The 66,559-nt window shown below is 38.4% G+C and overlaps 1 protein-coding gene across 1 annotated transcript; it reads left to right on the top strand.

The window, feature by feature from the left end:
- Nucleotides 1–16,012: 16,012 nt before the first annotated feature.
- On the top strand, nucleotides 16,013–55,039 carry TOX3 (TOX high mobility group box family member 3). Its single transcript, XM_009869328.1, has 7 exons — nucleotides 16,013–16,153; nucleotides 30,333–30,398; nucleotides 34,254–34,508; nucleotides 48,666–48,935; nucleotides 49,421–49,648; nucleotides 50,988–51,068; nucleotides 53,205–55,039. Exons 1-7 carry the CDS (start codon nucleotides 16,013–16,015, stop codon nucleotides 53,925–53,927), a joined length of 1,764 nt encoding a protein of 587 aa, XP_009867630.1. The 3' UTR covers nucleotides 53,928–55,039.
- The last annotated feature ends 11,520 nt before the right edge of the window (nucleotides 55,040–66,559 follow it).

Genomic DNA, 66,559 nt, shown 5'->3' with positions numbered 1-66,559 from the left:
CCTGCTGAATAGGAAAGGATAAGGCATAACCTGAAGAGAAACACTTGGGGACATGTTTAGCAATCTGTGTCCTTATGTAGGTAAATCTTTAAAGAAAGAATTGTGAAAGGTACCTGGAAAGATACTGCAGATATTCAGTAGTTACTTATGAGAATGCTAATATTAAAACTGTAGTGGTGCTGCTGTCTTTAACAGTAGTATAGGGAAAAATGTTTTATTAAACATTAATTTCACTAGTTATTTAAGAAGTAGCTGGCTTTGCACACATTAATCTCTCTTTCTTTTTAATTCAAGGTTGATGGTCTAGGTCTTACACATTGTATTTATGAATAGGGCACTCAATAACTATGCAAAATATCTATTTCTCCCATGGGAATCTGTGCTTTGATATATTCTGATCCTTATTAAATTTAAACAGGATCAAATTTATACAGCTTTGGCAGAGATTTATTAAAATACACTGAGTGGACAGCTTGTGGGAGTGCAGTGTGCTGTAATAACATATGCCTCTTACCAGAGAATAGTAATTATTGAGAATCAAATAAATCTGTAGGAGGTTAAGTATATATGGAAAAGATATCAATTGTAGTTTTCTACAACCAGACAAAAGTACTGTCTGAAGATTTGTTGCTGTATAAAGAAATGAAGCACCCTAATAAAACTCTAAATATTCAAAATGTCATTTACCAACAAGGCTAATATTCATCCAATCTTTCAAAACCGTTAATGATATTTACTCAGTAGCATTAAATTGTTTAGTACTCTTCATCTGCAGAAGCAGATATTCACATTTATACCAAAGATGTACTAAATGTAGTTTAAAACTATGTTTGTTACAAAGTTTTGTAAATTCCTTTTCTTAATCAGGATCGTGTCCTTGGAAAGGAAAAATCCAAAATAATGGTTTCATATTAACCAAAGAATTTTTTTAAAGATAACAATATATTATATGATATTCATAATTCATCCAAAGTTCAGCAATGATCCATTTAAGACTAGATACTTTAACCTTTTAAATTACTGTCTGGTAATTTCACTAGCATAAGAATGGAAAAATTGATAGGTGGGTCGGTAAAAGAATAACTTGTGGCGTGATTGTGGTTTAGATGAAGCTTCTTTATTTTATGTTAGAATTCTTTGGAATTTCAACACTTGAGACATGTGAAAACAGTAATTTTTTTCACTAAATATGGAATAAAACACAAAACATCAGTGAGTAGGTAGGAGGGCAACAACACACATCCTATCCTTTCACTAGCAAAAAAGATTCATGGTTACATGTTAAGGCAGGAGGATTTGGAGGAATTCCTTCCAGTTTGTGAATCTTGGGGGGCTGGCTGGTGCTCTTGGGGAACAGAGCAGTGACACTTGGGTGATTCGGGGTCTTTGGTGGTTTGGACCTTCCAAAAAAATTTTCTTGAAGGCCAAGAAAGAGGTCTCTTCAGATGCCACACTGGTTCCTTCAGTTAAACAAGTTCACTGCCTTGTTTTCCATCAGTCTAGTCTGCTGATTATTTCAATCTAAAATAGTTTTGAAGCAATAGTTTAAAAATCTGGATTTTTTTTGTGCTATAGTAGTTTGTAAGAAGCATTATAATGTTTTTTATGGGTTGGTTTAAAAGTTAGCAGTACCCAGTTATGTGTATGTGCATGAGTGTGATTCAGCACTAATGTGACCTTCAGACTCTGGGCTTCGCTAGAGGTGGTTTAAGCGAGTAGGACTTCATTCAGACTATTCTATGTGCATTTCTCCCTGTGGCATGAAAGGAATGGAGTAATTGCAGGAAATGTATTTCTCAGGGCTTTATTGTATTAAGAAAGTGACTTTTAAAAGAAAATGCATTTAGATAGAAATTATATTTGATTTAAAACTAGTACCATCAGAATTCCTCTGCATTTTGTTATGAACATCGAGTGAAAGCTGTCCAGTTTCTTAGTAAGAAATGTAAAAGATGTTCATTTTGGTAAAAGTCTTTATGCTCGAACAATTGTATCCTTAAAAAAAATATCACTGGTTCACACTGATGTGGATGTGATACAAATCTAGTTCACTCCTTATCAAATTGGTGACGGTTCTTTTATTGGTCTTTTGTCCTATTATTCTTTTTCTGTCCTATGGTTGCAAACATAAGTGGAGATTTTTCTAAACAAACTAAGGAAACCTGATTACTTCAAGCTAGCAACTGTATCCTCTTAAAATAACATATGTTCTGTTTCTGTCCTTTATTATAAGAGAAGAAACACTGTGTTTGTTAAAATAAAAGTCAGGGCATTTGGGTTCCAATCCCATTTCAGTTATTACATTGCTGTATGACCTTGGGCAAGCTGTTTACTGTGCCTGTCCCTCGCTGACTTTTACTGTGAAAATAGAGGTGATAATATATAGGGACCTCCTGGCAGTGCTCTGAAGCTTAATTTATTCCCATCTGTGGCGGGCTCTGGGAGACCTGCCCAGGCAAACACTTCTATACATTCATGTGTATTATGACTCTACATTTTTTAATAATTTTTTTTTTCTCCATATATAATAATTTATATAATGTGTATCAGCATGTTTGACTATCATCCTGTATAATTATAGTTTATATTAATGAGTCCTGTGACACTACTGGCATTTTTGGTTGCATTTATGATTATAGCAGAATAGAGATCTAAGAAGTAGGAGCAAATGCTTTTTCTTAAATCCACAGGTGTTTTGACTCAGAAAGTCTGTTTCTGTGTGTGTCAGGGTTTTGTATTGTTTTTTTAAAGCAGGTATGCTGTATCAATACACACATGGATTTTGATTTATGTGAGGTTAATAAAAGCTCAGTAATTCTGCTAAAAACAAGAATTGCAAAGTCAAATCACTAGAATAGCAGTCTGCTTACATAATTATGCAGAGAGCAATACTCTATGGTAGGTAGATACCCAATCATCCTAAATTTTCATGCTTAAGACTGGATGGAATCAAGTAATTGTGGAATAAAACTAGTGATCTAATGTGCTGCAGTTCTAAGAAAATCTTCATTTCATCTGTTAAATATTTCTAGGTCATGCTTTTCATTTTCTAAGCCAATTAAAGAATACTTAGTGTTTTGCAGCTGACTCCTGTTGTGATTTCTTGGGAATATACTAATTTCCTTTGGTGCAATATAGATTAAGGAGTCCTTTGCTTATAAACAGACATAAAACAGTTTCTAGTTTAAGCACAGGATATTTATTATTTGTTGATGGAGACTCACCACATTATGCTGGTTTGTGTTTACTTTTGTTGAATCTGATATGTGGTAGAAAAATTGCAAATCTTCCAGGGTTTTTAACTCTTTTGTAAGACCAATCATCTTTTTAAGTGATTTCCTCATTTAATATCTCAAATCAAACATATTGTGACAAGCTATTAAGCTATGAATTTATTCATTCATCACAGTAAATCAAGTTGGCACAGTGGCTTATAAAAGATCATCATCTCTGTTGGTATCTTCAGGGTCAAACCATCACATGGCTTCTTACTTGGAATTGTTTCTGCTGTCTGTCTGTTTTGCTACAGGCCCTAACAGAGAGCAAGATTCCTGACAATAGTGAGGGGATTGTTTAGAAACTTTTTTAAATATAATTTTTTCCTATTTTTTTCTCTTGACTGTAATACTTGGATGTTTTCTATAATGCAACGATAAAATTTGTTTGCAGATGTAAAACAATTTATGTAATAATTATGTCATGAGGTTTGTGCGTGTTCTGCAAAGAAAGTGTAAGTCTTGCAGTGTTTGAAGACAGGTAAATAATTGTTCTAAAATGTCAGTGACGGTGACACTCTAAAAACTGTGACTTTCTCTTAAATGATGTCTATTTCCTCTTAGAACCACGTTGATTAATTAATAATGCTCAGATAGTAAAAGTTTTAATCAGAAGATAACGTATGAGGTACAAGATATTAATTGCACCAAAGATAACAAGCTAATTAAAAGGTTCATGCACAGTTTTCTGAGGTTAACAGTGTGCACTGCAATACTTGGAATTGAAACCTGGTTATAATCTAGTATCTGAGTGCTGTATTTTTGCAAAGGATGTGCTCTCTGATTTTTCTTTTCCTGGGGAGGAATTCTTTGTGCAGTGTTCCTTTTGCAGTGAAGGTAGTTCGATAGGAAAACAGGCATTGTATGCCAATGGCTTAGAGCAGCGTAGTTCTGCGTTGTGTATTTGTTCCAGCTGCAGTTGCAAAGACTGTCAAAACAAATGTATTTTAAGTCACAGCTTAGAAGAATAACAAAATGCAAACCTCCCACATCTTTAAAGCAAGGAAGTTGTTTTTACCTGTTAGATGCTTCATTTTTAGATAATGATGCACAGTGTAAGAAAGGTAATTGATAAAAGTCTTAAATATTAGTGGCTGCAGCTTATGTGGTGATCTGGTGTCTGTCTCCTGAGCCAAGCTCTGTCTCATTTTCTAAGCAAAAATGGAAAGCAGAAAAATGCAACTCTTGTGGCTTTCCTGTGATTTATTCCATTGCAGTGCAATTTTCCAGCACAGCAGTTTCTGCTATTCCTTCCTCTGTCCTCAGGAACGTTTCGGAAGTTTCTGTGTCACCTTATCTAGCTTACAGGAGTGAAGCAAAAGCTTCTAGCTCTGGAAAGTGTTGGCGTTTGTCTGCAGGAAGGCTGCATGTCAGCATTGGCTTCATGCTCAGTGAGGTCAGTCTGCCACTTGTGCTATAAGGAATACAAATAAATAGCATATGTATTGCAAGTGCCATGATTTAAGATACAAAGATTATCTCACATTGGGCTTTCATGCCTTTTTATGCGTTCTTCATGCGGGGGGTATGCAGTGGAAATAAACCTTTGTGTGCCTCCTTGATTAAAGTAAGACCAACAACTTCACATCATAATTAAACTAGTATGGTAGTGAAGTGGGCTCTGGATTCTTACCTGCGTGCAGGAATGTCTCTGGACATTGACTGTGGTGTTATGCCAGTGTTAACGTTCATTATTTGTTGGCTTGGAGGGAACAGCCATTCTTAAGCTCTATAAACCATTTATAAAATGCGCTAACTCAAAGTGCAGAGTCAGTATTACTTATATATTAAATTATCAAGGTGAATAATGGAAAAAAGGCTCTGTGCAAGAGTATTAGGCAAATATTTAAAGAACATAAATCTTCAGTCTTGGCTTTCTCCAGTGTTATGGTAGGCAGCAGCAGCAGTTCCTGCTCTATGCAGTTATATGCATGTGTAGGGGGAGATATTGAGTTGCACATGAGTACTACATGTACAGCTGAAATAGTTTCATATCAGTAATATTCTGCATTGTACAGTCATCCTAGAGCTAAGAGGAAAAAAAAAAAGGAGTCTTAAATTATTTGAGTCAGACAGATGAGTTACCAGAATAAAATCCATCAGTCACTTCTTATGAGTGGTTGTTTCCTTCTGTGTGATCCTGTAGTGCCAAGAACTAATTCACCAAAAAATACTTCTGTCATTTAGAAACCTAAATGGTTTTGAAGTTTATACCCTAGTGTGTAGAGCTGAGGGCTAGATGAAAAGTGTCTAAATCCAAAAGTATGAGCTTTAAAAATCTCGGCCTCGGTATTCTTTTCCTAAAGCCCATAGGAACCTGCAATTTTTATTTTTTTTTCGAAAGTATTTATACCTAGGAAAAGTTCCTTTGACTCTACAAGTATCCAACAATGCCACCATTTTGCAGAAAGCATGGCAAAGAGATGACCGCCTCCTGATAAAACCTAGATCAAAGAGTAGCTTTGCAATTGTGAATCCTGCTTTCATTCAAGGCTGTAGCCTCTGTTCAGGAACTTGCACGCGTACAAGTTACATGGAGGTGATAATCAGAGGACAGTGTTTTGCAGATCTAGCCCTAGCCAAGGGAAACGGCCTTTGTGTTCTCAGTGTGTCACTGTTACACTTAAGGAGCAAACAAATGCCAGAGTACCTCCAGAGAAAGACTAGTACATCTCAACCTGTGAGCATATTGCTTTCTGTTGTTGTTTTTAGTTGTCTCACAAACTTACAGAACGGAAGTAGAAGGAAATATAAAGTATTAGATTCTTAATCAGCAGTTTTATGTAAGTAGAATCTGGACTTTTTTGCCTCTGTAATTTGATACTGAGATGGATGTTAACCTACAACCTGGTGATTAAGTTTTGGAGCCCAATTTTTCCTTTATCCTTATAGGTTTTAGTGGTTTTGGCTTATTCCCTTTGCCTTTGGAACACCAGTCCTTTGAGTTTTCCTACTCATATTTTAGTGTTGCTTAAAATCTATACCTTGTGATATTAGAAGTTCTGTTATTTTTGTTAGACACTCAGGGCCAAGAGTTACAGTGAAGTTAAGTAACTGGAACAAGGTCATGCAGACTCAGGTGTCAGAATTAGGAATCGTACATGTGTTTTCTTGGGCGTAATTCCATCCTTCCTTTCCTAGTGAGTGTTTTCCATTAAGATGCAGAACCCTATAGGTAACTCCCTTGAGACTGTTACGTGTGTATCGGTGGCTTCCAGGGAAGAAATAAAAAAAGCTGCATTGGACTGTGATCAATAACACTCCCCACGCTGGTTAGAGTTCCCTGGGCCCAGGAGATTGCACTGTAGCATTAAAACTATTTCCTCTGCCCCTAGGCACCAGTTGGGTTTTCCTAAGGTTGCCCCATTTTTGTGTGTGAGGCCTCTTTTGACTCTTCAGGGAATTATGTTCAAGAACTAAGTAAAAGAATTTGTCTTCCAAGAGTAGTGATTCCAGATCAGCCCTAACAGATGTGAGACTAACTTCTTGTGCCAGAAAAATAAAATATTCACAGGAATATGTTCCTGTTGGTTGTTGCTCAGGGATAGAGACACTTTCAGATTCGATTCTAACTTAAATGACACATAGCATTGTTTAAAAAAAGCTCAGAATGAGCATACATAAACATACAGATCTAGGTTAGCAAAGTTGCTGGAGCTTTTTGTATGATATTTGTTCTTTTAATAAAGTGCTTTTACTTGGACTGGACACTATTTAGGTGCTCTTAACCTTCTTTTTCTCTTCTGCTTTCAATAACAGACCTTACCATCCAATAAGGTGCAAATTAATTTCCTCCAAAATAAAGTATCTGAACTACCAGCTATTTACTTAAGCAGTGAAAGATATTGCCCTTTGAAAATAAAATCTCCTGCTTAGTTTTTTTCTTAAGTAGACTTCAAAATACACTAAGACCTATTAAAAAGGTAATGTTTATGAATGTTTTTGTGAAGAATACTAAGGTGTGTGTTCTGCATCACTTTGCATTAAATTCCTTTCTTGGCATTCAGATCACTGCTTTTTTCAAGGCAGCTTGTTTGTAGCATCTGGATTTGTGAAAATTAAGAATGCATGTTTCATAGTCAATAGCATCTCAAGCCTTTTCAGCCTGTAGATGGCTGGGTAACAAAACCGGTATGGTTGATGCTTCAGTTCAGCAAATGCCAGAATTCTCTATTACTCGTTTTAGTTTTAGTGAAATAGGATGGTTTCATGTGAGACAGTGCCCTTCTGTAGACAGTACTTACCATCTTCACTACAGAAATGAGTTTAATGTTCTTTAGAACAAAATGAAAGCACTTACTTGAGTGGAATGGGCTGAACTGTCCTATCCCCTTGAGCAAATTGCCTAGTGTTTTGGCAAATTTCAGGCTTTAACTGCTAACAGCAGAAGTTATTCAAAAGCTCAATCTTTTAGTATTTCACAGAGGTTATTATTTTGGAGCCATTATTACCCAGAGATCATTATTTCATTGTAACAAGAGGTTCACACGTGAAAATCTGGAAGATGGAGCTTCAAGGAGATACTGTCCTGGCAAGTCTTAAGCAGATGTTTTCAGTTCAAAGCTGTTGAGCGTGCTGTGTGGAGACACCAGAGAAATTCAACGTTACCAGAATATTTAAGAGATGAAGGACCTTTCCTAGTATCTTTTGACTGGTTCCCTCTAAAGAGAAGTGCTGTTAGGAGTATTACTGAAAACAATGTCAGTAGCACTGTTCTGGAAATGATCACCAGCAACTCCTAGCATAGCATGTTATGCCAGAAGTATTATAGCCAGTGTAAGAGGTGTTAGGTAGGAAAAAAAAAACCTAAAACAGTTTAAACAAGCTGTAACAAGAACTTAGGCAGATTAAGCTACTACACTAAATGAGGAAGAGATGCTCAGTGAAATTATATCCTGAGGACAACATATATCAGATGCAAATATATTACTGCCTCTGAAGGAAAGAAGTGTGGGGTGTTTTTAAAATTTTGTTTAAGTGTAATAAACAGTTTGCATAACTAACTGATTTGACAATTCAGGGCTAATTATTGAGGGGATGTGAACGAAAAAGAACTTGAATTTTAAACCATCACAGTTAGAACTCACCTGTGTAGACCACAGATGCTGTGTACATAGAATACATAGTCATTACTACTCCTGGGGAGCGCAGCAATGCCTGCCTGCAGATAGTTGAAGCAGTGGACAAGCAATTGTTAGAATCTGGGCTTTGCTAAGCCACACTTGAGAATGAGACTGGTGCAGACCATCTGAAATCACTCATCCCCATAGTCCAAGTTGTTCCAGGCTTACTGAACTTGGAAAAAATTCATTCCTTTGCAGGAACTGGAAGCATGCTAGGTAAAGCTCTTCTGAAAGTCAATGATTTTCTAGGTGCGGTGCTATGAAGTGCTTGAATTTTGAATCTGTGCACTGAAGTCTTTCCTTGCAAGCTTTTTTTATTGATGCATATTACATATCTGAATGGGTTCAAAATCACAATGCAATATCATTGTATTGGTTAAAAGAATCGATGTTTGAAAGTCCAATTTTGAACAAGGGAAGGCTGTAGCTCTGCATGTGTAATGGCTTGAAAGTCCAAGCCTGCATCATAGGTGCAGTCTGTTCTGGCAGCAAGCCTTATTGCTCATTAGGTGATTAGTTGGCCTTCTACCTTGAGTGTGCCACTTATTCTTTTTTATGTTATAGTTACTATTAAATACTCTCCTAATCACTGTTTCTGATGCCCCGCTAGTGTAGCAAGCAGCTCTATAGTCCACTTAAAATATAAATGAGTGTTCTGTGGTTTTTCCTCTTGATGTCAGCTCATGTATCATCATGAAAAAGAGGAAGAGAAAAGCCATGACAGCTTAAGTTTCCTACTACTTTGTACTGAATGGTGCTTAAAAGGTTTTGCAGAGAGAACAAGAAAACTTAAAAAGTCTTTATGAAAACTCATTCCTTTCTTTGTGCTTGAGTCTTCTGCTAGAATAGCTATACTGGGAGGGGAGTTTAAGGATCTGAATTTTAAACGTCTTTTCCAACAGTAAGAATGTATCTCTTTAAATTTTGTGGAATTAGTGTAATAACTTCACACCTTATATGAAATTTCAGATTTTTACTATTCTTATAACCTCTGCTAATGAAAATGTCCACTGAAGTGCCACGAATATTTTAAATAAATATTCATATCGTGCTTGAAATCCTGCACATCATTTCTGAAAGTAAGGCATTAGCATTGATAGATACTGTTATTTTGCAAATCTTCAGCAATTTGCACATGTCCAATTTGTCCGCTGCACAATACCTATACAGACTAATACAAACATCTGAGTTGAGTGCTGTCTATACACCCAGCTCCCAGTATCTCTTTTGACAGTTGGGAACAATTATGCTGCTAGATACAGCTTTTCACTGTATAATGCAGGACGTGGGTCACTATTGGTACACCTATTCTAATCATGGCTTCTCAGAACACAAATCCATTAACCTGTAGCAATAACCCTGCTGCAAAGACTTGACACAAACAATGCTGCACTGTAAGTGATAGAGTTTATGGCAGAACTGTGTTTGAAAGGGCGTTCTGTATAAAGTTAAGAAAGTAATGTAGAAGAAAATTTAATGAAATTGAAGATGAGTTGCCTGCTGTCAACTGCTTAGTGAAGTTTCTATTCAGAGAAAGGCCAATTCCAACCAGGCTGTTGCACTAATGTATGCATAGCCTAACTCAAGCAATATCGAGTGCTTTTGCTGCTTTTTTTTTTTTCTGAAGATGTTTAGCAAATACTTTTACAGGTTGCTTTAGTGTCACCCTGTCTTGAAAAATTGAAGAGCTACTTCATCATCAAGAGCCATAGAAAAATTCTGGCATGACAGATGATGGTGCTAGTAAAGCTGACATTATCATAACATGTCGTCATCGCTTTTGATGAAACGTTCCACAGCAAACGTCAACTAGCCTGGGTGAAAATCTGCTTCACTTCTTGTTTGACTCCCCTTCTTGGAGTGTCTGTTGTTTGCTTGGTTTTCCCCTCTTCCCCTTAACCGGCATATAGGGATCCTCTCTCTTTATATGTATGGCTTCTTGGAACTGAGTGAAATGCTTGGATTTTTTTCCTTAACTGGATTTTCTGAGATCTAATGGTAATTTCTCTGACATGCCTTCTTACACTTTTGTTTAACATTATATTTCTTGCTATAGGTGGGATCATCTTTGGGGCTGTACTGATATCTTGGGGTTTTTTTCAACAAGTTCCTTGAAAACTGCCTCAGGCCTCTTTCTTTATTGTTTTGATTTTTGTAGCTCCCAACCTTGGTAAAGCAATTGTTTAAGTCTTGTTGGAATTAGGCTTCACTCAGGAACTGAATTCAGTAAAATATTGAGACGTCATTGTCATCTTGTAACCAAAGACTTTTAGAGCAGTTTCATTATTAACGTGCTGTTAATCTTTGGGAAGAAGTCACATCAGGCAAGGAGAATTGGAAGCTAATGGGCGTGTGACCGATTCTGAGAACCGCTGGAACTAGAGCTGATCTTCCCAAGTTGATTCATGTTGAGAAATGACTGTCTGAAGCAGCCATGGACTGAACCACACGTGAAAGCCACTTGTGAAGTTTTTTAATCTCTGTCATTGGAAAGACATTCTGAAGAAGAATCTATTCCTAAAGAGAAAATGGCCAAGACCTATGTTGGGAGTGAAGGAAACATAACAAACTTTGAACTTTGAATCAATGCGGAGGGCCTCAAGTGTACAGCATCCTGGTTGAGCAAGCAAGAGAGAATCTATTTTTTCCCTTCCAAAGAGCAGCTCATTGTGTGTTGGTAAAGGCATTTGCAGTCACAGATACTAATGCAAATATACAGATACTAATAGAGATAATCCTAAAGCAGTGTAATACGGGATTGGCTCAGGTGAATTTAATGCCACCGATGGCTTTCTTGTGAATCGTCCCATGGCTCCTAAAGACCTGATGAGAATGTTGCCAGGGGTTGTTGTGTGATTGCTCTGGTGCTGATGTAAGAACATATAATTAGGGTTGAAAAGAAGCTCACAACAGCATTCCAGCTTATAGACAAGCATTCCTTAAGTTGTGCAGCAAAGTGCACCATTTTATTAGCAATTACGTAGTTGCTACCTGCACTGCGTTCTGAGGTCAAGAAATTAATGTCCCTACCATAAATACCCCTCTGCCAGGTTGTGATTTTAAATTGCACATCTGTTAATAATTTTTCTTGTCTACGATTTTGGAAATCTTTTCAGTATTTCAGCATAGTTTCTGTTACCTGTAGAACCCTGTAAAATAATGACAGGAATTAAGATGTTCTAGGGTTTTCCCTGAAGTCAGATAGAGTTTGAATGCTTTTAAAAAGAAAAGTAAAAATTTTAGTGCTATAAATCCAACTTAGCATGACTGAAGTATCTGTTCATGAAAAGACTCTATTTGGTTTGTTTAAAAGAAGTCTCTGGTCATTTTCTGGTGATCACAGTGAAATCCATCTTTCCTATGTATCATACATACATATTTTCTGTTTGATTCTACGGTCTTTGCTTGCGTTCAGCGCTGTTTTCCTGGATGAGTAAGTCCCTGGTGTGCTTAGCAGCTGTATGAAACCACTCATGTAAGACCTGATCAGCATGAAAAAGGGTTGAAGAACTTACTGCCTAAAAGAAATCTGTGTGGGTGTATTTTAATTGCTACATTACCGTGACAGTCTACAATATTTATCATTCTAAAGACTTCTTTGAAAAAGGAAAGATAAGTGGCTTGTGTGCAATAGAAAAACAGAGTCAATACATCAGATGTTTGTCAGATAAACCTTCTAGATCTACCCTGATGAAGGTATTGCAATTGCATGCGTGTCTGAGATAGTCTTGATGTCAAAAGCTTAATGCTTTGTGGTGCCTTTAGCCTTTCCGATTTCCCTAAGTGATCATAAAGTTACAGTCTTTCTAGGAGGTCACTAAGAATCCTGTCAGGAGGTTTTTATTATACTGGCAAATTCATACTGAATTGGTATTCATTTTCACTATTACAGAATAATCAAATCAGTGCTGTTATTATTATACTGTTGAAAAAGAAAATAATGGGGACATAATGTAAAACTGCTAATGTGATGAAGCACTCTTACTATGTTAGGTTAAGAATGCAACGGCTGCTTGTGTCAGCTTGCTTCAAGCAGTGATTGAAGGAGGAAATGGAGGGCGTTTCGTTTGTGGCAAGAGGTTACGTACGTTCTCATTTGAATGTGCAATTGTTTTTTGATGGCCGAAAGGGTGATTGCCTTGGTGGTTTGTGCTTTCTGCCAGGCTGTGTTGTTGGTTCTGGACTGCAGGAATATGACTGTTCCTACTGTCACACGTACGGTGCCGTGATCCCCCTTTTTAATCACGACTAGCATCTGATGGTTCTCACTCCAGGAGAAATGGCTCATATATTCTTTTATGTACATCCGAGGGTTGTTTTTTTTCCAAAAGGGAATAGAGCTTTTAGAGTACATTGTTAGGAAGTACAACAAGCCCCCTGAAGGTTCAAATCTGACAGGGATGTTAGGAGACAGGTCAAGTGTCTGCCTAATGAAGATGAATGGAGAAAATTGCTGGTACAAGAATCACGTGGTGGGCGCTTAGCCCAGGTTGCTGAAAGTGTGATGGAATCTCACGGCTTCATTTATCAGTGTCATATTTGGGCTAAAAGTGAGCAGTATTGTTCTCATTTCTTCCAGATGGATAGGTCAACTTTAATATTTATTGCTCTGGTAGAACATTTGTTTGATGTATTTCCATTAGCTAGGCAATAATAGAAAAGCAGTGGAGAGAAACATAAAACAGCTCCCTTCCTCTTCAGCTGAAATATGGCATACACTAATGTGTAAATATTTCTAAGACTGTCACTGTATTGCTTTTTTTTTTAATTTGATGACACGATCATATAAATTAAGGAGTTTTATAAAAATGGTAGAAAAACCACATCAAAGAAATATAGAATGTTTGACTTTTGGAGTTTGATTGTTAGTCTTTTAACTTTTCATGAACTCATAGTTCCTTTCAGGAATGGCTTTTGTTTAAAAATGTCAACTTTATATAGAGAAGACACAATAACACTGTGTTTGAAGGACCGTTACAAGGTCAGAAGTATTTTAGCAAAATCAACTTACAATTTTGGGTTTCTAAAATGGAATATAGGTATGTTTCAGTCATGTTTTTCTTCATTTCTGTTGTTGCTAATTACTTTTTGAGGGGAAAAGACCACTTAATCCATGTTGATGTGAAATTTTAAATAAATGAGGGAGCTAACCATTTTGAAATGGTAGCTTATAGCTAATAGTGGTAACCGCTGGTTACTATATATTGCTGGGTTTTTCCCATTTATAAGAATCAGGTTCGAGGTGTTTGACATACATTATTTTATGCTGTGGAAGGAAACTTAGCTGTTTATGAAGCAGGTGTTGTGTTAAGTGCAGTGCAAACATCCTAGCCATATGTTTCTATAATTTAAATTAATTTGGTACAGTCATACTGTTAATCTTTAGTGACTTGTTGATTGGCATTTTGCAGACATATTTCTGGAAGGCACCCAATACCATTTTCTGTAGCCTTTCTGCCAGTAGCAGAGAGTAACATTTCCACAAATTGGAATCTTGTACAGCTCTGGGAAGGGAGCCAAGATTTAAATTAGACAATAACCTCTGCTCTGTATATAGCTTCTATTCTTCAGCTGTAGGGAAAGTGATTTGTTTAATACAGTCAGCTCTGTAGCATATAATAGACTAATATATGAGTCACTCCTTGGCAGTGTGTGTTTCTTAAATTTATATAGATTGAACAACTAGTTGGTAATGTACTTAGTTACAGTTGTGCAAACAATAACTATTAGCAGAGCTGAACAGACCTAGAAAAAATTGCATTTGGTTGGTGTTTGCTAAGGATTGTGCAGAACTGTTGGATTTTAGAACAAACCTTCTCTTCAGGTGCAGAGGAAATAATGTCATAAACATGAGCATTGTTTGGCTTTGGAAAATCAGTAATGAAGCTTTTATATCATAGTTTAATGTTTCATATGTTTTGTATATGGACGTGTGTACACAGTGTTCCTTAAAAATTAAACTTGGCATCAGTCTGTGTTGTAGCTACATAATTGGGTTGCAGCTCTTTTTGTTTTGCCCTTGTATTTTTTTTCTCTCTTCATGTTAAAATCTGTTGCTGTCAGTTGATATTTGTGAACGCAAAGAATTCTTTTTTTTTTCCAAACAGCAAGGATCTTTTCTTAAAAGGAGAGCTCTTACATGATTTGATTCATGTTTATTTAAAAGCTTAAAATCATTAAACCAAATCTCACTTTTTGTCCAACAGAAAATTGATTTTGCGAACAAAAATGGTGTGGGCCTGAAAGAGAATATTCAGAAATATGCAAATAAGTAGAGATAGCAATCTGTTTGAGCAGCTGAACAAAGCAATCAATTTTTTCCCATTGAAAGTTTATTGAGCTTTACTGTGACCATTTTTGAACAAAATTATGAACTGCTGTTAGTGAAATATTTCTTTTTATAGAGAAAATGGAATTCTTTTTAAGCAGAACTATTTTTAATACTGTAAATCTTCCTGCCAGGTCTTATATTTACAAAATAAAGCACATTGTAAATATTGAACTATACACAGATGTATTTCCTAGCAATATGTAATATGCTGCATATTCTGAGTGGGTTCCAAGCAGTAGTTAGTATAAATGATATGCCAATCAAAATTATTTTTGCAACTATAACCTGTTATAATGCAGTCTCTTATCTCAAGCGTCAACTTGATATAAGCCAGATCTCCTTTCTTAAGCTTTAACTCTTACATGTATAATTTTCCTTGTCCTGAACTAATCCAGCTTCTGTCCCATAAGCTTCTTGGTAGTACACGACAGCAAAGCATAATTTATCTACTGGTTATATAAATCTTAATCATCACTGCTTCCTTTAGGTCATGTGCATTTTATTCCTTAGTCACGAGTGAATTGTCTACAGAATATCTGACGCGCTTCAGTGAGTAAGTTTTTCCTTCCAGGCCAGTTTTCTAAAAATTTTTTGAAAACAGTTCCCTGTAGCCGGCTAGATGACTACCGAGAATTTGGCAATTTCTGTTGGTAAATTAGTGTGTGGTTTCCTAATGTGCCAGGTTGATCATTATAGGTAGTTTAAGTAGTTCCTTACCCCAGTCTTCATTCCTGCCCAAGATGAAAAAGAAACTTTAATTGCATTTACCTCCCCAAATCCTAAAACGTTCAGTGTTTTAATTTTTGCACTGGGACCTCAGAAACACTTGCATCAACATAAGCAGCAGGATGCTGAATTGTAGAGCGAATAACTAAGTAAGTGGGTGGTTTGAAGTATGATGCACAATGAGATCTTCTCTGGAACTGGACGTCTCTTAGTGACTTGGCTGCAGGTGACAGCGCTGATGTCATGACTTCGAGGCACTGGAATGTCCTTTAGTTTGGTTCCCATTGCCACTTGTAGCTGAAATCGAATCCTGCATATAATCGTTTTATGGAAACTGGATGCTCTGGATCTCCTTCGTTGTCATTGATGATGATTCTAAATTTTGACAACTGTTCAGATGACCCAGGAACCTCTGGTGTGAGGGGAACCTGTGAAATTACCATTTTTAGATTCTGATAATAAAAATACCTCTTAACGAGGCTGGAGCTCTATCATGTTCACAAGCTGAACACGATGCTATATCTCTGAAAGAGACGGACGTTTCCTGAGCCAGCAGCATGGGCTGTGCTTCTGAGGGGTTGAAGAGACTGAAAAGGGGCCTGACTTTCCACAGGTTTGTGTTTATGGAGCAAAACATGGGAGGACTGAACGCAGTGGAAAGAGAATTTGCGTTTGAGAGCGATGAAGGTTTTGTAGAGGTTTGCCATATTGTCAGAGAAGGAGTATTCTTTCAATTTAGTGTCCTGTTGATGAAGGGTTTCATGTTTGCATTCTGTAAGGAGTGCAACCAATAGGCACACCCTCGCTCACTCCTTATCCCCTTTTCACATATATGTGATTAAATATTACAACAGGGTAGAAACTTCTTTCTTATCTCAGAAGATGATATATTTATATATTGAAAATTGGTAGCCCTTTTATTTTTTTTATAGTAGCTAGTTTAGCTGTGGATGATATCCCAGTTACCGGAATATAGCGAATAACCACCACCTAAATCAAATGGTACAGCCTGATTTATATAGGCAAATAACCCTTCACCATTTTTCTCCCTTGTAAGTACCACTGCAGGTTTCTGTTTTTCCTAGATAGCCCATAGATAAATTATTGTTTGTATTTTGATTTTTACAGGAGGTGTTGGGGATGGAGTTTTTATGTATATATGTATATAAAAGCAGAGGTGTTTCTTATAACCAGTGCTTTCTGTATGTGGTTAGATGAAGGTGGGATTATAGCACTGGAAGAGATTCTGTGTCGCGTGTGATCTGTCACTGTTGTTTTCAGTGGTGGTAGGGAAGGTTCTGCACAGAGATGTGTGGAAGATTATCATGGCATGTTACCCAGAGTTTAGCTTGCACATGGACAACTGTTCCATGCTGCTGGGAAGGCAAAACCATACGATTGTGTGGGAGACAAAATAAAAAGACCTTCTTCTCTTGAATTAGTTGTCTGGAAATATGTGACTAACTTAAATTTCATATTCACTGTTACAACCTGCCCTTTTTTTTCAAAATTTATCTTTTTCTTATGTATCTGATAAGCTAATTTTTATTATCCTGCTCTTGTATTCCTTGTCTTAACTGTATTACTCTACGGGCCCTTCTTCTGTCCATTTTCTGCCTCCTGGTACCTAGCACTGGTACCTCATTTATATAGCGCTTATGTATCATTTTATTCCTCTCAAAACCAGATTATGTATATAATTTTTGGTTCTCCCATTAAAATATATATTATATATATTTTTATGTTGCCCTTAACAAGTTTTGAAGATACCATTGAGCAACCTTGTTTTGATTAACAAAGGAAATCTCTTTAACTGGAGAACTGTTGTAATAATTCCAAGGCAGATCAGGCAAACAATTAAAGGCAAAACTGTTATGCTCAGCATGGTTAGGGGTTTTGCAAGTCTAAAAACCACTGAAGAATAAAATATCAGAAACGAATGAAGTGAAAGTCATGATTCACAATACCATTTAGTTTTCACTGTGACCAATTATTTATTTCCCCATCGTTGGTTGGTATTTTCCTCTTTCAGTGGCAAGAGAGCCGCCAGAACGTCACACACTCTTCCTCTGTTCCTGCCGCCTTCGTGTTATTCGCACTGACGGTGAGCAGTGTTTCCCAGTTCGAGTAGGAAAAGTGACTGAGAAATTTTACAGTAAAGCAAAGTCCTCAGTTTTGGAGACACTGAAGCAACCAACCTTGTGGATTTCCTGTGATTTGTTCTTACTGTGAACATATTAGGCAATTGTTTTGTTTTTCATGCTCCCTTCTGTGGTTTTGCACTTCCTCCCTAGAACTGGACGTGGGGTTAGCAGTTCCAAGCTCTTACTATCACAGAAACATGATCTTTGTTGTAAAATTGACTATTATATGATCCAAAATATAATACTGTAATGAGACATCCTTAGCCCTGGGTATTTGGATAAAGAACCAAAACAGTACATGGGATTTTCTGAGACTGTAGTGAGTGCAGGTCTCACTTCTACTACACAAAGATTTCAGATCTCTGGGAAATTTTCTATACAAAAGTAGGATGGAATGATGAGCTCCAAGATATAAAATAAAAATGAGGTAACTCCCAGTAGTTTGCAGCTAGTTGTATCAGGCATCTGCCTACCAGAAGCACACAGTTATGCTACAAAATATTACTTTGTTCCATCAGAATGGTTTCTGTATCAAAAATACTGTCTCAGGGACACCCAAGGAAATGTTTCTGTATAACTCAGATCATATGCCATCAGCTGATAAGGAAGACTTTAGAGTGCTACATGAATATAAACTTTTCTCATTTGACGTCCAATTATTAACCTGTCTTGTAATTAAAAGTTATTCCTAGGAATATCTTGCATAGTTTCTGAAAGCTCAGACAAAGAAAGTTCGTTAAGAGATTACAGCTAATTCACACATCTAGTTTGAATTCACGCTAAAGCTAAATCTGATTATTTTAAAGTCAACGGAAAAGTATTCCACTTCTTGCACATCTTTGGTGTGAACAGCCTAAGACAATGAATTGTCTCAGTCCACTAAATTAGAAGAATATTTCCAGACTGTGAGTTGAGCTGTGGAACAGCTTGACAACAGAAATGGCACTAGGATCTAGCATCTCTTACACTTCGAGGAAAGAAACTCAAGAATTTGCATGTCTCAAAGCTCAGGCTTGCTTTATCAAGACACGAAGAGTAATACTTGACTACTGAAGAGAGTTTTTATGGCCATTTTTAGTCTTATATTAAAAACCAGTATGTTTTCTACGGCATCTGAAAATCATGGGGGCTGTTATATTACTGAGATACCTGGTGTGCTTTTTACTATGCACTTAATAATAATAAGTTGTTAGTATTTTGAAACATCAGTGCTGAAGATCACCTGAAGACTTGAGAGGTCTGGCTTTCAACCTCTGCATGTGTGAGACTGTTGGTCAGGTTGCACCTGAAATAAGATTATAAACAGAGCGCCTTGATTTTTTGTAACTGGCATTAATTTGCTTAATATAAGATTTCAGTATATTAACATTAGGATTTTCATGGAGTTTTTTATTACTGGGAGTGAAGATTTGGAGTGAAACTTGTATTTATTTCACTCATTGTAAATGGAATTTGCTGTGTACCCTTTGTGTGTCCTCAACGTACGACAGAACCTCAGGGGCTGCAATCAATATCAGAAATAATTTCTCTACCCACTTACAAGACAAAGTACAGTGACCCAATTAAGTGAAGAAAATGCTAGACTGTAGTAATGGATGAAAATGCAATTAAAGTAGGTTACTCACCTACAAAATAAACTTTCTGCTGCCCAGAACATTGCCTTTAGGTTGGAATGAAACAATCAGAAGCTAAAGATAGATAAATTAAGCCTGATTAGTCTCAGTGGCGTAAATTAAGAATACAAGGTAGCATGAGGGATTATTCCACTCTTAAATTTAATTCTCCTCTACTGTTACTGCAGAGCATTGCATCCAGTTCAATCTTGCACATTTAAATAAAGTTGGTTGTTGCTGAAGACTCTCCAGAGGCGTCCCTCCTGTGGGATTTGTAATCCAGCTCCAAGTAAAAATAGTGGAGAAATCTTCCAGGTTTAACATTGATGTAAGCTAAACAGCAGGAAGTGATGTGCTGTGTGCCCGTTTCCCACATGCATCTGTAATCTATATTACATTGACACACATAATTTTTCCGTATTGGAAAACATCTTCACCTGAGGAAAATTGGCAAATCTTGTGCCTGTCAGTCATTTTGTTGTACAACCGCTGTTCTGACGTGGTTAGCCTATGGAATCCTTGAGCCTCATCTGTGCGTTCCTGATCTTCCCACATAGTAGGGCATTGCTGGTTGCATCCTGCTTAGGCTGAGGGTAACTGTCACTGGCTCTAGCACTGGCGTTGGTGTTTTCTGGGTGGGTTTTCTCTGTTTGGCAGTTGGATATGTGTGTAGCAAGAGCAGAGTTATATCCTACTGACTGTCTTTGCAATAGATGGCTTGCTTTGTACAGCCTTGTACATAATGAAGTAGCGTTACTGTTTTTCTATTTGATTAGGATTACTATTTCTAAAGTGGAAAGTATTTAATTTCAGAAAAAAAATGGCAAGAACCCATGGTATCAACATGACTGAGAGTTGAGATATTTAAGATTTTATGCATGTACTGATTTCAACCTGAAAGGATCTTGACTGATCCTCCATTATGACTATTATAAAATATCCACATCTGCTTCACCCTTGATCAATTTTATATTTAAAACTTGATATAATTTGCTGGAGTAGTAGAGCTGAATCACAATCTAGAATGGAATTTACAATTTTTGTTGGAGTGAGTGAAATTTCATATAAGATTCTAAGAAAAGCTACTTACAGCCCAACAGTGGTATAATCACATAACTTTAAATTCGTGTGAGAAAATGTTACAGTAATCTTTAATATAGTGATATAAAACTATTTCTTGGGATTCTAAGAATAAATGCTGTCATTATGTTAAGAAATGCTTATATAAAATAAATGGAAGGGTAGACATAATTAACACCTTGGTTGTATGAACTTAATGCCTGTGAGAGGAAGGTGAAACAGAAACGTTCATATGGTGAAAACAGTTCTGCATTTATGCATTTCCCCCTCCAGAAAAACTCTACAGGTATCCCATACAGCAAGTAAAAATAAACTGTTAGGGTAAAAGGATACTCAAATAGAGGTGTTGAATGTGTCAGAGCCCTGCTGGGGGGCAGTTAAAGAGGGCCCTGCCACGGTGCATTAGGGCAGGAGGGGACATGGTCTCTCTCAGGACCTCGCTGGCTTTCAGGTGCCATGTGTGGTGGAGGACACCTGTCCCTGAGCAGGACATGAGCAGCTCCAGCTGTGGCACCCGATGCTGCTGTCACAACCCGGAGGGGCGTTGGGGAAGTGGCTTGTGACCCCAGAATCAACCTCACAGAGGTGGTTTGGTTTTCTCTTGCAAGGTATTTTGCGGCACCACGTGTACGTGTTGAGGCCATTTGGAGAGGCTGTTGGTCTTCCTCTGTTTGGTAAATGTCGTGGAGAATAAAGGCACCTCCACCCTCTCACTGAGCTGTGGAACGGGAGCAACTGCGCTTTACCCTTGCTTTGGTTTTTTAGAACAGTTGTGGAAAAAAGCATAATTTAACCGCCATCTGTCCTCTGATGTCATCAGAAATAAGATCTTATGTGTGATTTGAGCTGTTTAGAAAGATGTAGCTCATAAAATACATGCATTGAACGGATGCTGTAAAAATGCATTATTGAAAAGATCTCTCTCGTGGAACCCAAATTGCTACAAGGTTGTAGCAAAAAAAAAACATAAACAAGAGACCTAGCCATATAAGTAAGTTCTTTTTGCATTTTAGCAATATATTTCTTTCATGACATTTATATCTAATCTAGTTTATTCCAACAAGTACATGATCATGAGTGTGATCACAAAAATGATTTCATAGTTCACCAGTAACATCTCCAGGTTATAAAACGAAGAATAAAACATGTTCCTTAACAATTCATGTATTTTTAAACAAATACTTGAAGTACAGTGGCTTTTCATTGGCTCTGTTATTGCATGTGCTTGTCTTAACATTTGGTCTCTTTCCACATTTTAAGTTTCAGCTTGCAACAGTGATGATAGTGAATGCACTTCAGAACTCTTTAAAGCAGCATCTGTAGATCTTGTGGAGTCTTTCTTATGTGAAACTTAGTGGATTGGTCTAAATTGGATATTTGTATTAGACTTCTACACAGGAAAAAAGAGTTGTAATGTTTGTAGGTGGAAGCAGAGATACGCCCAGAATCTGTGTTTGATTCCCCATTTTACTCTCTTTGAAGCTAGCGTGGGCATGATAGAAAATACATTCTTGTCTACAAAGAGCCAAAATGGTAAACTGAAACTCTTCTAACATGTGACAGCAAAATATTTGGTATGTTTTACTTGGAGAGAATTTTTAAGGTTTAGAATAATTTTTTAACACCTTAGTCTTGTGTAAATATTAGGACTAGGATTGCACTTGTGGCCACATTTTAATATTCATGTATTGAAATGTGGAATAAGTAGCATTAAAAATCTGACATGTGTTGAATTGCCTTGACTGTCAGTCAACAAATTAACAATAGTGTGCATATTCATACAGAGTTACTTCTTGCGTATAAAAACTTTTATAGACTGTTTCCTTCTTAAGAGAGCTGAAAATGTCTAACATGAAACCATTAAATATTCCTTTCATTACTGTTTCTAAGACTTGTGCAATATCATGCTTTGCAAAATATTCAGTTACTGCTTTTGGCCATGGAATTCACTGAAGAAGTTGATATTAAAGAGTGTGGCTGAAACCACAGAGATTAAGTTAGTGCTTTTTATTGTTATTGTCCAAGTTTTTATTTGCTGGCTGAAAGATTTTAAAGTAACTTCAAATGTTTTCATTCTTTCCTAAAACTTTTAAATCTGTACTATCTGCAAACAGTGTGTTTGATGGAGATTTGAGGAAATATGAATAAAATATCAATGTCTTTTTCTTTAGGATCTTACTAAAGCATTTTATCCTACTGAGATTTTTTTTCAACTAAGCAAAGAGCAAAGAATTTGCATGTATACATGCATACATATGTATATAAAAGTATATATATAACAATTAGTGTGGCAGATGTTTAAGACTCAGAAATTGGAATCTAAATTGTCCCCTGAATTAAAGGCTTTTAAGATTGTAAATATCAAAAGACTGTCAAACGTATGGTTGTACAGATACTTATGTACCAATTCAATAATTAATGAACCACTGATGAGATTATTCATTTGCCTGAAATTCAGCATTGGTGATGTGACTGCACAACTGATTACTTAAAGACATTTATTTTACCATTTTGTGCCCCTGTCTGTTGTTGACTAGTTGCTCATCAACGACATGCTCTTAAGCAAATTAAGCCTTCTGGTGTGAAATCCCCTCTAGGAACTCCTTTTGGTTTCAAGTCCTTTTGGTTATTGCAGGATCCTGAGAGAATCTGGATATGGGAGAAATGGAGGGAAATAACTGCTGTGTAGTATGTTCTGGTGGCTGAAGTCACCAAGGCTAACACTTCCTGGGTAGTTTTTCACACGTACATGAAGTTCTCTCCTAGAAAATTTGCAGGCAGAACCTAGCAGGAAATGAACCCACTTCCAGAAGACAACTGAAAAAAAGAATCATACTGTAATCTATCTCAGAAAGCTGATTTCTCTTGTACTATCCTGTAATAATTTGCTGTAAGAATATGAATGGAAAGGGTCATGTGTAAATTGGCATATGTAACACGTTACCTAGCGTTCCAGTGCTTCATGAAACCCTTCAAAGATCCTATCTTTGCTGACAAAAGTGTCTCAGTGTGTGTGTCCATACCCGTGGGCACACCCACACATAATGGTTGGATCTTTAGTGTAGCTGGGCTACATTATCTGCTTACTGACATTCGGTCAAAGGCTCACCCAAATGGGCCACGCATCTGGTCCAACCCTCCGTCTCCTTTATACTCAGAGACTCAATCCTTAACCTCTAATAGCTGCACGTTGCCACTGCTAAGCAGTACTTCTTGCCTCTGGCTGTGCCTGCTGTTTCTTCCAAAATGTGAGCCTCCTGCCAGAGACAGGAGTACGGAAATTTCGATGGGTGGCAGCTATGGAGCGTCAAAATCGACAATACCATTTTGCTTCAATCCCGAGATAAAATTACTTCTTTATTTATAAGGTTTTAAAATTCAGGTTTTAAAAGATGCTTCATTCACTTACAGTGATATAAATCCCTAACAACTTTAGTGGCATTGCATCCGTGATCCAACTACTAAAATCTGCCTCGTTGTTTCCAGTAGCAAAAATAAAAGAGAATGAATGCCACCTACTGCTTCCGAAGTATTGAAACTGTCATGGAGGCCTTGCTCTTCCAGAAGAGAACACTCTGTTCCTGCTATGAGCACATCATACTTAAAAGTAAAGCCTCTACAGAGATTAGCTGGATATCCCTCTAGAACAGAAGTGATTGGAGAATTCTTGTCTGTTATTTTTACATCTATGGAGAAAATAAATTGTGTTTCCTGATGAGAAAAAAACCCTATATTTAGTACTTCTGTTGAGGACACTGCTGTTCATAGATGGTGGTAGTTGGTACTATTTAAAAAAAAATAAAATAAAAAGCCCCCCTCTCCCCACCGCTTCCCACTCCATCTACTTCTGTTGCCAGAATAATTTTAGTGTATATTGTTTTGTTTGGAGTAATCAGGCTGAAGTAGCATTAGTCCAGCTTCTCATCTTTTAATTACAGACAGTTTATTGTCTGTGCTGTCCCACTTTCTGCATGGTTCCCCACCAGCCAGTTAGACTTAGCAATCTCCATTAATTTAATTTGGCATTTCATTCAATCAGACAGGCTGTGAACATGATGAATTATTTTTTTTTTAAATAACACAATGCTCATTCTTAATTGATGTCCTTATCAGACATTGTATTTGCCAGAGCTGTAATTATTGGTCAGGCAGCAAAATCAAATCTGCCCCAATGCAGTGAAGATGTTCTCTGGTGAAATTATTAAGATACAGTACTTAGACCTGCAAAGTAATTTAGCTTTGGTCTGTAATTACATCTTTTGGGATCGTTATCTTTCTTTTTACTCATACGGAATAGTGTAACCTCAGAGGAATTAATTTGCCAAATATGAAGATAGAATTGAGATCCTTGCCATAATATATATTTGTGCAAGTAGATATAATTTTACATGAAAAATATGAGCATGCTCACACTGTAAAAGAATGATTTTTATTAAAGGCCGTATTTTTAAAAATATGGCTTCCTATTTTATTGCAGAAGTACTGAAGGTGTGATCAGTTGAGGCTGCCATTTTCCATAAGCAATAAATCGACATCGGAAATGATAGAATTTGGATGTGTAACCGAAGTGCCCAGGCAAGCAGCTGGGTAGTGCTGCGGCAGAGCTAGTTCTACAGGCAGTAGTGCATCATCGAGCCAGTGAGAATTTTGTCTGGAGATACTATCCTGAGAAACTTCAAATGTGCATTTTGACTAAACGTTAATGAATAATTATGAAAGGACTGTTAGTGTCATGATTCCCAAGTCTGAATTCTGTTTTGCAGTGAGGGCCGGGATACAGCTTTATTAAACCCCCCCCCAAAAAAAAACAAAAGAAAAAAGAAAAGAGGGAGGAGTGGATCCTGTAATAACTATTAATTTTTTTTATTTATTCTCAGATATATGTATGCAGTCTTTGAGTATAGAATTACAGTCATACATTTTAAGCAGAATGAGATGAGAAGATGATAAAATGTGTTTCATTCGTGTTCTGGATATATTTTTTTTATTTTTTCATTTGAGGCATTTATTCAAATTCCATGTGTTTGGTGGTATTCTGTGCTGGAACAGTAACCTTTCCAATACTTTCTTCTTCCTTGTGGCTGCACTATGAAATTAATTGATGTGTTTGCCTGTTGAATCTAATTTTGCAGTTGATCATAAAATACTAGTATTTGAAAAATCCATTTTTGTTCTGTTGAGGTACTCGAAGACTGAGCTCCTCTTTGTCTGGTTTTAAGTTACTTACATGTTTCTTTATTTTCACTTTTTAGGAAATGAATAGTGAGTGTGATTTCTAATGTTTTTCAGTTTAGAGTTGTACCACAATTGAGTTCATTTAGAGACTGGAATGTAGAAATTTGTACTAAATACTAGTGACTGAATGTTACAAGTAAAAGAGTTTGTCCATTAAAATTGGTAGCAAAATTCCAATTAACTTTTCTAAGTCCAATATGTTATAATATAACATCTTCAAAGTTAGTTATTTGCTTTAATTTTAATGCTTTTTAAAAAATTATGGGTTTGTGATGTAAACTTCTCTTTTGGTTGTTTTATTTCTTGCTGTGGCTTTTGACTCATCGCCATTGCAAAAGAGAGCCAGACAGTAGCCACTATTTAACCGTTTAAGATTTTTCTGATGACTTTTTTTCAGTAGGAATTCAGACGTTTAATTGTGGATTTTTATCCCAACCACCAGGGTTTTCTGTGACATTCGTCATATCAGACGCCAACCCTTCATTAGTATCGGCTTTCATAACCAACCGATTTTTAAGCTCTGGTGAGTGCAAAGGGTGGCTTGAAAAAGCAAAGTGCGTTGTGCTGTGCTGGGTCAGAGTGGCTGATCCATTGATTTGCAAACAGCTCTCATCACGTCTGGCCGGGGAGGTCTGCTCCTCGAGAACAGGCAGTTTGTGGAAGTGGGGAAGTGATACGGTTTTTATATCCCCCATTCTGGGCAGGGCTTGATTTGGTCTTCGTTAGGGCAAGATTTGGGGAAGGACTAGAGGGCAAGAGTTTTTCCTAAGAATTGCAAATATTCAGCTTTCCTTAGAAAGATAAATAAGGCTGGATGTTGGGCTTCAGGTTTGGTGATCAAAGCTCAGAGAAGAGCTTCAGCAAGTAATTTGAAAATAATCCGTTTTCTTGACATTTGTTATGCAAGGTACTAGTAAGCAAAAACCCAGTCTTCATGTCAGTTCTTATGGGTTTCAGTAGGGCCAAGATTCAAGTGCCTCAGCAACATGAGAGAGTAGAGGACTGAACTCGTGGCTTTAATGCAGTGATTTCCACGAAGGATGAAAGCTGTGACTCACAACAAGTTCAGAAGAGGTTTTGTTCTTTTGCAATCCATTTCATGAAATCAGCGTATGTGTCAAGGTTTTATTGGTTTGCTGTAGCAGTAAGTTGTGGTACTCACACTTAGTATAGAAGATGGAAGTTGACCTCCTGAAATGAGAGGAAAGAAATAATAGTTTCTGATTCAATGGTATCTGTTGCCAAAGGAAGCCAAAAATATTTTCTTTTGTACTTAGAGGGTAAGGGTGCTCTGAGATCTTCAGATGCAAAAGTTTCTGCAAAACCTTGCTAATTGCTGTGGCTAATTTGCAAAGCGTCCCAGCACCAGCACGAAACAAAGAGAAAGCTGGACTAGGTGCTGCATCTTAACCGTCCTTCTCTCCCAGGGCAGCCCAACAGCGGGGAGCCCACGGGAGTCTGCCTGGTCAGAGCACATTCTGGATCTTAGGTTCGGTTTAAATGCCTGCTGTGAACTACAGCAGTGCGCTGAGGTGTTCGTCAGGGATCTGAGGGAGGGTTCCTTTAGAAAATAAATGGAGAAGAATGTTGACTGCAACAAGAGTCATTTCACAAAAAACATCTTCCCCAAATTATTTTACTAAAAGAGACAAGAACCCCTTGTTCTATTTAGAATGATTTATAACTGTTCCCAGCTGATCACAAAGTGTTTCTAAATTAAAAGCCATTAATTATAGCCTTATATAGATACAAAGATATGGAGGAAGTGCTTTGTAATTCCAGCTCTGCACTTCAGGTGAGAGCTTCTTAAATTACTTGGACCATTGGAGCCACCTGCTTGACTAAATGCTGGGGGCCCTGTGTTTCAGTACTCATCAGTGCATTGCAGTGTTAACATTGTTACTGATTTTTCTCATTTCTCCAGGGCAAATACTAATTAATGGATACAATTCACAGCTGATTAGCTGTAGTTTCTTCAGTAATTACATTCGCAGACTAACTGTTCAGAAGAGGATTTCTAACCCAGTTCTTATTTCACTCTAAGCTTAATTTGTTTTTTGAATTGTTTAGGTCCTTAAGATAATAACCATTTTATTTTCTTTTGTTGTTATAGGTACCACTAGATAATAAAGAATTTTAATCTTAGAAATACTCACTGATAATTGTTGCATGCCTTCAATGGATTTCTAATTCAGAGAAAAAAATAAATTTAAATAGTATTAATTATGATCTATACGAACAATAGCCTAAATACACCAAGTTCTGACATCAGTGCCTGAGTAGTACACAATAAGATCTTAAATATTGTAGCCCAAGAACAGAATGAATCCAAGGATATGTACTGGTAACTTTTAGCTTTGGCATTCCTTGTTATGGCATTTGCTTCCACAGTCTTAATAAAATGGAAAACTATGTTGTCACTGTCCACTTTCTTTTTGCTCTAATAACCCCAAAAACCCACTTGGCGATCAGAGCAGTGTTAGCTGTGGTGTGAGGAATACATGTAGATCAAAAAAATGTAGAATTTTATTCTTAGAGGTCAGCTACATTTCCGTTTTGAGGCACTGAAGTCCCTAAGATGGTAAGCTCACTAAAATAGGGCAGGGCTTGTTGCCACTTATGTGATGCTAGATATACACTTGCCTATTGTATCTTTGCTCTTAGGTATTATTCGAAAATTTACGTGTTTTTGTTTGGGTTTGAGGTTTTTTGTTACTGTAGAAAGAACAACTCTGTTTGGAACCATCTGAGTTTTTCATGTAAATCCTTCTTAGTTTGCCACTAACCAACATGAACTGTTAAGCTGAAGTACCGTGTCTTTGTGCAACAAATCCAAGCGCACAGATCCTTATGTGCCAAAACAGTAATTTGACTGTGCAGTTTTATCTGAATTTTTTAATCTCCAAAAATGGGTGACATCTGGGCTTTTTAAAAATGGATGACATGACTCGAGTATCTGCATAGCTGGGGATAACAGAGTTTTAATAGCTATGAGGCAGCCTACATATTGTGTTAAGGCCTCTGTTGCTTAACATGTGTTGTAGGTTGAAAGATTCAGCATGTTATGTACACAAATGGAATTTCATACTTTGGAATGAGGAATCTCATATCATATTCTTTCCTCCCTATGATTATCTTCTGATTTTATTGATGTCCTCTTATCAATCAGACAATTCATTAAGTACATGAGACTCCAGTTCTTTGTGTCCCTCTTCCTTTTCTCATCCCTTATCATTATAGTTTCATCCTTTTTTTTTTTTTTCATATTCTGTTTTTTCCCTCCTTTTAACTTTTGGTCTTATTTTCAAAAATGGATTTTTGAGTTTTCAGAGAAAGAGCTGTTATCAGAAGGATCACTCTGGCCCTTCCACTGCTCTAGGATGCTGCATGAACTGGAGACAGTCGGGGTCTGAAACACTTCCCTGCTAGGAACAGCCAGGCTCTGAGTACTGCAGTAGTGAGCTCAGCTGGAGCAGTGAGTTCAGCTGCTCTGAAAGCACATCAGTTTCGTGCCTGGAGAGAACACTGTATGCAAGTACAGGGTTACTCTTCCTCAGGCACTTGTGGCAGAGCTTATGCTGGTGGTGAGGTTTGTCGTGGTTGGAGTGGGGGGCAGGTCCACCAAGATCAGGCAAGATGAAGCCTTCCTGAAAAAGTTTGCTTTTCAGAACTCAGAAATGGGAGTTAAGGGAAGAATGCTTAGCACTGATGTGGCAGGGACAGCACAGGAACTTTTCTCTCATTTGATTCTCTGCAGCGTGCACGGTGCCTGGTAATAGAAACGTGGAAATGTGAAAGCCTGTGATTTCATGTTTTGATGGTAGCTGCATAACATGTGTGGTACCTGTTCCTCAAATTGAAGACTCTAGATGCTTGCCTGCTCTGGGAACACATGCAGAAATAGTTACCAGTCTACCTGCTTTTCGCAAGTGCTATTTAAAGGAATAAAGCACACTAAGTGCCAAGTAACCAAATGCAGATCATCTCTTCCTTTTCTATGCTCAGTCTGTTAAAAAAAAGTGCTCCTCTTCTTCATCAACTGTTCATACTTGAGAATTTGAAGGGAGGTATCCTGTGGCACCCGAGAGGATCCTTTCAGATCGCTCCTGTGTGAGAGGAGTTGCACCTCAGCAGGAGCAAGCGGGTGCTTGGCCCACTCCACCTGGTGGATCTCAGGGTCTCAGTGTGGTACAGTGTCTTCTGTTTGAAAATCTTGTGGTTCTCTGGGAATGCAGGAGCTCAACTGGATTGAAGGATAGACAAAGAGGGTTTGTTTGGCTTTTTAATTTTGTATAAAGAATGGGATTTAACAACGCTGCAGGTTCTTATTCTCCCCTTTATTGACCCTCATCTGTTTAAAGCCAGATCCAGATGGAATCGTAATACACCAGCTTCTTCTAGCTGCAGCAGTTCTCTGGATCAGGATCAACTGCTGAAAAATCATAATGCATGTCAGATAAGATGTAGTGGGGTTTAAATGTCTTTTCTGGAGAAGAGTCTCTTTCTAATGGACGCTTAATTTCCAAAGTCACCTCTAGGTCTGTGGTGTTGGTTTGCTACCATGACAAAGAAATTTGAAGAGAAGCACGCAGATATCTTCCATATACAGACTTGAGGATGCAGAGTATGTAATAGTAATAACATTGAATCCAATCTAGTTGACTTCAAAGAACACCTGCAAAATTACATCTTACATGTTTATTGTTTTGGTTTTGTTGTTGTTTTTCAACTCCTGTGCCAGTGATGAGGTAGAGAAGAGTTTATTGTGGCATGTATTAAAATCTAAATATTTATTTTTCTTTCAGTTTGGAAATAATAACAACTACATGAACATGGCTGAGGCAAATAACGCATTTCTTGCTGCAAATGAGGTAGATGTTTTCCTTTTCTATCTATGCTCGTATTCAGCTGTTTGCTGTGATAATTTAACAGACTTTGAATGGATGAAGAGTGAAGTGCTGAATTTCTGTGTGTTTTATGGAGCACAAAATAAAGACTTTAATGAGAAAGAAAATAACCTGACAGCTCTCCATTACTAGTCAATTTAGCTGTCCATAAGGCTGTTACTTACATAGCATGTCAATAGAAGCAAGTCTGCTTTATGTATGAAAAAAATTATAAAACAAGGAAAGCAAATAAAAAGCACAGTAGGTGTGCACTTTGAAAGCAAGCTTAGTAATAGTCACGAATAGCTAATATGCTAATTTCTGTTATAGACACAAACATTTTAATGTGGGTTCTTAATACTGATATGTTAGAAAACCAAAACCAACTTTGTTGCCTGAAGTGCATGCGCTGCCTGAAGGAAACTTCTGACCAGGAACAAGAGCAAACCCGGGGCTGGTGGAAGCTGGCTGGGTGGTGGAGGTGATGTGTTTGATCACTGCCTTTGAGAATGGAAATAGAGTAATCCTCATGTGTTTGTTACAGCCAGATAATAGACTATCAACATGCTAATACTGACCCAGCTCCAGACAGAAACAGCTTTCGCTCATCACTAGAACCCAACAGCTTTCCCTTCCGAAGGGAAAGAAGGAAAGTGTAAGATGCACAGTCTAGTAATGTGCATAGCAGCATGGAGAACGAGAACCAAGTATTTGTGTAGGGTGCATGCCATAAATGATCTTCCCAACAGGAGGAAAGGTTAGAAAACTGAGCAGCCTTTATTTCGCATGTTGTAAGGGGTGGTTCAGTGGTAGGTGTTCTTGTGCACTTTTATAAAAGGGATCTCAGAGAAAATAAGCAGAAAGGCATAACAATAATATGAAGGTTAGAATTAAGAGTCGTATTTTATGAATCATTTACACAATGGTCACCATCTCTTTTTAACCAGCAAGACTGCTTAGATAAGGGAATATTGTTTGGCACTAGCTCCAGTGTTATTCGTGATAATGAACACAAACCCCATCTGTAATGACAACATGATGTTTCTTTCTGTAGAATTCTTTCCTACATTTGAATCAAACATTGATGAAAGCTCTGCTGCCAGCAGCTGTTCAGAGACAATTTAATTCCAGCTGTGATAATTCACCGTGTCAGACATTGGCTGTTATATGTTGATACAACAGTTCTCCAGATTTGCATTTTTATCAAAAGGAACAAATGTTTTGAACATTTCAGTACAGATGGCATTTAAGCATGCACACAATTTTTTTTTACATGCGCAAGATATAAATATCTGAGAAGTTAATAACTTTAAAAAATGCGATTGGTAAGATAAATCCCACAAATGTTATACCATCTTTTGGTCATAACAGCACCTTTCTGCAATCCCAAATTGCATACTATTCAGGCTCTTTTTACAGACTGAATAGCCCAGTGATTTGGATTTAAGACTGCTTCACTGAGAAGCTTTCTTTCTTCTTAGATTATATCTATTTTATCCTCAACCTTAGGGCTGTTGTATGTTTTTAAAAAAAGATATATACTTATTTGGACAAGTAGTACTGTGAGAATTTAATTCACATTTGAAAAAAATGGTAAGATGTTCATCAATTTACTTTCTCATTTGTAGTACGCTAGAAGTATTAAGATGAATGCTTCTCTTCTAAGTAAAATATTGTATTATTATCTAGCTGTGTTATATATTTGTATAGCTGTCCTAGAGTTATTCTGTTAAATGGGGAAAAAAGATGCAGTTCTTATAACGCTGCTATCTCATAAATATGTCAAGTGAAGAGAGGTTCAAACATACTATAATAATACTGATTTCACTGAGCCCTTCTGCTTGAACAAGGAATAAAAATATGATTAAGTGCTAGTGTCCACATTAAAGCATGAACCTAAATTTGCAATTATTGCATTAAAATGCATTTAATTATAGTGTTTTTACATTAACATGAATGCAGCTTCCTTGCTATTATCTTTGGGCCTGAGCACTGCTGAGCTAGAAGCCCATTTTATTCCTGTAAATAATGCCCTAAGAGTGCAATCCTAGAGCACACTCAGGCTTAGAAGGCACACATTTGCTGTATGTTTTCTGTCTCCATGTCATGATTGCTACGACCCATTTTAAAGCACCTTAAATATTTATTGAAATAATATTTCAAGTGTTAATTACAGTGGTAATGAAAACAGCCAAATGCCACATATCAAGAATGAGTGTTTATCCGTATTGTTAATGTGATATGTTAGATTTCATTAAGCAGTAATGGGGTAGCAAATGAGTCACAAATTACAGTTGCATCTGTTACTAGACCACATTAGTGCCAAAATAACTGCAAATTCAGCCATAGGGTTATGTTCATTAGCCAACCACTTCTCCTGGCCAATCCATCCGTTGTGTTTGTGAACTACGGGGTCCTCAGGAAGACAAATTCACACCTTTTGAAATATAGCAGCGGGGAAGGCAAACGTCCCCCTAATCTGGGCCTGGCTTTCACCTCCAGAATTAAGTTACAGTCTTGCTGTTGGAGCGAGAGGGGCAGAGTCTCAGCAGAGTGACGGTGCTGCAGACTGCAGCAATCTGGGACCTCATCATTTCTGGTGTGAGACCAATAATGACAGCTGACAGGTTCTATGTGCAAGCGAAGGTTTTTCTTGTGTTTCGATTTCCATCTTCTCTCAAGCGGTTATTAATTTATATCATCATTAACAGTTTGAAGGATGACAATTTGCGGTAGTTAATGAGATCTTTCACTGAACATATCATTTTTAAATTAACTGGCATTAAGTCACTCTTTCAAACAATGTAAATAATACATAAAACAATTCCGCCCCCCCCCACTCGAATTCTGAGCTAATGCAAACAAACAAATCCCAGAGCAGCCTTGCATGTCCAGAACAAGACAAGAGTGCCTATTTTAGGACTGCCAACTGCCCGATTTGATCAAGACAGTCCTGATTTGGGTACATTTAAAATGGCCTAATTTCAGGCACTGAATTTCTATTATTAAGTAGCAGTGGACCTGAAATAATATATGAAAGTTCATTTAACTCGCAAGAAATTTGAATAAGCATAGCTCATTTGTTTCTCAAATAAAAGTCAGCAATGTTGAAGCCAGAGACAGACTCTACTTGAATAAAGATTATCTTTGACAGACACATGCACACGTATAAACACGCACAAACCCTGAAGATAACTGGCAGTAAATGTTTTGCTCAAGGCATCTTAACAGGTGTTTAGTTCTTAACAAACCTACTGTTCAAACAAAGCTGGCTTGCTTCAGAAAGCACTGGAAGCTTTTATACGTGTTTCTCCTCCAAATTACAGCCCTTGTTTAAAAGGGTGCATTGTACTTTTGGAATGGAAAAGAGAAGAAATAAAGGCCAAAATTATAATATTTCATGTTTATTAGTGGAAACTAAAGATGTGAAATAGTCAGTGTTAAATTAATGCTGTGTGTGCTACAAAATTGTCAGTATTTTATGAAGCATGAGAGTAATGTTAGCTGTGCTATTTTACTAACATATCAATAAAGTGGCAATTTGTTATACAGCCAAATCCAATGTAGCTGATATTCAAACTAACAACAAAGACAGATGTTGCTAATTAAGTACACATTAAAAAACTGTTAATACTGATACTCCATTAAAGCCATATGATAATGAGACTTAAATCTTTAATCAGAATGATCCACAAATCCCTTCAGTATGGGAAATTTAAAAATTTTTTTGCATATGGAGTTTGCATTTGAGAGTGAAAAAAGATGAGAATGGCAGGTCGGGAGGTGGTTTCCGAGAGCAACGCGTCCTAATGTGGTTTGCCTTGTCCTGTCGTTTTCTAGCAGACGTTCCATACGCCGAGCCTCGGGGACGAGGAGTTCGAAATCCCACCCATTACTCCCCCGCCCGAGTCTGAACCTGCGCTGGGGATGGCAGATATCCTACTGCCCTTTCAGGGCCTTGGTGACCAACTACCTGCTCAAGGAAATGAGTTCACACCTCAGTTTCCCCCCCAGAGCTTGGATCTTCCCTCTATTACGATATCCCGAAATCTTGTGGAGCAAGATGGTATCATCCACAGCAATGGATTGCATATGGTAGGTCCAGCTCTTTGTGTGTTTCCATTGCCTAATATTGTCTGTCAAACCATGGTGATGTAGATTTGTGCCATCTCTCAGTTTTAATTGACTTCTCAGAAGACCTATGTGGTTTCTTGGTCTTGAAGCCTCACCAAGCATTTGCCAATGTTCTGCATCGGGCACAGACGTGTTCTGTGTGAATGATGGCATGTGTTGTCGTTACACAGCAAACAATGGTATGCCGTTACTCAGTTTCCTAAAGCAGCTGGCAAATGGTTAAGGGTTTAATATTGGTGAATTCGGGAAGATAAATGTGGTTGTTAGTGTCCAGTGCAGTGCTATACTGTGTGTGAACAGATCTCTTGTGAAGAACCAGTCAGACTTTATAAACCAAGAGTTTTAATTTGGGGAATAGACTTGGAAGTCCTTGTCCATTGTCATCATGAGCATCTCAAGTGCTGCTGAAGTTCAAAAATGTGTTTTACAGTTGACACTGGCATCAAGAGTTGAAAGACCATTGTAGTGGCCAGGGTGAACTATAGAGTTTAGAAGAAATTGCTTGTCTGTGTTTCAAGTATGAGACCCACATCTGACAGCCATCAGGATATTTTGAATGTGCAGTATTGAGACGAGATCAGAAAAGGATCCAGACGCAGTATGGCAGCAGTAAAAAACCCCATGCGTTTCTCTATATTTTATATATTCCATGGGCTAAATCTTTATAAATGGAAAATGATTTTATTTTGAACTCACAGTAGAAGTGGTAGGGATATATTGCCACACGCAGAAATACAGGGTCATAAAAAGTCTTTGTTCTGTCCAGTGCTCCTGTTGTCTACAGAGTTTGGGGCAGGTGTTGGGCCTGTGCTTCTCTTCCTGGGCTGTTTCTGAGCCCTCTGGAATGGGGAGGGATGATCCAGTCTGGGTGTGGCGAGGGGCTGATCAGAATCATTAGGCTAATTCCAGTGATCATCTTGTTAATTAGAACAAACAAACCAAGAATCATAGAATCATTAGGATTGGAAAAGACCTCTAAGGTCATCAGGCCGCATCCAGGCTGTATGGGTATGGTGTCTTCTCCAGAATCTATACATGCTGCGCAGTGGTGATCTCAGCTGGAGGGTACATGGGGTGGATTCCACTTTCTTCTATTTCCTTTTCAGCTTTGGGGATCTCCCTGCTCGGGTTTCTCCAAGTTTTGTGCCATAACGTCGATACTCACAGTGATGAGACAGCTGTGAGTCAGTTTATCATACTTAAACTCAGTGGTTACAATTACAATTAGTTCCTGTGTTGCGTATTTAAGAGTGAATGTGTAGCTTGAACAGATATTTTACATCAACTCTATTTTCTTCTGATTAGCTGTTTTATGTAGGACCTTTTGCTAAACTCGATGTCGTGAAAATACAGATTTACTGCTGGACTGTAATAAAGGTCATCATGTTATGATTTCATGTAAATCTTTTTTTCTTTTTCATTATTCTGGCAAGAGAATATTAATTAAAGATTTACAATTCAACATGCAGCAAATATTTCTCTGGAATTCCACAGGCTGCTGGCTTCATTGCAAATGTTAATATTTCCTCAGAGGTCATGAAGAGTAGCTAGCACTAATACAGAATTAAGCACAAACTGCTTGCTATTTAGGAGGCACAGAATTCATTAATTCTATAGATACAAAGCAGGGACTGCCTACAACAAGCCTGGAAGGATATGGTACTTCTTTTCAGATCCCATTTTACATGGAATTTTGGATGCACTGAACATGTTGGGTGGCTACTAAGGAAAGATCAGACTAATAAAACCTGAGATTCAGGAACGTTATGCCTGGAAACTAAAGTAATGGAGCGTGTGTGGACTGAATATAATGGGACTTGTTCAGTAGCGTGTAGTGCCTAACACGGGCTGGATCAGCATCGTGCTACATGTATAGGTACCTCATCGGCGTTACCAAGTGATTTGTAACCTGACCCAGTTGTGCCTTTTAATTTTGCACCCTTTTTAATTGAATGTCATTCTTCAATGAGTAAATGGAAAAAACAGTTCCATCCAGAAAAGGCCTCCTGGTTAGATACCTCTTTTCTCACCTGTTCTTGCCCTGGATGAGAGGGTTTGCATCTTTCTCCCTTTTTTTCCTCTTCTAGACTATGCAATATGGAAATGAATGGCATAGTTTACATGGACTTCAGTGGTAAGAAGTTGTTCCAGTATAGGTCAAAGAGAAGACCTAGAGAAGCTCATGCCTTATCCCAGTAGTCCAGTGGTATTTCTAGGGTGATTGGCAGTTCAGAGCTGTGGACTGGGAACTTGTGTGTTGTTTGCAAGACCAAAAATTTGTCAGAATTGCGTCATTTGATACGGAGGAGCCACACAGGGAGGCTTGTGTCAGACACTTGCTCACAACTGCTTGAGTTGTTTTATCCTGTGGGATGAAGCAGATCCTGCCACTGCATTTTAGTCAGTAGTCTTTTTCATGCCACCTCATAAATGCTGGTTACCTTCAGGAAGTTTAAAAACGTTAACAGAGGGTCCATGCATAGGTTTCCCCTGAACTCACGTTGCTCTCTAGTACTCAAATTTTCCAGCAGTTAATCTGTATTTCAAAAATAGAAAATGAAAACATTATATCATATTTTATGTGAAAAATGTGCACTTTATTAAACTGGTAAATATTTATTAATAATATTAGAATTCATCTTTAAATTAGACATTTCATGAATTACCTTGCCTTGGAGCTATAAAAACTTTATTGCAGCAATAAAAAAATGTAAAGGAGGCATTTTGACTATGAAATTTCATTTCATGGTCAATTGAATTTACTATATCTGAAAGAACTGAAGATGGGGTTGTAAAATAATTATGATGTTCGTATACACTTATGGAACAATGTTTTTATCCAGCAATACTACGATAGTCTTATTTAAAGGCTGTATTAATAGTGTATTGCTAATCACTAAAGCTTCTTTAGCTGAATACAAACTTAAATTATTTTAATATGAGCTGCATTGAGTTTATTATATATGTCTTGTGAAGCATTAGAGAGCTTTACTGTAAGCAATATTTAGTTTAGATAAATGTAGTCCTGCCCTGTTGAAAAGTCCAGTAGAAGAATTTCACCTTGAAGAAATGTCATGAGATTTTAAATCACAAATGCTGAAAAAATAAAATGGGCTTGGACAGAATTATGATTAATACTGTGTGTCTTTGGCTTTTTTCTGTGTACTACCTGACATGTTCACCTATAAACTTGAATGCAGAATCGCCAGAGGCATGGTTAAAAATAGGTTATGTCAAGGTTTTCCTATGTCTCCCTTAGGGTATGGAGTTGGCTAGCTACCTCATAATACTTCTGCAAGTATCTCACATATTTCCCACAGGAAGACCAAAAAAAACCCAACCAAACAAAAAATATGATTCTATTTTTAACATATTCTTTGTGTATTGCTATATTGAAAAAATAATTCACAGTGCAAGAAAGATATGTATTGTTAACATAAATCTAGCCTGGCAATTATTAAAAGACTGTATTGATGTATTAACAATTGTTCATGCTATTAAGATATACATAGTGAAAATTTTCCATTATTATTGGCAATAAGCACAACGCATTTATCTTACTTAACAGCGTTTTTCTACATTTAAAAACAGACCTCAGCAACAAAAAAGAGGAGATAAAATGGAGGTAGTTTGATTAATTTTAATATTTTAATAATATGCAAATAAAATTCTGATTTTCAGAAATGAGTTGCTGAAAAGTGGAGTGCTGATGTACGTTTGACTTCAAAGAATGTGGGGATTTACATGATGCAAATATTATCCCTATAAATACTTGAATATAAATAATCAAGTCAAAGGAAATCAACAGCGATATCCTCATTAAAAATCACCCTCCAATATTTTACATTAATGCTCGGTTTTTTGTTGAGCTGCCTATAGAAAAATTATTTTAATCTGCAAACTGTGGCAATTCTATAAAACTACAACTTGTGCTCCTGAGGGTTCCTTTTTTTAACACCTCTCTATAATCTGCCCAGCCTGCTGAGTAGCATTGACATCAGTAGTACATCAATTTCAGAAAGTGGATTATTTTTACTAGACAGCTATTGTGACATATTGGGTCAGTCATAAATGAAAGATATTCATGCAAGCATGCAATACTTGTAATGAAGTCTCACTCTGACCTTCTGTATGATTGATTCTGTAATTTAGTTTTCTCAGGCAGTGCCTGAAATGAAATGAAATCATGTTGAACAAGTTTTGAATACCCACAGTGCACCAGGAGAAGAAAAATCTGCAGCCCCAGAGGCTTGAGAGAGAGCAGCTGAACGATTTATCTCCATGCTATTATAGCCTTTGCCAGCATTCAACATTTCTTTTTTTTTTTTTCTTATTTGGCTTAAGTACTTAATTCTGCAGGTAGCTGTAAATGGGAAAATAAAATGCTGTTCAGATTTAAAATGACAGGACAGGAGTATGTGCAGGGGACTGATAAAATATCTTGAATAGAACTGACCTTTCATGTAGCTGAAAGTTACTGGGGGATTCATCCTCATAATTACCATATAGATTATTTTTATTTCTTTCCTGCAATGAAACATTTCAGAGAGCAGTAGTGCTGATTGAATGAAAATTGAACTTGTTAACATTCTTTTCAGCTTAGCCTGTTGTACATAACAGAAGGTTAGCTTTGATGAATTTCAAAATTCTCTTTCTGATATCTAAGAAACAGACAGTAAAATAATTGTCTCTTTTCAGTCCCGTTTTTTCCTTTTATTCAAAAAAATACAGATGTTACAAAACCAGACTGATAATTTTACATATACTGCTCCCTATATTACTAATGCTAGAAAAAATGTGTTTCCTGTTTGATGAAGATTTGAGCCTGTTTATATTTTATAATTGTTGCAGTCAGTGCATTCAGGATTCTGCACAGATAAGGCTAATTCATAGTGGAATACACTCATCTTTAATTACATTGCTGCTTTGGAGTGGCACTGTGCTCAAATCAAAGACATGATGGTGACTATTGCTTTTATTTCAAGAAGAGACTTTTAAAATAAACAGCTCAATGATGTGGCTTTAAAGAATTGCTGAATTGCAAATTTGAGCTTATTAAAGGCTGCATACAACAGAAATATTAATGTTTCAGAATTGTGGTGCCTTTTACTTAAAGGTCTAAATCTTTTTTAGTAATTTAAATTGCCTAATTACTAATTAACTTTAAATGAATGTGTTGACAGAAGATTGCAAGAATAAAGGCTAAAAAAGGCTAATAAAGGCAAAAGACAGTTATTTCACTACTCTACCTGACTACGTGCCTGTAATTTATGTGTTTAATTTCCCATTACAAAGAATCTTATTTGGAAATTTCTCTCTTAATACCCAGTTTGTAATCTCCTATCTAGAGAGGATGGAGTAGGTTTTCAATTAATACAGTGTTATGACAACATTGTTTAATGTGTGGCAGATGAAACAGTTACTTCATGGGTCATTAAGGTGTTTAACGCCTGGAACAGTCTATTAAAACAAGCCCTTGTTATTGTTACGAACATGTTTATTGTCATCTTTAATACAAAACATACGACTAATTCCTGAAGGTTAAAATTGTTGATTTATAGGAGTAGCAACTATTCTTACTAGAGAGAGAGGCTATCTTCAGAGTTTTCTTTGATTTTCTATTTTCTTTGATTAGTACGGTGGATTACAAAACCCAGGTTTTAAATCAACAATGTGAGTCTGGTTTATCTTGGGCTTTCCCAGCAGAAACGGTAGTCGTTACCGCCCCTGGTTTGAGTGCTTTGTGGTACCAAGAAAAATTAATCTCAAAATTAAATAATACCAAATTAAATGATGCTCTGGCAGCTCAGCTCAGTGATGTTTGGGCATACACAGAAGCTTTCACGTGGTGGCAGACGCTCTGGAGAGCTCAGCAGACCTGGAGGGCTCTGTGTGGGTTGAGCGCTGGCACAGCCTGGCTCCTGCCCCCAGCTCCCAGCTGCCGCTTTGCTGAGGGGCTTCCGAGGCTTTGCAGAGTTGGATTTTTGTTTGGTTTTTTTTGACTGGCAAATAGCTAAATATTTTAATTTACATCTAATGATGTGCAGGTTTTTTTAGTTACCTGTCAGAGGGCGTGTGTGTGTAGCTCACGGGGCCTTGGGGGAAGTGGACAATGGGCTCAAAACCCTGGAGGCAGCATGCAAGCACTGGCTGGTGCACGGGAGCTACACGCAATGACTTCAACATGATGTGAAGAAAGTGCTAGGCTGGTGATGTAGTAAATAATAGTGTTCGTACTGTGTAGATTTTCATGTCCTCAATGACATTGTAGTACTCAGTGTGAATAATATAGTCATTTTTCTGAGACATGCTCTTCCCTCCTTTCTCATCAATACAGACATAATAGGCCATCTGTTAATAGTTGGAGAAGGAAACATATTCTGGTGTTCTTTTCAGCAATAGGCAACTCATAGTAACCCCAAGAAAGGACCTGTCTATAGGAAACAAAGTGGCAGCAGTTGCCAGATGCCTATCTGAATAGCAGGTACTGCTGGTGCAAATAAAAAATACCTATTGAGATATGTGAGGGACTTCTGCGTGAAAGAGAAACACAGCTACATTGGCAGAACAGTCTGGGGAAAAAAAGACCGTAAACATTTTACATTAATAATGCCTAGATCTAGATCCATCAGCTCCAGAAAATGTTGAGAGGTGTCATGTGATTACACGGAAAATGATACAGCCCGCTGGGAAAGCTGTCAGGAATTGGAGCAAAAGCTGAATCTGATATTCCTAAGAACCAAGCTTGGAAGGGATGTGGATGTGTGTGATCATGGACACAAGTTGTGCATTAAGCTTGGGCCATGGCTTTAAACTATTGTCTCCTGAATTTAAACTCTAAAATCAAGTGCTGCCTTCTTCAGTCAACCAAATGAGGCAGATGCTGCAGCTGGTCTGGATATGTTGTACCTGCCCCAAGGCTTTGTTGGGTCCAGCCACCCTTGTTCTTGGGTTATTTGAAAACTTCCTTTGAAATTCCTGATATGCTCTGCTGTTACCACCTGTGTTTCCCCTTGGACAGCTTACCCAATACTCGACTTCCACCTCAAGTTCTCAATCTATAAAGAAATGCTAAGTCTCTGTAGAGTTTTAAATTATCCTGTGTTGTCAGGTAGCTGGAAATAAAAAAGATAATGAGACCTACTTTACTGATTTATCTTAAAAACTAACAACAAATCAGTAAAAAAAAAACCACCTCCCGAAAGAACCCAAAGAAAGAACACTCCCTCCAGAACACAGCTACAACACTTGTAGCAATTTTTAAACAAAAAAAAAAGCCATGTAACCCCAAAGTCTGTCCCCCCCAATTCCTTGCACAGTTTTTGTTACCTTTGATAATGTTTGTTAGTTGTCATGCTTTCTTGCAGTCTCTCCCCGCGTTGCTTACTGCATAATAAGGACCTTTGAAGTCTGCCTTTGATTTGGTAGCTGAAGCACCTGAAGTTGCAGAGGTTGTAACAAAACTGCTAACAGCATTTTTCTGACATTCCATGACTTAATTGCAACTACCCAGAGTTTGTTTGCAATGTGTCTTTACTGTTTGCATACAGCAGACCTAAGCTTGTGCTGCTAATCTGGAGAGAAGCTTCTCATGCCAACAGACTCCTCAGATCAGAGCCCAGATCTGTGATCTGAGTCACACATGTATTGTGATCATGCTGTTGGGTACCTGGTCCAAAAGGAGTGTGATTCAATATGCTTTAAAGTATGGTAGATGTTTGGGGAGAAGAGTGTGGAGAATCTGTTTTAAAATGCCTCTACAAAATGGTGTAAAAATTAAATTATAATGGATTTGTGAATTAGGTGATGCTAAAGTATCAGTAGCAGCCGCTATAGCTAGCCTATGGTGCTGTTGGTCTGCCAGAGCAAAAGTCTTTCCAGAGCAGAAGGACTCAGCAGGAGCTGAGACAACCAGGAATCGTTGCGCCTTCAGCCCCCTTTGGGAACTGCCTGTGGGGTCACAGAAAAGTGAATGGGTAAGAACAAATTTCCCACACGGCAAACAATGTGGTAGGATGGTGGGGCATCTTGGCTAAGAATTATAAGTGTTTCAGAGAAAAGTCTTTGTCTCTTAGTTCAGTAGTTGTGTGATTTTGTCCTAGCTGTGAGCTTTTAGTATTTTTTGACCGTGTAATGCAGCATTTTGTTTGAGATAGCTGATCCTGCTGTGAGGGACTTGGTGCCACTGGAGGCCACAGAGCAGCGCTGGTGCCTACTCCTGCGACCTGGAGCAGCGCTGGTGTGGCAGATCCTCATGCTTGGCTGGCCCTGTCCCTTGGCACCTTCTTGCTTGGAATCACATCTCTGCGGTGGTGCTGCTCTGCCTGCCGTTGGTGTGCTCCTAATGCCCCAGTGTGGTTCTGCAGAAGAAATGTTTTTAACTTGTGATGCAGTGGTCCCACAGCATGGTAACCACGCCTGTAACAGGTCAGCCTGGCTGCCTTGAAGTAGTTCTGTGCTGTGCCGGGGACCATGAGGAGCACCAGCCGTGTGAGGGGTCACCGCAAATGTGGTCGCAGATCAGACCCCAAAGAAAGGCAAGGGACAGTAAATCAGGAAGATTCCAGTAAAGCATGTTGCAGGTGTATAAGAAAATTGTATCGTGTAGCAGGAGTTGAATTTCTAGAGCCGTCTGAGATTGCTCAGTTTTGAGGAGTAAATCAATGGGCTCTCATGTTTATTGGTTTTGGTTTGGTGGGTTTTCTCATTTGTTTGTGTTTTGCCTTTTTTTCTTTTCATGTCTCTTGTCTGGCTTATCTGCGCTGTGTGAACAGAAATGAGTAATTTCTGGTGTAGTGGGACTTGAGGAGCGTACAGGCCAAGAAGTTGTGTGTTCTTCAGGCAGCAGAATGTGCATAAGCCTTCTGTCACCAGCCAGTCTTTTAGGTCCAGCTGCAGATGTAATTTCTTTCCAAACTGACATGTATTGTTGGTTGTAGCCTTAATTTGAGAATTAAATTAGGTAAGATTTTCTTTTATACAGAGGCATGAAGCAAAACATGGGAGTTTTCTTGTTGCCAGAGAAAAGAAACTGCTGCTTGCAGCAGATCTTCTGATAACTGCAGGTTGACGGATCTATTACTGATGTCTGAGGAAGGGAGAGGAAGGACACTTCTTCAGTGGTGGCACTACCAAGTGCAACTGTTTTGTATTCTATTAAGTATGGATTTAATCTCTGACAGAGAAAAGCATCCTATTAGTTTGATTGGCAGAGAATTCCAGTCTTGTAAAAATTTAGATTAATGGATTTTTTTTATCTATACTTTACTTGTGGAGAAAGAGAGTATTGAGGACTTCTGGAGACATGCTGACTTGCCCAAAAGTAAAGGGAGTAATTTACAGACAGAGACAACTGAGGATTTCAGTCTTTACATTACAGTGCATTTGCTTACACTTAAATTATATCCTTTAAAATATTACATCAACTTATGTTACACTGACAGTCATGAATTCCTGAGGCAATAGAATATATAATGTTTTAAGTCAACTTCTGAAACCAGGGCACTGTAAGCATAGCCATAAATGTTGGGTTTTGCCTATTTATTTTTGTTGGCAGATTTCTCACTTCCCTTAAAAACCTCTCTCACGCAGTGTAGGGTCAGATCCCAGCCCCACATCTTCACATCTTCTTGTAGGCACCTCCAGGGGCTCAGTCCTGACATGGCTAGAAGAGTCCTACTGGAGATGTTGCCTGTGTGAAGGAGTGAAGGCTGCAGACATTGGTTTGAATCAAGACTTCAATATTACTCAAAATGTTCTAAAAAGTAATTGTGTTTATGATATTTTTAAATATCATATTGAATCTTCCTAGATATTAAAATTATGTCAGAGTAGAAATACAGGATAAAACTACTGTATGTAAATGATTCTCAAAATGTAGGATAAGTGGAAATTAGAGCATCTCTTGATGTAATGGCTGGATGCAAATACCTGTCAAAATAAATACTAGCTGTATGAGCTACTGGATGCTTAATGAGTTGATAACAGAAGAATGAAATACCTTTTATTATCTTAATTTTTTCCATAGTACTCAATGGCATATTTTGCTGGCTCAGGTAACAGTAATTGTTGAAAAACGCCTTTGATAATACTGTATAAATTAAAGCGTGAGAGTTCACACATTTTTATTTATTTATTTTTTATCATTACTCTGTTTCCTTTCTAGTGGCTGTTGAGGAACTGGGGGTTTTTATCAATTTTTGAGAACTTACACTTTCCAAATCAAAGTAAAATAAGCTATGTATCTGGCATATGCCATGAGCCATGTGTCCTTTGGCAATATGACTAAATATGACTTCTTTGGCATGGCTGTCTAAATAGATTAGAGTAGTTGAGAGCAGGGTAGTTTGATGGATGGATGGGTATCCTTATGCTTCCTTTGATGAGGCCTTCTACGCATCAAATGCTGAATGACTTTATAATGTGTGCTATCAGAGCTGGGCAAGAGAGTGGTGACAGAACAGCCAGTGTGTGTGTGTGTGTGTGTGGATACACTCACTGTAAAGTTGTTTTGGATACCCTGGATCATATTTTGCTTTTTTAATCCATGTGTGTAATTGAAGAGACCAGAGATGTGGCTGGAATTCCTCTCAGTAACTGTCTCTATGCCTTAGGCTTTTTGTCGCACTCGTAACAGAGACATGTGAGACAAAGTCATTTCATTCTGCAAAGTCATTTCATTCTGCTTTCCTGTTTCACCCATTATGTCCTTGTTTAATTGTCATGCTGAGTAAACGTGTGGCTGAGTTTCGCCTGACTTATGTTAAAATCACCGAGTTTTAGTTTTGCCCAATTTTAATCCAAGATTGTAAACCAGTTCAGACTCAGTCAAAACTTGATTCTGTCCACTTGGGAAGCTCATGAATTTTGGGCAGAACTAATCTGTCATTATTCCATAATGTTACAGAAATCCTGAATGCTTATAATACTCATGTTTCACTTTTACTGCTGGTAAAGTTTATGTAAAAGAGCTTGTGATATTCTCTAGTATTTTCGCAGTATTCTCAGTAGATTGGTTTGCATACATGAGCTTTTCCATTTTCATATAGTAATGTAATTAGGTTGTCATGTGGATATTTTAACGCATTTGTATTTCTGTGTGTGCCCCGATATAAGGTATTTTTTGTTGTTAAACATTTCTTTGCTAAACATGCATAATGAAATGCTACTGATTCTTCTGCTTCAGTATTGGCCTTTGTAGCATAAGGGGAAAATAAGAGTTAAGATAATTGATGGAAATTTTATTTTCTTGATTAGATTCCTCCCTAGAAGATTTTGTTTCCTCAGGAGCTATATACGAATGCTGTGGACTTTAATGTTGCCATTGACTAGCTCTCCTACCTTCTTGCTACCTGCCAAACTACAGAGCAAACATAAAAAAATGGTTTATGTTTAAGCTCTTTTATAGGTACCATTAATTGTTGAGGCCCATGACACTGTACCAGAAAGAAAAAAAATGAAATTATCATTCCTTTCTTTCTGATTTTAAAAAATAAATAAAAATTGATTAACTGTATAACTTAAATTCAAGGTGCATAAAATATGTTGTTTGTCGTTATCATATGCACGTACAAAGTAAGTAGTGAAAGACTGGAAATGATAAAAAATATTTTCTTTTATACAGTATGTCTTACCTTTTTAGTGCTAGATAGCCGATTACAAAATATTGTTGCCTCCAAATCTAGCTTCTGCTAGATTAAAAAAAGAAAGTTTAAAAATTCAAATATATAGAAAAGAAAAACTAGAAGTAAATAAGTGGATGTAAAAAACCACACAAGCAGCGAATAGTGTCAGAAAAAGGGATAGTTAAGAATTCATGGGCTTGTGTATAAAATTAGATTCTGGGTCAGTGCAAGTCAAGAGAATTTAGTCTCAATAAAATCATAGATGCAACCGAAATGACAAGACTTGGAGTAAATGGTTTGTATCCCATGTCATCACATTTTGTTGCCTTAGTGTAAAGGCCAGGAAGGCCTGTGTTGTGTAACGACAAAGAGAGAAAAACAGCGAGCCTTTTAGGTGTAGAACTCCTCCAGGAAAGGACTGCCTGTAAAGTAATGAGAAAAGTTAATTTCTATGAGAGAAGGTCATTTGGATATCTCCACCTTTGCTTTACCAGCAGTTTTTCTTCATGCAATCATGTCTGTAAACCGAAATGGATGGAGCAATATGCAGAAAGTGATATCCTTTTACAAAAGGCTTTGACTGACTTCCAGATGCCACTGCCAATACAAGTCACAATCAAAATGACCCTGTAGTTAACGGTAGGAAATTTTCACAGAAAGGGGCCCTGAAGCAAATGGGTATTTCAGCCAGTAAGTCTGATGTTTGGATCTGTCTGTATCAAGTGCTCCTGTGCTTTTGGCACGTGCATTCATGTCTGAGGAACTACACTGCTTTACTGAAAATAGTAAGAGAATATAAGAAGTAGGAAAAGCAGCGTGGTGCGGTATGGATGATAAACCGGTCTGGCTGGCTTGGAAAGCGTGGGGAAAATGAGAGTGAGACCTAGTGTGCAGGGTCTGGATCAGGAGCTTGTGGGGTTAACATGGTCTGTGCTGGATCCAGGTGCAACAGTGCACAGACTTTGATGCTAAGGAAGATTTCTTTCTTCTGTATAGGCTTCAGCAAAAAGACACGTGAATGCCAAATTCAGAAGTTGCGTGATTTCTTGCTGTAGAGAAGCAGCGTGCTGAGGACTTGTACGTAAGACGGATGAGGCAGGTGTGCCTCCTCTTCGGCATGTGTTGCTGCTTTGTGTGGCTGTGCTTGCCCTGTCCAGGACAAGGCTTTTAGAAGCACAGAACCACTGCCCCTGTGAAGGGAAGAGTCATAATAAGTAAGAGAAAAGTTACTTGGGCTAGAGTTATCTCCATGCTGATAGAGATTTTTGAAAACTGGCTTGGGTTTATCCGCACTCGATAAGAGAGCGCAGGGAGGTCAAATCCCATTGCTGGAGCCTGGTGGACCGTGTGCTGGGCTCCCAGCCTTGCTGGTTTGTTCTGCGTCATTTCATTAAGGATCATTGCACCTGCTACTAATTGCAATGTAGGTTATTAATAATGAAAGAGTTCAAAATCTAATTTGGTTCTTTTGCATCTGTCTGCTAAAACAGTGGCTATAGATTAATCAGGTTGCTGAATTGATTTGTGAGCTATTTATTCTCCTCACTTATGACCTGTTTTAAAAATCTTTTCTGTTTAAAAGTACCTACATTGCGTGTTGATCTGTGTGTGGTTAAAAATAAGACAACTGAGCTGTTCATAGGCAGATTGCAGTTGACTTTACCTTCAGGGTCTTGCTCCTTTTTATTTATAAACATGGTAAAAGTTGTGCAGGTGCAGAAGACAAGAAACAGTAGAAACAAAACCATGCCAGCACTGAGTTCAAGACGTGAAGTAAAAGACAAATAAAGTTGGTGATTGGTACATAGCTTGCTACTTCCCCATATGTTTGATAGTTGGATTAAAGATAAAAAGGAGTAGTTTTGTGTGGTACTTGCAAACAAGGATTTTTTAGGAGTGATTCGGATTACTTGAGCGGTTCTCCAGCGTGCTGCAGTGTCTACAGTTGAGACCTGGCAGGGCAGGGTTCTTTGTTTAAAACAACTTCAAAATCCCACTCAGACAGCATTGTTTTATGCCTACTATAGTTACTAGTAACAGTTAAGAATAATTGAATGTCAGTAAGGGAAGGTGCTTTTCTCTCTCTATATATATATATTCCCCCGCCCTTGCCCTGGTTTTATTTACTTTCTGCATTTGACAGGAGTTTGTGTCTTCTCAGTTGCAGTGTTTCCCCTGTACAGTCAGTCTGTTTCCTTGTTGTTTATGTGGGTATTTCACACCACATCAAGAGAAGAAATGTTTAAAAATGAGGAAAGGCAATTTTTATTCCACGAAAAAACCTCAATCACAAATGGGGGAGAAGCAAAGTCTGGGGCAAGTGTGGTAACTGTTGCTGCATTTAATTTATTAAAAATGCATTTAATTCATTAAAAAGAAATGAAACAAATTGCAAGTTGACAGTGTTGGATTTGAAAAGCCTGTGAAAGTAAATTTACCTAATAGTGCTATATGGTAACCGCCAATGACTAAATAATGTTTCATTCTCTTTTAGGATCAGAGTCACCCACAGGTTTCCCAATATCGCCAAGATCACTCTCTGATTATGAGATCTATTGTCCACATGACTGATGCTGCTCATTCGGGAATTATGCCTCCCTCTCAGCTAACCACCATTAACCAGTCTCAGCTAAGTGCGCAGCTGGGGCTAAATTTAGGAGGCACCAATTTGCCACACACTTCTCCCTCCCCTCCTGCAAGTAAATCAGCCACTCCTTCCCCATCCAGCTCTATAAATGAAGAAGATGGAGATGAATCCAATCGAGTAAGTTATCCCATGTGCTGTAGTAAGCTTTACATGTCTGTATGCTGTGTTTTCATGAATGTGATGGTATCATCTCAGCTGCAATGTGATCATATAAAATAGAAATGTTGCAGTATGGTGGAATAAGATTCACTTGCTGTTTAGCTTCTTTACTTAAGAAGTTTCCATAAAACATCCTTAATAAATGTAAGAATTATATGCACATATATATATGTGTATCTATCTATCCATCTATCTATGTGTGTGTATATCTATATCTAATCTATATCAATATCTAATCTATATCTAAAAAATTGGTCCAGGTGATCTGATTTAGTTCCAGTATAGCTGAGACTAAATACTGTTTGGCAGGAGGAAGGCTTTCACAGCAGGATGCTCCAAAATGTTGCCTACATAGTAGCTTTGTCCAGATATTATTAGTAATATGTGAATAATTTTTCAGAATTAGTCTGACACGTTTCGTACTTGTATTGACTGTTTCTTAGGCCACTGGAGAAAAAAGGGCTGCCCCGGATTCTGGCAAGAAGCCCAAGACTCCAAAGAAGAAGAAAAAGAAAGATCCCAACGAGCCACAGAAGCCAGTGTCAGCATATGCCCTTTTCTTCAGGGATACGCAAGCTGCAATTAAAGGGCAGAACCCAAATGCTACATTTGGAGAGGTTTCAAAAATAGTGGCATCTATGTGGGACAGTTTAGGAGAAGAACAAAAACAGGTAAAAAAAAGATGCCGGGTTATCTCGCAAGAACTAAACTAGCACCCCTTGTAAAACATCCTCCTGCCTCTGCTCTGAGTGGACCACACCACTTGCTGATGTAGACCTCTTACTCTGTAGAGCTATGCTGATTTGTGAACTTGCCAAGGAGCTGGCATCCAAAAAGCATTCTGTTAAAGGAGCTAGTAGATAGAATTAAATGGCTGTATTTGACTTGAAATTTTAAAGGACAGTTTGTAAAAAAGCTCAGGTGATATTGTCCTAGAGTCCTGTTAGGACCATCTTTTGATGATTCCTATTTCAAAGCTCTCATTTCCTATTAATAAGAAGTTAGAAAAGGGGAAAGTACAGCACTTTTACCGTTTTTCTTTGATCTGCCTTATGAATTTGTTACAAAGCGTGTTGATTTCCAACCTTTGAAGCCAATCCTCTGTGCCTCATTACCAGTGTCGTGTGTGAAATGTTATCTCCAAGTCAAACTTGGTACGAAATGTTTTGTTCTTCCTTGACGGTTATTCTTCTTTCTATACACATGTAACTCCTACACACCAAATGAAGGGGAAAAAAAAAGATAAATCCTTTGGGGCTGTTTGCCTCAGTGCAGCTCCCAGTAACAGTTACTGGAAGCTGTGATGAAAGAGTAGATTCCTGTATAGGACACCTATAAATGATACTCGTTTGTGAAATGCATTTGGAAACTTTAGTCTGGTCTAACAGATGAGGGCCAACATGATTTAAAGCTGAACTTTAAATTTACTGATGATTAATGATAGAGATTAATTCATTTTTGCCTAACTGTTCTTGCTTAAGTCAGTGGGGTTCTTTCATTGTGACTCTGGGGAAAGTGAATTGTTCAGGCTTTATGAACCATGTTTTCCAAATGTGTAAAGGTAATTTTTTTATTTATATACATAGTTCAAATATTTGGTTAAAACAAATATTACATAGGCATTTTTGTCCATTTTATATTACTGTAGGTACTTTTTAGCATCTGAAATACTCAGTGTTTTAATATTCCTGTTACTTTGAGTCATTAAAATTTCATTTTTTGGGAAGGTAAAGTGTTCATAGATAGTCTTGTCAACCAGCTGGCTGCACTAGCAGGTTTTGTTTTTTACAATAAATCACATAAACTGTTGTACATGTCCAGCAAGTGGACCTGAAAGTCTGTAACAATCTGCAAGAATTTAGATCTTTAAGGGAAGAAGCAGCACACCTAACAGTAGAGTGTTTTCAGGTTTTTTGGACTGTGTTTTTTGTTTCTTTGCAAGTGATTTGGTGGGCGTCCTGGCAAAAATGTCTTAATTGAAGTTGGTGTAATTGTGGTCTCTTCTAATAGGTATATAAAAGAAAAACTGAAGCTGCCAAAAAAGAATATCTCAAGGCGCTTGCTGCCTATAGAGCAAGCCTTGTTTCTAAGGTAAGCCTGATAAAGCCTTCCGTGGGATGCAAGGTAGCTTTTGGCAATGGTGTTTCAATATTGGGGGTGGGATGTGGTATTAGGCAGGATGAAAGTAGAATCTGGGTGTATTTGTAATACAGCTCTACACGATGCTGTGCTGCTGCTTGCACCCTGCTTAGTCTCTGCAAAAAAAAAATTTAATCTGTCTAATGGCCCAGTAATGATTCCCAAACAGTAACCTCATAAATGTATACCATCCTTTATCTGTGGAGGCAAAATAATGGACTTCACTACAAAAGTAAAATTCAGTCAGTAAAAATATACTGACCTTTTGACATTAACATTTGCAAGCTATTTGCAGAGTTTTGTGTTTCTTCAAGTGCTGCTTCTTGAAAGACAGACTTGCTTTGCTTGGATCTGGAGAACAGTTACTGTATGACAAAGCTTAAATATTTCTTGCAGGTGAGGGGAAAAATTGTGTTGTGGCTCTGGATTTGGAGACTACTTACAAATGGACTAGCTGGCAGTGAGCCACATGGAGTATTTTAGCAGATCCCATGTTAAAATAAAACTTGCGAATAAAAGAAAATTCTGCTGTCTTATTTGAGACTTTACCTTGCTAACCAGTTGCAGTACACTCGTCCTGGATCCATTGCATCTGAATACCATAAATAAAAACATGATTATGGGCATCTGAAATATGGGTGAAAATGAATCAAGGTAGTTATTTCTCTAACCATATTTCATAAAGATCGATTACAAAAATATCCTTGATCACAACAAAGCAACGGAAGAAAGTGATATATAACTCCTGAAAATACTTATCTGCAGAGCCTTAATAAATCACACAGAAAGTTGCTGTGTATTTAAATTAATGATAAAAAATACAACAGCAGAAATTATACATAAGAGTTCTTGAAAGCTAGAAGTTTTCTTCCCCTTGTCTTGAGAAGCTGTATTTCTCTGTTATCTCTAGGACTTACATAATATTTTCAAAGCCTTTAATATCACAATGCTAAGTTCAGTGGCAGCTGGAAGTCTAAATACCCTTGAAGGAATTTATTTTGTCAGTCCTAAGTTCCCTTTTCAAAAACATCAGAAATCGTATTTTCTCCCAAAATCCATGGGGCACAGGTTGCTGAGTAATTTGTGGGGAGACAGTGAGTGGAAATGGCTCTCTAAGCCCAACATCCATCTCATCTCCTCTGACTTAAGGTGTTTGCTGTAGTTTTTTCATCTGAGGTGGTTGCTGAAAGTAGGGGTGGAATAAACACTTCTGCAGCACAATTTGACATATTCTAAGGTAAATGTCTAAAACAAGTCAGTTAATTGTGCTCTGTTGTCTTTACATAGGGGCTCTAGGCAACTACTCTGCATGTCGTGTACCATTGCAGATGTGTAAAACTATGAAAGATGAATCCTGTCTTTTGTTCTTAAGTGCATCTCATTTAAGCATAAGCAGTATTTTTTAATATACCTAATAAAACTATACCTTCAAAGGCACCAGGACACCTCATTTCTTGCAGTTGGCCTCTTTGGACTGTAGTTTTCCCACAGGTGTGTCTCCTCAGAAACCTCCAGGACGCTGGAAGTAAGCAGGGCTCCTTAGCAGGGCACTCCTTCCAGTGTATCCAGTTGGGTGCCTTCACAGTGTTCCCTTAGACTTTTGTCTGTCAGACGTACCAAGTTCTTGAAGCCTTAGATTTGTAGAACTACAGCAAGCCAATTAAAAAAGTTGTCTGAGGAATTTTACTGTTTGTATGCTACTGTTACGCAGTGATAACTGATGCGGGAGGATAGCCTCTGCTTAGATGTGTCTCCCGAAGAGCAGGGGATTTTTGAAAACATATAAATAGAGAAATTGTTGGACCCTTTTTAGCTCTTTCAGCCATGAAATGTACATGACATCTGTTAATTTCTGGTGTTGAACAAAGGCATGGGCCAGTGTTTTGTCCAAATAAGAGTTGGAGGTACCGTTTACAGGGACAGATGAAGAGGTGATGTATGGGATCAGTGGGTCAGACTGCTGATTGATCTTTTCTGATAGAAAACAAAAGATTAACATGTCTCCCTGAGTAGCTGTGACTTTACTGTAAACAGTAACAATGGTTTTTTTCAGTTAAAAATACAATGAATTTATTTTCTGAACAACAGGCTGCTGCAGAATCTGCTGAGGCCCAGACAATTCGCTCTGTTCAGCAAACGCTGGCATCCACAAATTTGTCTTCCTCCCTTATTCTGAATACTTCTCTTTCTCAACATGGGACAGTATCAGCATCTCCTCAAACGCTTCAGCCGTCCCTTCCCAGAGCAATTGCTCCAAAACCTTTATCCATGAGACTGCCGATGAATCAGATTGTAGCTTCTGTTACCGTTGCACCAAACATGCCAACAAACATTGCAGCTCCATTGATAAGCTCCATGGGAACAAACATGGTGGCCGCGCCATCTCCATCTCAAGTCAGCCCCTCCATGCAAAGCCAGCAGCACCAGATGCAGCAGCTCCAGCAGCAGCAGATGCAGCAGATGCAACAGCAACAGCTACATCAGCATCAAATGCATCAGCAAATACAGCAGCAAATGCAACAGCAGCATTTTCAGCACCACATGCAACAACATTTGCAGCAGCAGCAGCATCTCCAGCAGCAAATCAATCAGCAGCAAATGCAGCAGCAGCTGCAACACATACAGCTTCAGCAAATGCAGCACATGCAGCACCAGTCACAGCCTTCTCCTCAGCAGCACTCTCCGGTAGCCTCTCAGATCACTTCTCCCATCCCTGCCATGGGGAGCCCTCAGCCAGCACCTCAGCAGCACCAGTCACAAATACAGTCTCAGACACAGACTCAAGTACTGTCACAGGTCAGTATTTTCTGAAGATAAATGATCTTGCACCATGGCTTTGTGTTGATGGAGGGGGTAGGAGTAAACCATATTTGGCTGAAAACTGTAAATTGTTGATGGTAGTTATGCAGGGATGCATAACAGATCAAATGATCCTCTAAAGTGTCTATTAGATAGGCAATAAAGAACTACAATGTAGCTGTGTATCATCTTTTAGCTGACTATAAATCATTTTGTTTTTTTTAAAAAAAAGAAAAAAAAAAGCTGTGCTCTTTTTCATGTGATGCCTTTTTAATTTATTTAAGCTTTACCTACAATATGTGAATCAAATGGCCTAATAAATACTTGGACCTTATGACTACAAAATGGCCTTTCGGAGTTATATGATATAACCCTTCATAATGCACTTCAAGGCAGTATGAACTCATGAAGCTCTTAAAGCACAGTTGTAACTACCTGTAAAATGATGATTGGATTTCATACAATCATACTTGTATGACATGAATTAGTTGATGGCATTTTTTGTCATGAAAAAATAGAGTAAATCACAGATTTTTGCCAAAGCTCTTAATTTTTTTCTCTCCTAAATGTCTTCAGAAAAACAAATGCAAGTAACTGAACTGAAACGTTTGAACCAACCTTTCACTTCATGTCTCCAAATAGACCTACCATAGTTTGTAAGAAAATATATATTGACATTTACGCTCTTACGTTAATTCCAATTACAGAACAAATGTGAATATTATATTCTGTGTCAAAGTGATGAGTTTCAGATTTAATACACTGTATTTTTAAAAGGGAAATGCACTTAAATAAAACTGTTATTACAGAAAGCTAAGATGAAAAATGCAAGAGTTTTTAATACGCTGTAAAACCAGTAGAATATTTAATTGAAACTCCACAACCGAATAATCAGTGTAAATATTTTCTTTAAAAGTTGTAAGTTTTCATATCATGTGTTGTAAAGTTTTCATAAATGAGGCTTTAATGTAAACACTGGTAACATGAATTATTAATTGCTACATTGCTTATTGTGTTTTTATGCTGTTTTATACTTTTTTATGAGTTACGATAGCAGCAATTAAGTTGTTTGTATTTTGCTTATCTAAAATAAATGCTTTTATCTTGCTATAGAATAAACACATTTCAGTAAAACTGATGGGCCATAAGTCTTTGATGGAAAAAACCAGGAATGTTTCTTTGTGCAAACGCTGTCTCGGAAAACTTACTTAACGTTTTGGATTTTTATCAACCATCCTGGGCAGACAGGTACCAATCAGAACCGAGAGCTCTTGCATCCGTCAAACCACGCTGCTGCAGAATCGCCAACAACTTCTCTGAGATTTCTTCCTCTTCAGAGAGAGAAAACAGGTGGTGGCGTTACAAAGCGCTCGTGGTACCTGTGTTACATTTATCTGCGGGAAGGGTGTAGTGAACCTGGCTCTGAGCAAGTGTTCAGAGATGCCAGTGAGCACAAAATGCGTCTTTGTGTCTTTGAGTTTCAGATGTAAACACGACTCCTGCCGTGGGCTTCCCCTCTGTGAGCCCCCAGCTCCGGCTCGGGCTGATCCTCGGTTGTCTGACGTTGGTTTTGTCAGAGGCAGGACATGGTAGAGGAGGATGGAGAGGGCGGGTATTTCGCGTGAAGGATTTGGAAGCGTTCACATCTGATGTGTTGTCGGGTTATTAATGCTGTTCGTGTACTGTTACTCTGGACAGAGAGGAGAAATCCTTTATTTTGTTCTTCCCCTTCTTTGCCTGCAGTATCTGTGATTCGAGTGCAGTCTGACCACTATCCCCAGTTGTCTTGCATGATTAATTACAGCATCTGTCCTGTCAGAAGCTATAATGAAGAGGTCTTGATAAAAATTGCAAATTACCACTGGCAACAATCTTAAACTGCTTATGATAAAATGAAAATTAAAAACAGCAAGTGTCAAACCTGAGCCGAATCCTAATCCTGTTTGAGGCGGTGTCCATGGCTACCATGCTCAGACCAAAACTGAAAAATAATGGAATACAGATCCCCAAAAAGTTGGAGCCAGACTTGAGGGAAGACGTACTATACTGTGAGAGTTTATTAATAATGAATTCAGCTTTCAATATTTCATCATCCCCAGGTACTCTGTTTATTATGTACAAATATTGAATGACAAGAGATTCTAATTATAAATTTATAGATTTCTTGGAGCAGAAAAAATCATGTATAAATTGAAGCCTTTCGTAATAGGTGTTAGTTGACAGCTACCCATGCATCTAATAGCCTTAGTATGATATCTGGTAATGTCTGGGATGGAAGATGTTTATTCCAAGCTCCACGAAGCCTGCATTGGAAAAGGCACAGCAGAGGCTGATTGAGAGAGATTTTTGTGAGTGTCGGTTTTAACCAATGTTACATAACAAAGGGAACCATTTTATAGTCATTTTGAAACCTTTAGACAAATGTCTTCAGCAATAATTGCTAAACTGCATGTGACAGTAATTGTGTATTAGTTCTATAATTGTCATTTTGAAGACCTATGAAGTATCGTTGGAAAAATGTCACTAGTGATAAGAGTTAATTACAACTGAAGTCTGTTTTCAACTATTTGCAGCGAGAAGCAGGTGTTATTACACTCATTAAATGATTTCATAAATCCTGGGTTTTATCACATTTGATTAAGAGCTCCTGAACTACCGATGGTCAATTCCAGGAAAAATAGTTTTAATTACTGCAGCTAAAAAAAAAGTCAAGCAGGACTGTATGTTTTAAATACCAAAATTTGAATCTTGAAAACTGGAGCATCCCCCTGCTTGCTACAAAATTGTATTTTACATTACCCACAATAGCATATTGCAGAACATCTTGTGTTTCAAACTGTGCAAGTTGGTGTTCATATGCAGGTCATAAATAAAACTGTTAATTTAAATTGCTTAATATGCAATTTATACAGGAAAAATGCAGTATCCGTATGATTTTGGTGTCATGCATGGTTTAAAGAATGTTTTCTTTCATATCGTTTACAAGCACTTAACTGCTCCCTTCTTTTCCCAAGGTTTCAGATGCTTTATCACCCCGGTTAACCACATTCTACTTTCACATTAACCCAGGTTGACACATGATGAAAGAACATAAGGAGGTTTAATTTTTAGCTGACACAGGGTCATTAGTTTCTAACTTGGAGAACAAAGCCTTTAAATACCTCTATGCAACATAATCTCAATTTTATACTATCACCTGACCGTTGTGGGCTGCAGGACAGATGGATTAAATATCTCAAGTTTAACCAGAAGTCTTGCACTGCCTCTTTTCAATGGGGACTGGCTATTTGAATGGCTTCTTTTCCATTTCTCACTTCATGGAGTATTTTGCAGCACTGGACTTCATTCTAACCTTTCCCTCCCCCCTTTGTTTGGCTTTTGTTTTGCAACAGCTGTTATTATCGTTTTTGGTCAGCTGTGATTGCTGGAGGCAAAATAGGACCAGATGGTGTTTTGCTATGCATGAATGGCGAGTTAGAGGAGTTTAGATTGAATAGGCCAAGTTTGAATGGTGTCTATGCACCACCTGCCCTCTTCAGCAGCAGCACACACATCATAGGAGCATGATCTGCCTCAGCCCTACTAGAATTGGATGGGAATGGAGAGAGCCTCGTTGGATTTTCTCCATATTTATTGATCTTCCATGCACTAACAGCATAATGCAGTACACAGTCAATTTGAGTTAATTGGATATGACACAGCATGTACATGTAATCTATCACCGTAGTCTCCTGGTACACTTTAGGTTTTGCTGCCACAGGACCATGCAGTGTTAGCCTGCATTAACGGGCTAAGTGGATGGAAGTAAAATGGGATTGTTGTAGGGCTTGATCTGACAAAATACAGTGTAGTTTTAAAATGATACCCTTGAAACTGCCAGAGATGCAGTTTGATGTGAACCCTTCGGATTTGATAGGCTGGACTGAGTATTTTGGCACAGAACAAGATATACCTCATTCCCATACTTTTCTGTGGGGTTTGCCAGTGGAATTGAAAGGAACAGTTGACTAAAAGCAGGGAGCAGTGTCGGTAGTCGTGAGCCGGGGCCGTTCAGAAAGGGGCTGCGTTGCTGTGGAGGAATCTGCTTGGTAGCAGAGGGGGCATTATACCAAGCAAATTCTGATGATCAGCCCCTAAAACACAGAAATTAAAACTAAGCATCCAGATTGGGTTTCAAGTAGCAAAGGGCTGCTTTGTGTCCTGAAACTGGCCATAGAGGTAGTACTTTAAGTGCAATGTTAATTTAAGATGCGTTGTATCCTCCATTAAGGTTCACTGAAAGATATCAGGTGTGTAAGAGCTATCTTAGGGAATAAAATGCAAATGTTAAAAATAATGATTAAAATAAGTAACAATAACATATCATGCATACATATACTTGAATTGTTACAGCAACTGGATGTTTAAATGTCTACTTACGTATGTAACTGGGGGTTGTGATCATGCTCTGCCTAAGTTGGCAGGAGCTGCTTACTCGGTGCCTTTGTCTGTGGTGTCAGGTAGCAGAGTGAGCTACTTTATTATGAAAATTGCATTCAACTGAAAAAATGCTAAATATTTTCAAGTGCCTGTGGGAAAAGCTAGGTTTGTATTAAAGGATTTGGTTCTTAAAGTCACCAAGAAGTTAATACTTCTCAGGTGCATCTGAGGGAGAGAATTTTCGATTATAATACTAAAATATTTCGGAAGAGAATGTATTGCTTTGAATGAGCTCCTCTGACACTTCAATAGGCTATGCTGGAGATTTATAATGCACTCTGTTTACCTCAGTTAAAAAGTGGAAGTGGTATTTTAAGTGGTGGGTTTTGTCCAAGCTCTTGGAGCATTAACAACTTCAGCGCCTACAGAAGCCAATGTAGTGCAGAGTTCTCTTACAAAGTTTGAAATGGAATTTGTTTTAATCTTCTGCATAAAATAAGTCCAACAGACAACCATGCTTGATGTGGTGTAGTTATATAGGCACTTCTTACAGGTATCGTTTATTCTCTTTGCCCCCCCGGGAATATCTTTATTGATACAGACACCTTTGGTCTGTTATTTTCTCCAAACTGGAGCTGTTACATTACTTTAACTGTGCTACTCTAATTGAAACAGAAAGGCTTTGATCCAGCAAATCACTTAAAATGAGTGGATAATTCATGTATATAAGTAGTAATTTCATTAAACTGGCTACTCATATACTCCATTTTACAGTTGCTCAAGTGCTTTCATAGATCAGGGGTCTAACTGCAAAATATTTTATTTGTTTTCGAAACAATTCCAAGTAGCTATGTTAGGAACAATCAGAACCTAAAAGTAACATAACCTAACGCACATTTTCAGCATTTTCCTTTATTAAATTCTATTCTAAACAAGTCACAGGTCTGATTTTCAAGTACAAGGCTCTAACCTTTGTGCTGTTCAGTGACTGTGTATCATCGTAAATGTGTAAAGAATTAACTGCCTGACTGGTGGTTTGTATACTCACTCATTCAGATGGGTTTCTACTGTGCACAGGTCTGAAAACCTGTACCTGGCTCAGCAGTCATAGCCCTTGCCTAAGCAGATGTCTTGACCAAACACGGGTATTTACAAAACAGAGAAGTAAATGCAGGCAAACAAGGCATCATTATACCTGCTGGCAATATTAACTAAACCTAAAGGGTATAGTTGCTGCAGACTGGTTTATCTTTAGTTCTGTATCCCATAGTGTACTGATAGCAAAGATATATATTGCATTAGCATGAAGTACATAAAAAATCCCATGTGTTACGCTTTTCTCACTGGTGGCTTCAGGTGCTTAATTTTGGAACTGGTTTTGGTGTTCCACGAATCATGAAAATTGACCATACAGCATGGATATTTAAAAAATAATAAGTAGCTGTACCACTACTTTTTTTTTTTCCTGTTCCTGATTCTGGAATTGCTGGATATTTAGCATCTGGAAATCAAAGCTCACTCTTGCAAAATCTGCTGTATCAGCTGTTGATCGGTGGATTCTCACTGCTGCACTGCTGTGTATATGTGAGGATAAACTGAATGTAGTGAGCAATCTGCATGGGATTCTCACTGCTGCACTGCTGTGTATGTGTATATGTGAGGATAAACTGATCGTAGTGAGCAATCTACACGTGTGTTCCAGCCTCACCACATAAAAAAGTGATCTTAGCACAGGGTAGTGTTTTGCTATTGACCTCACAGCTGTGGAGCTGCACTGTGGCATCGCCCGTGGTCGCTGTTGCTCCCAGCTTCTGCTCACTTTTCCTCCTGTCCTTTTCCACGTTTCTCTCCGCTTTGCTGATCACAGTAACGGCTATGGCTTACTTGCCCCACGCCAGCGCTGGCATCCTGCTCCTACCAGCTCACCACCTGCAGAAAACTCCTTCTGAAAGGCTTCTCCTCTGCCAGGCCCTCTTCTTGTTCCTCCTATTGCTGATGATCACAAGGAAGTTAATAAATAATCCAGATACATGATACATATTTAAATAGAGAGGTGTCCAGATGTGTGGAAGTATGTGTAAATGAGGCATGCATTTGGGGAATTTTGGGGTAATATTCTAGGTGCTTTGCAGCATGGGCTGCCGAAGGATTGGTTACTGCTTAGCATACTGTGCCACTGGCAGAACGTGGATAAAGCGACTGATAATTATCATCTTCTTACTAACAGACTTTCTCTGTTATAATACTGTGGTGGGTAATCTATAAGTGTTTTGATCATTTACAGCAGATAGTGCATTATTGCAGATATTGAGCTCTTGGTAATTTCAAGTGTCAATTTAGAGATGCTTGTGTTTCTATAGGGAATGAACAGCCTTTCTTTTTTTCTTCTCTTTTTTATTTATCCCAATGAAAATGAAATTCTTACCCTTCACTTCAGAAAACTGCCAGAGCTTGCTAGCAGGCTTGGACAAATTAAACATCTTTGAGTAAAAATAGTAATAAAAATGTAATATTCTCACATTCACTTCTGTCGAAGTCTGCTGAAGCTGTAGTTGGCTTTAAACCCAAGGCTGGGTTTGCTCTGATTACTTTTTTTCCATTTTCAAAGCTGCTGATCAGCAAAACTTAATTGATACACAATTCTGCATCTCTGCCAAGTCCAGCTGCATGGCAAGCAGGTCCCACTGGGAATCTGTGCCCGGCCCTGTGCCCACAGCACAGCTGATGGACAGAGCATCAGCGGCCAGGAGTCCGTCAGTGTGTGCTCACCTCCCTGCACGTCATTTTAGCGCTAAAAGTCAAGGTAGGACTGATAGTATCCAAGGGAGTAAGATGAGGCAGACGTGGGCCACTGCATCTTCTTGGCGTGGTCACGATCGAGTGTGTGACTGCAGTCACTGCCGTGGGGCAGGAGACCCCTCCTGTGCCATTAGGGCAAATTCTCCCCATGGGCAACTCCACTGAGCACCCGACCTGTTAAAAATTAAAACTAATTTTGCTGTGTACTCAGGGCTAAATAAGAGGTTGTGAAGCCCGTAGAAATAACATCAGTGATTTCAGAAGACTTTGGGCCAGAGTTTAGCTGAAGACGGGCACAAAAATGCAGCTGTTATGAGCATGCTTCTAAGTTTTTCAAATGATGTAGAAATAATTCTGGCAGAAAGGGAGATAATTTGAAGGAGAGGGAGGAATGGCAATTTTCCTTCTGAACTGAGAAGATGAAAGCTATTGGATATGTGCTGCTATCACAGCAAAGTGTTTCTCTGCAGGCTCAGTGCTTCAGCATGGGAACAACTTCCACTGAGTCCTGCAAAGTGACTGTGCATAGCATCTGGGAAAATATTCACGCTTTAAATGCATTAAGCAAAATGATAATGTTGTTTGACTTTGGTTAATCAATAACAGAGGAGAAATGTAACACTTCGGTTTGATTAACCTTCTGCCATGCAACACAAAGTCAATGAAATCAGAAATACTTTGTTCTTTTTTTTAAATGTGCATAAATTATAGTGGGGTATCATTTCTGGGAGTGTGGGGTTTTTCCTTATCGTTATCTGTATATTTTATCTGAAGTTTGTTTGTTGCTTTACAACAACGTATTTGTCCACTGTAGACAAAATACGTACTTTGTTCAATTCCTTACTTGAGGTCAAATTCTCTTGAGGAGAACAAGTGTGGGCTGTGTAGCTGTCAAAAGAGGGTTTACTGCTTGACCCTAAGAAGCATTCAAAGCCCAGATCTCTCCCTTTTTATTGCTTTTCATTTTCATTGTCTGTACTTTAAACTTAAGAAGGGGCCTCTGCGGAGGGGGAAAGCCCCTGCTTTGGTATTCACAACGAGCAGCCTTCTACTGCAACACCTCAAAAGCTTTTCATGGCAAGAATTTGGAAGCCGCAGCTCTATGTCACCCACTGGAGCACGATCCCACCCGCGCTGGGGCAGAGTGTGGGGGACACACGCCGGGCAGGGCCTGGGGGGACAGGGCGGAGGTGGAGGCAGGGATCCCGGGCACGTGCATCAATCTCCTGGCAATAACCAGACAGTACTGTAGCTACATAAGCTCGGATGCAAGGAAGCAGGAGTGTGAATCCAACAGGGTAAGTTGCTCAATTAAAGTCGTTTAGAGGAAGACACAGACAATAGCTGTTCAACTGGATGCTCATGGAAAAGTGGATGATACAGTTTTATGTATCTGTGCTCAAACAGAAGTTGTGGCTTACGTTCTCTACAGATGGTGTTTATTTAGTGTACACAAACTGAGTAGTAGAGATAGCCGTTAAAATGTCTGAGATTTTGTATAATTATTCATAATTACTATCGTGTGATTAGAAAGTGTAAGTATTATATTACATTTTATTTTCTAGAACTACAGTGCAATTATACTTGGTAATATCTGTTAACAGTATGAGGTGCCTTTATTTGTGAAAAATGCAAAATACTTGTAGTACTCCTCACTGAACTATGAGTTTTGGCTAACATACAAGTGTAGCAAAGGTGGATTTCAAGTCCTTTGCGTCCCGCTTGGCGAGACTGTTGGCCTTATCGTTTTTATCTCAGGTAGTAACTCACAGTTCTCCAGGGCCATTCCAAGGGAGCCAGGAGCACAGGAGGACCAAACAAACAGATGGATTGAGATAAGACAGATCTGAGCAGCGGAGGAAGGTCACCGCTTTAGAGTGACCTATTTCTTGCAGGAGTCCGTCTGTGGCAGGGCTGTGGCTCCTGTGTGGGGTAATTTCAGGTGCTGCCACGTGGGAGAGTGGGAGCTGCACAAGCCTTCCCTTCTGCTGGTAAAGGCGTGAAATTGAAGTCATCTTGGGGAAAGGAAACAACTAAATATTCTCTCATCTACGTATCTTGGGATAGACTACATATCCTATGTATTTTGGGATAATTTGAACCCTTAAGTAATCCTAATGAGGAGCAGTTATTGCCCTACATGGAGCAGAGACTCCAGACATTCATATGGGGAGGCACATCTCCAGCCAGTGTCTGAGAGCCAAGGAAACGCAAGGGGACCTGAGCACTTTGTCATCATCATCTGCTTCAGCAAAACGGAAGCATATCACAGGGTGTTGTCTCAGCAGAGAGCACAGGCAAATAAAAGTTGAATGAGTGAAGAAACCATGCAAAGAAAAAACAAAAGAGCTTTCAGTTAGCCAAAAAATGAAAAGAAGAACAACCCCACTCTCAAAATTATGGACTGCTTGAGCTTTTATGTGCAGCAAAAAAATTTCTCCAGAACTGTACTTGCTGCTCGTAATACTCAGCTGGGAATAGCATGACAGCCTTGCAGAGTCCTTTCAGGGCCCACTGCACGTGTAGTCACTGCCAGGGAGATGTTCTTGAGGGCAAGTGTTACTTTCCATTGGTTACCACTGGTTCCGTGCCGTTATTTTTAGGCAGACTTGAGGCCATATCATTAGTCTCTGATGTCTGTCCTCAAGACCCAACCGGTCCTAGCCAGGCAACATTGGTGGTAAAGTGGCTTTCAGGTTTGTTATGGGAAGTCCCTGAGATATGAAGGAACCTTCCCTGTGAAAAGGGGCACATGGGCTCGTGCTGGCCCTGTGGTGGGTCAAGGGCATTTTACCTGCTCTTGAGACATTAGATACTGTGCTGTGGCACCAATCTGTTCAGTGGTCTCTGTGCGCTACTGAAAAATGATTGGTAACAGGGTAATGAGGAGAAAGGTGGGACTGGGTGTAATTGATTGGAAATGCCTACAAAAAGAAAGCAGTTCCAAGGGATTGGCTGCCGTCTTCCCGGTAAGTGTAGTTTGGTGAGCGAGGAGAAGAACATTACTCAGTGGATGTTCAGCTGGCTGATTTTGTGAGGGATGTTGGGACTGGGATTGAGCATGGGGCATTAAACCCCTCAGGCTGGCCTAACTGTATTTCAGCCCTGGTCGTGTAGTGCAAGAGTATGTATTCCAGCCAGTGGATATTCAGGTGACACTGATTCAGCATGTGTTTAGATGTATAAGTCTGCTTAAATTTCATAGGAATTAGTTAATTAATTGTGGAAGAATTATAAGCACTAATAAAAGCCCAGGTGAAATCAAGCCAGTTTAAGTCTCCCACAGGCACCAATGGCCTCTGTCACCCTTTGAACCTGGAGTTAAGCTAATGATATCCGTGGCCTGCCAAAAGCCCATCTCTAGTTGCCAGCCTCCTGGCTTGTTCTCCTTGGATTCAATGACTCTTAAGCACATGCTTATAATTAAGCTCCTTATGAAGTATGTTCCTGAGTAGGAAACATAATTAAGATTTAAGAACAGTAGAAAAGCCTCTAACTACTCATAATCCATTTCATCTTTCTCCAGACCTTGGAAATAGAAACAATGAGAATTCTCAAGGGATTTATGTTTTACTTTTATTTTGGCTTTTTCTGTTAAAGATTTCGCTTTTTGAAAGTGAAGTGAGAAGAAAAGTTTGTTACAGAGGTTTTTTGGTAAAACTGAAGCAGCAGATTAAATAGGTGACTTCAGGAAAAGCTGAACCAGGTCACTATTATTCTTGGTCATTAACTAATAAGTCTGGGATGTTTAAGTGCTGATAACTGCACCTGTTTATTTAAAACATCCTCCTGGGTTTCCTATGTGGAAAAGCACAGGGCGAGTGGCTGATGGACTGCAGCTCAAAGCAAATACTACAGTGACTGGGATTTGCTGGTCAGGTACTGAAGAAACCGAGTCCGTGGAGCAGAGTAGATAGACTGTGAATTAAACAGCTCTTGAATAAAGATTCATTAACCCATTACACTATCACATATAGCATTTCCATCCTATGGTTTTAGTTTAGTGGCAGTGGGATTTTAACCATCACCTCTTGAAATCAATAGTAAAGCTTGCAATGGCTTTGGTGCTGCTGGACAAAATCCTAATAGAGCAGCTTCAATACTTCTATTAAGTAAAAGAATTACTGTAACTCAGAGCTGCTGTAAGCGAGGTGAAGGCCGTTTTGACTCAGAGCCCACTGCGGTCCTGTTCAGCTTTGCAGCCCCACATGAACGATTGTGAGCTGTACTGAGCTTGGGGCGTATTTGGGGATGTAGTTGGTGTTGAAAGAGTTCATACATGTTTCCCCTTGAAGTGTGATTGGATTCACATATTATTGAATGCAGTGTCTTGCTTTCCACACCCAGACAATTAACCAGTTAGTCATTACAAAAGAAGATGCTGCCTCCACCATCCTGATATGTGGTCACAAAGCAAAATCAATATTGCTAGGGTCTTTGTCTTCACATAGCAATGGGACTAGATTGTCTTCCCTACGCCTTCTCCCACTTTTGGCCCATATACAGATCTTCACAGCAATACAGGTTTGCTTCAAAAAAATCCCTCAGCAGCATAAACCAAAAGCAGCTGTGTTCACTGAAGTGTTTTGTACCTCATACTTGCTACTTACCATTCTTATTCATCTGGCGTTTATACAGAAAACCTGTCTTGGTATCTTGAAGGCACTTTTAATGAGTACACATCATGAATTTTCCAACTGCTTTTAGATTGGAAATGATTTCCTCTCTATTTGTCACAGAATCATGTTATTTTACATTTTAAAAGGTTCTTGCACACCTCCCTGGCACCTGGATTGTAACTGATTATTAGCTATTGTGGTTCGGAAATGGAAGTTGGTAGAATTACTTCAAGCCTGTTCAACTAAATAAAAAAGTTAACTTCTGCTAAAAAAGAAAACCAACCAAAAAACAACCCAACAGAACAAACCTGCTACATAGCTACTGTGCTCTCAGCTAAAGACCTACTCTGTCATGTTCATGGAAAAGGTTCAATCCTTCACTCCTTGTCTGTAACACACCTGTCCCGGCCATCCTTCTGGTCTTGCAGAACAGAGAAACCATCAGACTCCTCCTGGAGGGATGCTACAAGTTCACGTGTGTTCAAAGAACAGCCTCATCAAGGAAAATCCACTCAGTTTTATCCAGTTTTTAACCATTTCTGGTTCAGGAAGCCCTCTAGATAGAATTTGTGGGAGATTGGAAAGCAATCAAGGAAAACAGCGTGCTGTGTATGGCCGTGTGTCCAGCTTTATGTACACACGTCCATCTGTACATACAGCCGGACACACGGACAGTCATACAGCCAGACAGAATCCTGCCCAGATGAACACACATCTCCACCCCTTGGCACAAATGCCCCCCAAATGGTTTTTTGCCCCAAAAGCCATACTCCAAAAACCCTGCAATTTCACACCCCTGCCCTGCCC

Source organism: Apaloderma vittatum, unplaced genomic scaffold (assembly GCF_000703405.1).
Source record: "Apaloderma vittatum isolate BGI_N311 unplaced genomic scaffold, ASM70340v1 scaffold27865, whole genome shotgun sequence".
Taxonomy (NCBI): domain Eukaryota; kingdom Metazoa; phylum Chordata; class Aves; order Trogoniformes; family Trogonidae; genus Apaloderma; species Apaloderma vittatum.
This window is presented reverse-complemented; position numbering and strand designations above follow the sequence as displayed.

Excerpts from the sequence above, each read along its gene's own strand:
- TOX3 (XM_009869328.1), top strand. The coding sequence starts at position 16,013 with ATGGGCTGTGCTTCTGAGGGGTTGAAGAGACTGAAAAGGGGCCTGACT. Across the intron at positions 16,154-30,332 it reads GCGATGAAGGTTTTGTAGAG|TTTGGAAATAATAACAACTA; the intron begins GTTTGCCATATT and ends TTTTTCTTTCAG. Across the intron at positions 51,069-53,204 it reads GAGCAAGCCTTGTTTCTAAG|GCTGCTGCAGAATCTGCTGA; the intron begins GTAAGCCTGATA and ends TCTGAACAACAG.